Source organism: Coregonus clupeaformis, chromosome 18 (assembly GCF_020615455.1).
Source record: "Coregonus clupeaformis isolate EN_2021a chromosome 18, ASM2061545v1, whole genome shotgun sequence".
In the NCBI taxonomy this organism is placed as follows: Eukaryota; Metazoa; Chordata; class Actinopteri; order Salmoniformes; family Salmonidae; genus Coregonus; species Coregonus clupeaformis.
The window spans coordinates 45,560,394-45,618,274 of record NC_059209.1 but is presented as its reverse complement, the minus strand read 5'-3'; the positions used below and the strand labels follow the sequence as shown (position 1 = coordinate 45,618,274).

The 57,881-nt window shown below is 42.0% G+C and overlaps 3 protein-coding genes across 5 annotated transcripts; 1 reads left to right on the top strand and 2 right to left on the bottom strand.

Moving 5' to 3' along the window:
• The first annotated feature begins 2,583 nt into the window (after window positions 1-2,583).
• Window positions 2,584-9,458, top strand: LOC121587336 (coxsackievirus and adenovirus receptor homolog). Of its 2 annotated transcripts, XM_041904238.2 has the most exons (8): window positions 2,584-2,701; window positions 3,138-3,229; window positions 6,718-6,887; window positions 7,148-7,349; window positions 7,674-7,826; window positions 7,954-8,076; window positions 8,199-8,337; window positions 8,454-9,458. In XM_041904238.2, the coding sequence occupies exons 2-8, from the start codon at window positions 3,148-3,150 to the stop codon at window positions 8,701-8,703; spliced, it is 1,119 nt and encodes a 372-aa protein (XP_041760172.1). In that variant the 5' UTR covers window positions 2,584-2,701; window positions 3,138-3,147; the 3' UTR covers window positions 8,704-9,458. The 2 variants fall into 2 exon arrangements, with proteins under 2 accessions (XP_041760172.1, XP_045082962.1); XM_045227027.1 differs by lacking the exon at window positions 3,138-3,229.
• A 6,102-nt stretch (window positions 9,459-15,560) lies between these two features.
• Window positions 15,561-45,806, bottom strand: LOC121530859 (dedicator of cytokinesis protein 5). Of its 2 annotated transcripts, none has more exons than XM_041836155.1 (51): window positions 45,686-45,806; window positions 38,754-38,837; window positions 38,431-38,471; window positions 38,286-38,341; window positions 38,102-38,198; window positions 37,794-37,942; window positions 37,526-37,661; window positions 37,250-37,407; window positions 33,917-33,998; window positions 33,492-33,621; window positions 32,654-32,726; window positions 32,109-32,251; window positions 31,746-31,871; window positions 31,486-31,610; window positions 31,146-31,244; window positions 30,668-30,740; window positions 30,425-30,528; window positions 29,217-29,397; window positions 28,922-29,019; window positions 28,742-28,831; window positions 28,468-28,568; window positions 28,186-28,320; window positions 27,982-28,087; window positions 27,596-27,666; window positions 27,376-27,482; window positions 27,131-27,267; window positions 26,902-26,997; window positions 26,520-26,618; window positions 25,991-26,161; window positions 25,761-25,861; window positions 25,526-25,584; window positions 25,113-25,267; window positions 24,911-24,996; window positions 24,605-24,761; window positions 24,316-24,356; window positions 23,889-23,979; window positions 23,623-23,742; window positions 22,961-23,050; window positions 21,817-21,921; window positions 21,238-21,379; window positions 20,895-20,976; window positions 20,728-20,812; window positions 20,433-20,519; window positions 20,068-20,244; window positions 19,790-19,873; window positions 19,559-19,696; window positions 19,152-19,327; window positions 18,596-18,746; window positions 18,329-18,482; window positions 18,003-18,121; window positions 15,561-17,904 (listed from the first exon to the last, which is right to left on the bottom strand). In XM_041836155.1, exons 1-51 carry the CDS (start codon window positions 45,726-45,728, stop codon window positions 17,800-17,802), a joined length of 5,616 nt encoding a protein of 1,871 aa, XP_041692089.1. In that variant the 5' UTR covers window positions 45,729-45,806; the 3' UTR covers window positions 15,561-17,799. The 2 variants fall into 2 exon arrangements, with proteins under 2 accessions (XP_041692089.1, XP_041692090.1); XM_041836156.1 differs by having other exon boundaries at window positions 18,329-18,479.
• An 8,886-nt stretch (window positions 45,807-54,692) lies between these two features.
• Window positions 54,693-57,582, bottom strand: LOC121587338 (neurofilament light polypeptide-like). The gene is made up of 4 exons (XM_041904239.2): window positions 56,459-57,582; window positions 56,046-56,170; window positions 55,526-55,854; window positions 54,693-55,409 (listed from the first exon to the last, which is right to left on the bottom strand). Exons 1-4 carry the CDS (start codon window positions 57,524-57,526, stop codon window positions 55,201-55,203), a joined length of 1,731 nt encoding a protein of 576 aa, XP_041760173.2. The 5' UTR covers window positions 57,527-57,582; the 3' UTR covers window positions 54,693-55,200.
• Between the last annotated feature and the right edge of the window lie 299 nt (window positions 57,583-57,881).

Below are 57,881 nucleotides of genomic sequence, written 5' to 3'. Positions count from 1 at the left end.
AGTGTCATTAGGGCCCACCCTGCAAAATGTACTAAGATAGATGGTGTTATCAGAGGCTTGGCAGGTGGACAGATTCACTTTGGCTGTATTTAATCTGTTAGGCCTGGTGAACAGGAGTCTCGATGCCATAGAAACACAGTGCAGGCAACAACACAGCAACACACACATTCATGCATTACAATACTATCACCCATTTACTTTATGTATAACCCATTTGCTGTATAATGCTTCAGTTTTAAAAGTCTTGATAATAAGTCATTTAAGTCCTTTGTTGAACTGTTCCAGTGCTGTGCCCTCCCTCTATGCTCATTCTGTCCTGTCACATGCTGTTCAGCCCACAACAATCTGTTGTCCGAGACCTGTGTTACACCAGGGGGAAAGACTGGGGCAGTTAAACACCTGCTCTCATGATAGTCAGTCATTCACATGCACGCACACACACGCATGCACACAGGCGCACATGCGTACGCAAACACACACAAACTTTGATAAGGTCTTGCTGACCAAACTCTTATTCCACTAAGTTGAGAGGAGAGTGTGTGTGTGTGAGTGTGTGAAAATGTGATTTAAAGAGAGAGACACATATGCAGTACCTATAGAGATAAAGGGGAGAAGAAGAACCAGAGAGAGTCTACGGGGATGTGTACAATCCCATCTAAATTCTGGTCATGTTCGATGCAGCATCTGAAAAGTTACTTCATTAATGTTGTTATTCATTCTAATTAATATGCACAGATATGATGGCATTGCTCTAGCACTTTGAGAGTTCCTAATGGCCAATATCCTGTTCTGAAGCCATAGTGTGATCAAGTGAATGCATTCCCTGTCGATCGATGCTGCATAATTATATGTTATCCTCAGCCCTGACCAATTTAGTCCATTGGCTTATATCCCCCCTCTCTCTACCTAATTCACCCATCATCAACCAGCATGGTGATCAATCAACCCTGTACCCAACATCATCAGAGCCACAAATCACATCAATCCATCTTTAAACAGTGAAGACAGCCATATGACAGTCTGATTTCTGCAATTTCTTAAACATCCAGGTGCAATTTGTGAGATTGGTGAGGTGTGGAGACTGTTACAGGCCAGTCTCTGAAAGCCATGCAACATTACATCACTTAGGGACAGATTTACTGGGGGGGGGGGGAGGGGCTGGTCCAACTCAAGGTGTCATAAATAAAAGGCATCCCAACGTAAAAAACATCCCCTTGTACTGTAAAATAAATAGAACACCCTCCCCCCTCAAAGAATTAACTCAAAATAATGTTTACGACCACAAATAACAATAACTGTATTTGTGTTTATAAACGTGGATATCGGCTTAGCCCCTTCAGCATGCATTTGTGGTACAGTTAATGCCATGCAAGGCTATAGGCCAGGAGGTTAAGGGTTCACCGACCACCACGGACGAGCTCACTCTCTCTGCCTGTTTCATTACACTACGATCAAAGCCGGCTGCAGACGATGATTTGCTAGGGGGGAAACAAATTTTAAACATTTTGATGCCATATTTATAATTATATACAATATATGCAATGAATTTTCCACCAACAGATTTCTGTGCCAATGCACCACACAACCAATTAACAAAGCATACCGACTTCGGGCACGTCAATATCATGGTTTGCGTTTTCAACACCACAATAAATAGACTATGTCAAGCTCGACAAACAGAAAATACCTCCCTCCCTACCTTGTAGGCTTACCCAGTATTGAAGGCTTGGCTTGATAATCTCCAAATATCATTAAACTTTTTGGTGTTTTGTAACAGATGTCTCTTTCCATTCATCAATTGGCCGCTGCACAGTTTGGATTGATTGAAAATATACACAAAGATTTTTTAAAGTGACTGTGATTGCACAATAAAGTCGGGGACTCATTTCCATTGTGGTCCCTATTTCTTTACAGAAATACATATACACTTACATAGATACAGGCACATTACATAGATTGAGCATTTTTTCGTCTCTATCTCCAGATGAGTATCAGGGGGGAGTTTAAGTAAAATTCTTCCAAGCTTGTTTGGCTGGTAGCTTATTCTTTAGATGTTTGGGGCTGCTGGTAAACCATGATGTGAAGGCATAATCAAAGTGACACTGGACTAGCGTCTTTAGGGTGTCTGCCAGAGTCTTTAGGGTGTCTACAGCTAGGTTTCATTCCAATTGGCGACAGATTTTCATGTGAATATTCTAAAATCTTCATAAAAAAACAATATGCCATTTCAGAGTTTCCTTTAGGAAAATTGGCGCCAGACAACATCACATGGAAGATTTTAATTTACTGGACATTTTAGAAATGTAACAAATCAAATCAAATCAAATTGTATTTGTCACATGCGCCGAATACAACAGGTGTAGACCTTACCTGTCACCTATACTCCCTCTCCGGCGTTCGAGGTCACCGGTCCTGGGATTCATCATTTCGCGCACCTGCACGTCATCATCAGGCACACCTGGACTCAATCACCTTCCTGATTTCTTACACGGAAGCAGATTGAACAAAATGGGGAGGGACCTACCTGAATTTGTCCAATAGAAACTCTCGTTTTAGTTTCTGTTTGGCTAATGATAACACCCCTGTTTCAGAGTTTCAGGTGAGAGCAACTGAAGAGAAGGCAAGCAAAAGTTTTGTTCTGGTTCACTCTGTCAGGCCACTTGGAAACTACATTACCTTTGGAATATTGCTGTGCAGAAAGGTAATTTGGATTAATTCATTATGTGATTGTTGTATTGAATACTGCTCAGGAATATTATGAATATGTGCTGATGTACTCGAGAGTTGAAAGTACAAATTCCTGACTCACTCAGCAACAGCCATTAAGTTGGAGATGAGAACTTGCTGAAAATACAGTAGGTAGGTATTGTTGAGGATCTATTCTATCCTCTAGCCCTGGACAGAATGGGTTATATATTTCATTCTGTCCAGGGTTGTCTATCCCCCTTGAAAAGCTTGAGCGTATGTTAAGGGAAAACAAGTGTCCCTTTATCATTGTAGTTTCAGTGCATGATAAAGACTACCTTTTAGCTGAGTAATGTTTCCTAGAAACTAGATTTGAAATCCCAATGAGGAAGTACATATTCAAATGACTCAGGTAGTCATTGTAATCACATTTCTCTTAATGTGCCATATAGGTTTATCAACATGGTCACTTTGGGAAAGTGCCTTACATGCTCAAGACTACAGTTAGCTGTGATGTTTGTGGTAACAGTTTATCTGAATACAGGTGAGTTATCAAGTAATGCAACGTTTCCTAACCTAGTCGCCCTATGACATCCACTATTTTGGGCCCTTCTAAGCCCAGACTGCACCAGACAAAAGTCCACTTTTAAACTGATTCATTTCAAGGTTCATTTCCATTTATCTTTGTCAGGGGATGTAAAATGTGCCTGTGTGACAGCCATTGATTATATACACATATTTACACAAGGTTTATGTCGCTCGATGTAGCCGGGTGGAACCCAGGAAGTGTCCCAAGCCAGGTCATAACAACGTCAGTCTCTGTTGCACCCATTAGCTGGTGTCTGTCCTACAGTCGTGGTCAAAAGTTTTGAGAATGACACAAATATTGGTCTTCACAAAGTTCGCTGCTTCAGTGTTATGAGAGATTTTTGTCAGATGTTACTATGGTATACTGAAGTATAATTACAAGCATTCCATAAGTGTCAAAGGCTTTTATTGACAATTACATTAAGTTTATGCAAAGAGTCAATATTTGCAGTGTTGACCCTTCTTTTTCAAGACCTCTGCAATCTGCCCTGGCATGCTGTCAATTAACTTCTGGGCCACATCCTGACTGATGGCAGCCCATTCTTGCATAATCAATGCTTGGAGTAACTCCGAATTTGTGGGTTTTTGTTTGTCCACCCGCCTCTTGAGGATCGACCACAAGTTCTCAATGGGATTAAGGTCTGGGGAGTTTCCTGGCCATGGACCCAACATTTCGATGTTTTGTTCCCCGAGCCACTTAGTTATCACTTTTGCCTTATGGCAAGGTGCTCCATCATGCTGGAAAAGGCATTGGTCGTCACCAAACTGTTCTTGGATGGTTGGGAGAAGTTGCTCTCGAAGGATGTGTTGGTACCCTTCTTTATTCATGGCTGTTGTCTTAGGCAAAATTGTGAGTGAGCCCACTCTCTTGGCTGAGAAGCAACCCCACACATGAATGGTCTCAGGATGCTTTACTGTTGGCATGACACAGGACTGATGGTAGCGCTCATTTTGTCTTCTCCAGACAAGGTGTTTTCCGGATGCCCCAAACAATCGGAAAGGGGATTCATCAGAGAAAATGACTTTACCCCAGTCCTCAGCAGTCCAATCCCTGTACCTTTTGCAGAATATCAGTCTGTCCCTGATGTTTTTCCTGGAGAGAAGTGGCTTCTTTGCTGCCCTTCTTGACACCAGGCCATCCTCCAAAAGTCTTCGCCTCACTGTGCGTGCAGATGCACTCACACCTGCCTGCTACCATTCCTGAACAAGCTCTGCACTGGTGGTGCTCCGATCCCGCAGCTGAATCAACTTTAGTAGACGGTCCTGGTGCTTGCTGGACTTTCTTGGGCACCCTGACGCCACCTTCACAACAATTGAACCTCTCTCCTTGAAGTTCTTGATGATCCGATAAATTGTTGGTTTAGGTGCAATCTTACTAGCAGCAATATCCTTGCCTGTGAAGCACTTTTTGTGCAAAGCAATGATGACGGCACGTGTTTCCTTGCAGGTAACCATGGTTAACAGAGGAAGAACAATGATTTCAAGCACCACCCTCCTTTTAAAGCTTCCAGTCTGTTATTCTGACTCAATCAGCATGACAGAGTGATCTCTAGCCTTGTCCTCGTCAACACTCTCACCTGTGTTAACGAGAGAATCACTAACATGATGGCAGCTGGTCCTTTTGTGGCAGGGCTGAAATACAGTGGAAATGTTTTCTGGGGGATTAAGTTCATTTTCATGGCAAAGAGGGACTTTGCAATGAATTGCAATTCATCTGCTCACTCTTCATGACATTCTTGAGTATATGCAAATTGCCATCATCAAAACTGAGGCAGCAGACTTTGTGAAAATTAGTATTTGTGTCATTCTCAAAACTTTGTCAGTAATGCATTTACACTTATATGAACTGTGTAACAGATGTCCAACAATTGGGGTGTATTCACAAGGAACCAAACAGAACCAAATGGAAGCAAATGAAATGGGAAGGGACCAACCTGAATTTGTCCAATAGAAACTAATTTTCGTTGCAAATCGCAACTGTTTGCCATGGTTTGGAATAGTGATTACACCCATTGTGGAGGTGAAACTACAGTACCTTCAGAAAGTATTCATACCCCTTGACTTATTTGACATTTTGTTGTGTTACAGCCTGAATTCAACATTTATTAAATATATTGTTTTTCTCACCCATCTACACACAATACCCCATAATGACAAAGTGAAAACATGTTTTTAGAAATGTTTGCATATTATATATATATATATATTGTACCTTTGGCAATGATTACAGCTGTGAGTCTTTCTGGGTAAGTCTCTATAGCTTTTCACAACTGGATTGTGCAACATCTTCCCATTTTTTATTATTTTCAAAATTCTTCAAGCGCTGTCAAATTGGTTGTTGATCATTGCTAGACAACAATTTTCAGGTCTTGCCATATATTTTCAAGTAGATTTAAGTCAAAACTGTAACTCGGCCACTCAGGAACATTCACTGTCTTCTTGGTAAGCAACTCTGTGTTCCATTGGATTTGCCCCAAACATAACACTTTGTAATCAGGACAAAAAGTTAATTGCATTTTTTGCAGTATTACTTTAGTGCCTTGTTGCAAAAAAAATTTATATTTATGTTCTGAAATATTTGGATTCTGTACAGGCTTCCTTCTTTTCACTCTGTCAATTAGGTTAGTATTGTGGAGTAGCTACAATGTTGTTGATCCATCCTCAGTTTCTCCTATCACAGCCATTAAACTCTACCTGTTTTAAAGTCACCATTGGCCTCATGGTGAAATTCCTGAGTGGTTTGCTTCCTCTCCGGCAACTGAGTTAGGAAGGACGCCTGTATCTTTGTAGTGACTGGGTGTATTGATACACCATCCAAAGTGTAATAATAATTAATCATGCTCAAAGGGAAATGCAATGTCTTCTTTTTTAAATAGGTGTCCTTCTTTGCGAGGCATTGGAAAACCTCCCTGGTCTTTGTGGTTGAATCCATGTTTGAAATTCACTGTTCGACTGAAGGACCTTAGAGATAAATTGTATGTGTGGGGTATAGAGATGGGGTAGTCATTCAAAAATAATGTTAAACACTATTATTGCACACAGAGTGAGTCCATGCAATTTATTATGTGACTTGTTAAGCAAATTTGTACTCCTGAACTTATTTAGGCTGCCGTAACAACAGGGTTGAATACTTATTGACTCAAGACATTCCAGGTTTTCATTTTTAAATAATTTGTTTAAAAAAAATTGAAAAACATAACACTTTGACATTATGGGGTATTTATTGTATGTTGGCCAAAATCTAAATGTTATCCATTTTAAATTCAGGCTGTAAGAGTCAAGGGGTGTGAATAATTTCTGAAGGCACTGTATGTTGTTATGGTCACAGGACGTTGTTAGAACACAATGCTGCTAATGCAGGAACTTGCTTGAATCCCTGTCATAGGGACTCCATGTTCTTTGTAAATTTCAGTCCTGAATATGTGTTTTTCTCTGAACCCTAAGATGTCACAGTGGCTATGCAGATAACATCCACAGGGTCTCAGACCATTCAGAGAGCCCAGGGGGAGACAGTCATGCTGGGATGCACCTACACCCCTGCCCCCTCTGACACAGGAGAACTGGACATTGAGTGGTTGAATGTCCATCCAGACATGACCCAGAAAGACCAGCTGGTGAGACTACATAGCAGGAGACAGAGGGGGGGTCTTATTATGGATAACTTAAGGGGAGGGTTTGGAGATGCAACATGCATCGTAAAACAAATGTTAGTCTGAACATCCACTCATACCATTTCTATGTCAGACTAGTCTTGGATATTTTGTTTAGCTACAGGCGATCTTATCCTCATTGTTGCAGTAGAAAAACCTGTTCTTAACATTTGTTCTCAAGACTTGTGGTGTTTTTGTCATTTAACCAAATCTCTACCTCTCAGGTCATATCTTATACAGGAGGGCAGAAATTGCATTACGGGGACCCCAGCTTGTCTAAGAGGATGGACTTCACAGGAGACCCTGCACTGGGAGACGCATCCGTCTCCATCTCTACAGTGAAAGCCTCAGACACAGCCACCTACCAGTGCAAAGTCAAGAAGGCACCGGGTGTCGACATGCGAAAAGTCACTCTGGTAGTGATGGGTGAGGAATGCCGCCCCTCCCAGACTGGTTTCTGTTTGACCAGTTTCATCATTCTACTGTCCTGTGTCCTCTGTTTTTAAACCTGCTTTCTCACTGAAAAGGAATGTTAACACCCTGGTGCTCCTTTTGTTCTTCTCTATATACTTATTTCCCTGTAGTGGAAATGCACTTAGAAGGAATCAGGACATTTACACAATGGCCCATTTTGTAATTGGTCGCAGAGATGCATATGTTAAGTAAAACAAAGGAAATGGTATTCTTCCTCTACACACTCTTTTATGAAGTTATTTTCCTGAGACAGTTTTACCTCTTCTCACACACCAGTCCCTCCATCAGTGCCTAAGTGCTGGGTTGAAGGCGGCGAGGTGAAGGGAGCCGATGTCTCCCTCCGATGCAAGTCATCCGTGGGATCCATCCCCCTTAACTATGTCTGGACCAGAGAGAGTGGAGGGGCCATCCCGCCCACAGCAACACAAAGTAGGAAACAGGAACTAAAGTCTCTAGATAAGACATGACACACACAACCATAGATCTACTGTACATGTTGATGTACTGAGGTGAGGTGTAGCTTGTAGCTGGCAGTGTTTGTCTTTGTTTCATTTAGACTCTCAGACTGGAGAGCTGATGATAAGAAATCACTCAGAGAGCTACATGGGAAATTATCTGTGTGTGGTGTCGAATCCTGTGGGCAAAGAGCAGTGTAAATACACCCTGCACGCATACAACCGTAAGTTTAAAACAACAAAGATTTTTAAGCCTGTTATTTGGGAGAAAGAAAGTGAGGAACAGTGCATATGTTTGGACCTATTCCTTGGAACCTGTCTCTGAATATCATGACTTCCTTTTTAGCTCCCAACAAAGCAGGGATCATAGCGGGTGCTGTGATTGGTGCTCTGCTACTGTTGCTCTTCCTCCTGCTTCTCATCTGGCTTCTGGTCTGCTGCTGCCACAAGCGTCGCTATGAGAAGGAGGTTGCCCATGAAATCAGGTATGAAATATGACATTCCATACAGTCCAAGAATTACATGCAGCAGACAAACCGGAAAATGTGTTTAACTCCTACCGTTCTATGCCTCTCTTCCATGGCCTGGCCCTGCCCACCAGGGAGGACGCCCCAGCCCCAGAGAGCCGCCCCGCCAGCAGGAACTCCAGCTTCCGCTCTGTCCTAGACTTCCGCTCCAACCCTGGGGTGGTCTACAGCTCCGTGAGAAAAGGCCAGCCCAAGAGGACAGAGTCAGACCGCAGGAGCTTCTACACAGACAGTAGCTTAGGCACGGCCGCCCCCAGCGAGCTGAAAGCCCCTCCTTTACCACCTGTGCTGAAATGTGACAGCAGTTATGGCCACCCTGTGTAACAATGTTTTGGGTTGGGGTAAGGATGAGCATGAAACCTCTTATCACATTTTTTAAGTGGCAGTTTTAGGACATTTTGCCAACCTTTAGTATAAACAGCTATATCACATGCAGGCCCGGCATTACAGGATATGTATAATCTCATTACCCATGCCACTTCCACCCTGCACTTTGTGCAACAGACTGGGAACTATTGGTGCAATAGTGCAACTATTGGAGAAATGGTGCAATGGATAATGTTTTAGTCACGTGAAGCTCAATTGAGGATTTTGCCAATGAGAATGAGTGAGAAAGAGAGATTATATTTGTATGACAGATGTGAATGTTTTTTATTCTATGTATGACATATTTTGCCTAATAGACAAGTAACCAAAATGTTTGTCATCTTTTCTATAATTTTACAATGAAAACAGATATTTTACTAATAATTTGTTTATCAAGCACGTGATTCTGAATCAGTTGTATCCTGTATATCTATTTGTGTCACCAATCGAAAAAGCTAATGACCCTACCCTCAACACACCAGGCCAAATTCACGAGGCAACTCATTTTGACTACGGTAGTGCTGCAGATTTGATTTTGAGACTGTTTCGTTGAAAATTATTTTCTATGATTGTTAATATGGAATGACATTGTGTGCCAGTCAGATATGTGATTAAGATATTGATTTTGATATAAAACTTGTTAACAACAGTATGAAATCAGACTGGCCTCAGAAGGCAGACAGCTCAGATAATAAAAGCTTGAAGAAAGTCTATGATCAAAGGATTTTTTTCCAATCGTAGTACAGTGGAATGTCTACAATGATTGAGTTGGATGCAAGGATCCCTGGGTTTTTGCTTTCTCTTTGGTTTGCATCGTAGTATAATATTGATCTACAGTGGGGGAAAAAAGTATTTAGTCAGCCACCAATTGTGCAAGTTCTCCCACTTAAAAAGATGAGAGGCCTGTAATTTTCATCATAGATACACGTCAACTATGACAGACAAATTGAGAATTTGGTCACCTACAAACAAGCAAGATTTCTGCCTCTCACAGACCTGTAACTTCTTTAAGAGGCTCCTCTGTCCTCCACTCGTTACCTGTATTAATGGCACCTGTTTGAACTTGTTATCAGTATAAAAGACACCTGTCCACAACCTCAAACAGTCACACTCCAAACTCCACTATGGCCAAGACCAAAGAGCTGTCAAAGGACACCAGAAACACAATTGTAGACCTGCACCAGGCTGGGAAGACTGAATCTGCAATAGGTAAGCAGCTTGGTTTGAAGAAATCAACTGTGGGAGCAATTATTAGGAAATGGAAGACATACAAGACCACTGATAATCTCCCTCGATCTGGGGCTCCACGCAAGATCTCACCCCGTGTGGTCAAAATGATCACAAGAACGGTGAGCAAAAATCCCAGAACCACACGGGGGGACCTAGTGAATGACCTGCAGAGAGATGGGACCAAAGTAACAAAGCCTACCATCAGTAACACTACGCCGCCAGGGACTCAAATCCTGCAGTGCCAGACGTGTCCCCCTGCTTAAGCCAGTACATGTCCAGGCCCGTCTGAAGTTTGCTAGAGTGCATTTGGATGATCCAGAAGAGGATTGGGAGAATGTCATATGGTCAGATGAAACCAAAATAGAACTTTTTGGTAAAAACTCAACTCGTCGTGTTTGGAGGACAAAGAATGCTGAGTTGCATCCAAAGAACACCATACCTACAGTGAAGCATGGGGGTGGAAACATCATGCTTTGGGGCTGTTTTTCTGCAAAGGGACCAGGACGACTGATCCGTGTAAAGGAAAGAATGAATGGGGCCATGTATCGTGAGATTTTGAGTGAAAACCTCCTTCCATCAGCAAGGGCATTGAAGATGAAACGTGGCTGGGTCTTTCAGCATGACAATGATCCCAAACACACCGCCCGGGCAACGAAGGAGTGGCTTCGTAAGAAGCATTTCAAGGTCCTGGAGTGGGCTAGCCAGTCTCCAGATCTCAACCCCATAGAAAATCTTTGGAGGGAGTTGAAAGTCTGTGTTGCCCAGCGACAGCCCCAAAACATCACTGCTCTAGAGGAGATCTGCATGGAGGAATGGGCCAAAATAGCAGCAACAGTGTGTGAAAACCTTGTGAAGACTTACAGAAAACGTTTGACCTGTGTCATTGCCAACAAAGGGTATATAACAAATATTGAGAAACTTTTGTTATTGACCAAATACTTATTTTCCACCATAATTTGCAAATAAATTCATTAAAAATCCTACAATGTGATTTTCTGGATTTTTGTTTCTCATTTTGTCTGTCATAGTTGACCTGTACCTATGATGAAAATTACAGGCCTCTCTCATCTTTTTAAGTGTGAGAACTTGCACAATTGGTGGCTGACTAAATACTTTTTTCCCCCACTGTATGTCTAGACGCCTCATTCCAGATTCAAGCCTGCCACAAATAATTAGGCATGTTTTCGTTGTGGTCTTGCCAACCAGAATGCTTTAGAAGGTTGACACCCAGAGCACTAACCCTGTAAAGTGTTGAATTAACACAGAACATGAAGGTGAGTCAAAGGCAGGTTGCCCCCTTAATCACATGTAAATCGACCCTGTGGCCATAGCTCCAGGAAGGACATTTGGATGGGAACTGGACCTTCCGCATGAGAGGTTTTGTTCAGTGTCTGTGGTTTGGCAAACATGTCATGCTGCAATTCAACGGATACAGTAATTCCACCGGATAGTCCCCTGTAGCTCAGTTGGTAGAGCATGGCGCTTGCAACGCCAGGGTTGTGGGTTCGTTTCCCACGGGGGGCCAGTATGAACATGTATGCACTCACTAACTGTAAGTCGCTCTAGATAAGAGCGTCTGCTAAATGACTAAAATGTAAAATACGCTGAGCAAATTGGCCATTCAATTTCACTGTAAGAGAAATGTAAGCTACAAATTGAAGGAAACGAACACGTAAGTAACAGTTATAAACATATGTGGATATTAAACTGAGAAAAGCCTGGGTCTCCAAATTTCATCCCTGTAAATTATGAGGGCATACAATAGTAATTCTGAATAACGGCACAGCTATTTATAGCCTCCTTCACTTTGGAAAAGGGGCTGCAATACATGTCCTGTTTATATGATTTTCAGTTTGTTTCCATATGACTGGTTTCACATTCGTCTCCAGGGATCATAAGGGAAAAAAATAATCTAAAACAATTTCTATGTGTATTTACAATCCCCTTCTCTTATCAATAGCTCTCATCAATTTATAAATTACAGTGCATGGAGATTCTATCGGAAAAAATAAAGTAGATGCTTGTCCCACTTGGAACCGGTAGGTTCGCTAGACCTTGTTCATTGTTTCCTCGCATATAAAGGTGGTGGATTATTAGGGAATCAAGTCAAAGTCAGAATATGGCATATCTATAGACACCTCCGCCACACCTTCATTTCTTTGATCTCCCCCCAAACGAATAGCGAGCAGAATACGTGTAGAAAGGGAATTACGTTCAATTTACGAGCGCTTAACTCGAGTCGGAATTCCCACCCTAATGAGCACACATCTTCACCCAAGGCCTATGGAAATGCACTGCAACCACTGCCTTTTGCCATCAACACCAATGCAAATAGTATTGTGAATAGAGTTTGATGCTTCTCTATAAATTCCAGTCAGGCGACTCTGAAATCAAAGGTTCTGTGCCTCAACTTGATGCCATTCTCAGTCAACATCTTCAGGCTACTTCTAAAAGCCAACCTTTGGGGGGAAAAAAATTATCTTCAATGCTAAGGTATTGAATTGTTTCAAGTTGTACTAAAATAACGAAGAGAAAACAACATCAGATGCAAAGGGATCTTTGTCTGAAGTAAAGTTCCATCCAAAATAACCACATTCAACATGGTGTAAGTGCTTACCTCAGCCTTGTGGACTTTGAAATGTTTTTTTTTCGATTTGTACATTTCTTCCACAGAGAAAAGAAAGTCCTGGCTATGTGTCACTCTGATTCAAATGAAAACCCTGGTAAATGTCTGAGTTAAAAAGTGAAGAATTTGAAATATGATATTTGAAACATTTGAGCACTAATTCCACCTCAACCTTGAACACTTCAACATCACAGAATTTTAAGAGTGGAATAACAATATTCATCATATTCTACTATCAACATTTCTGGTTTTATCTTAGAACAGCTAAATAAGCTGGTGGACATTGTTTAGAGAACCAACAGCACCATGCAATGAGCCAATAAGGTGGCTATCTAGACCATAACTGGCCTGATGTCTGTCAACCTGTACATCTTCCTGATGTCTGTCCTCACAATGTATGTCAACCTGTACATCTTCCTGATGTCTGTCCTCACAATGTCTGTCAACCTGTACATCTTCCTGATGTCTGTCCTCACAATGTCTGTCAACCTGTACATCTTCCTGATGTCTGTCCTCACAATGTCTGTCAACCTGTACATCTTCCTGATGTCTGTCCTCACAATGTCTGTCAACCTGTACATCTTCCTGATGTCTGTCCTCACAATGTCTGTTAACCTGTACATCTTCCTGATGAGCCTAAAGAGCTACAGGCAGAACAAACACTGGACCCCCTGTGAGACCATCAGCATAGCCCTGTCCGTGGCCAGTGGTGCCCACCAGCTGCTCTGCAGACTCTGGATGGTCCTCTGTAGCTCAGCTGGTAGAGCATGGCGCTTGTAACGCTAAGGTAGTGGGTTCGATCCCCGGGACCACCCATACACAAAAAACGAATAATGTATGCACGCATGACTGTAAGTCGCTTTGGATAAAAGCGTCTGCTAAATGGCATATTATTATTTTATTATTATGACTATGGACAACATAGACAGAGACTACTGACTGGAACAGCTGTTCTACACGTTAATGATACTGACAGTGTTCAGCCTCAAGTTCACCATCATGTGGACCACCGCCTCCCTGACCTTCTGATTGAGCCTATCCACTGTGACACCAAGATCCAGAGGCCATCCTGAAGCACTGTAGTCCTGGCCATCCCTATGTGTGGTCTCAGCACCTGTCTGCCCATGCTGACTGTCCTCGTCCCTGAGAACAACACGTGAAAACAAGAACTGTGGTGCCATCATGTCTAATGACACCCCGGGCATGATCTAGATCACCGTTTATCTAGTCCTCTCTGACATCCTCCCGGGAGTACTGATGGTAAAGGGTTGCATATCCATCTCTGTTCACCTGGCCATCCATCTCCAGCACATGAAGGCCAGTACCAATGTTTCCCACGCGCCCATGCTGGGCTCTGAGATGCGGGTGATAAACCTGACCTTCGCACTTGTGGTTGCTCTGTGTACTATCAGGTAACGGTGAAGAAAGAGAATGCCATTGTGCTCTCTTTTCTCTTCTATACCACTTTCAGTGCCTTGGTTCTTATCTATGGTAAGAATGCCTTCTGGAAGGCTCTCCTCCACTCTTACAATGTCTGCCTGGATGAGTTTTCTTGTCTATCCTGCCTGAAGGTGCTGGAGACCAAACGCAAAACCAGCTCTGCTCACACAGTCAAACACGGAGGTCAAACCAGGGTAGGAAAAGTGGCCTGGGGGTACATTTAATGTGTTTGAATAGTATGGGTTTAGAGCCATCTGCTTGTCTGACCACTTCACTTCATCATTAGGTTCAATGCGTTTGTTTTTCCAGTCATAAAACTATAATAGACAGCTTAAAGACTTTTTATCCACATTATTTTATATAATATCCCCGTCTCATTTGTTTAATGTTCTTATCAGTTTAATTAAGCAGTTTGTATTATGTGGTGTAGTTAAGTCATGATTATAAACTGAGTAGTTCGCGCCCTGGATGCGGATTGGCTGAAAGCCATAGCATATGAGACAATATGGAGGCGAAATAAACCTGTTTATAATAGCAATAAGGCACCTCGGGGGTTTGTGCTGTTTTGGCCAATATATCACGGCAAAGGGCTGTATCCAGGCACTCTGCAAGAATAGCCCTTAGCGGTGGTATATTGGCCATATACCACACCCCCTCAGGCCTTATTGCTTAAATAACCTCCCGTGTCTTTTGCCATTATAGATATTGATTAAAATATTTACAGGCCTTATTAATATCATGGCCTTTGCCATAGTCTACAATAAATGCCTCTAACTCACCTTTGTTGTTTCTCTGATCTCAACAGCTAATATCCAGTGTCAGTTTCTGAGAGCATAGCGAATGGGATTCAAATGGTTCTGTAAATTGTTCTGACATCTATAACCAGGTCATTAGCATAACAACCAAACAAGACACTCCACCAATCAAACTGCATTTGGAAAGTGTAGACAAATATTTTGCTGAAAATCTGTGCCATGTATAGTGGATGAGTACATGTTCTGTAGAACCTCTGCTCACAAATCATCTAAAATATTAAAGGAAAATATGTGACAGCCATATGATCTTTCATAATTTGGCAACACTGACAATACCCCACTGCTACATTCCCTCTAGCACCACCTAGTGAAGTCTAATATGGGAGATACACAGGGGCATTTCTGATCATTCAACTGCCCTTAAAGGAAAACTCCACCCAAAAACTATATTTTGGTATTTGTTTCATTAGTCCATTGTTGATATAGGACCAAAATGTTTTGCTTGTCAGCAATCTTCCCCGTATGATGCAACTTCAAGGGAGAGTGATATCCTGTCCCCCAGTATCTGACAGGAAGGAACAGGCCATTAGGAGGCCAGATTACCAAGACCAGTATCTACATATCACACAGGGCCTACTGCAATAAATTACACTTGTAGTAAAACTCCCTCGCCAGCCCAGACGACACTACTGTACAGAAACAGACTGCTTTCATGTATGGGGAACAGTCTTGTTTTTTACTACAGTCCACTTAAAGAAACAATGTTCTGATCTTGATACATTTAATACCGCTTTGAAGAATGTTCTCTTTCTCAATACAGAACATAAAAATAAAGCATGAATATGACAGAAGCAGAATAACATGTACAGTATAACATGCAGAACCTCTGGTATCTCAATGAAATTACTGGCAGACATACATTTTCACATTCCACATCACTATTTACCGGAATGGAAATTAGGTTTTGTGTGACAGAATGAAAGGAATCTCACTGTCAAAACATCTCACCAGACGTCAAGGTCCTTCATTATCCTCTCAATTATCACATAATTATTCATCAAAGAAGGTATAATGAAGTCCCAACTAGTGCCTTTTATGTCCTTGATAAGAGAGAAGGGATGATACAGGCTAGATATGAGTACAGGATAATGATTCTAAGAACTTCTGCTGAGGACAGAGGCTGGCTGTCTAGCCTTCTGTAACAATACCTCCTACAATTCAACAGAACAGTTTGTTGAAATCTTTATTTTTGTTTGGTCGGATTTACAAGTTGTATTGGTAAAAAATATATATATATTACATCTCTTCATGCTACTATATAGCTTTAAATCTCTTTACAAATATCTGTTCTGATCATTGTTAGAAAAACTCATACAAGGTTAGTTCCCTTCTAAAATATATTTGATCCCTGGAAATAGTCTAACTAAAATACTGACTCATTCTTGCACTATATAAATCAAAACGGTAATTTCTGAAAGAGATCACATGAGCAATTCAGAGGAGAAAGAGAGCATTGCATTGTTTTGAAAACAACAACTATATGAGACCGAATAATAAAAAAAGAATGTATATATTGATATAAGTTGAAATGTTCACTGTTGAAAGTAGACCAATGTAAATGACCATGTTTCTATCTGTTCAACTCAAGTTGCTTGATGAGCGCATACCAATTAACTTGAAACCTTTAAAATCACTGAAATAAGTTAAAGTAATACAACAATTCATCAATAAAAGCCTAATAAAATGAAACTATGAAATGCACCTGTCAACTCTAAACAGATTATTGAGTTTGTGCCATACCGTGTTAAAATGACAACTTGCTAAATATATCAAGCTGATTTGTATAGAAAGCAAGAGTTCAAGACATACAGTATTTTGTTCTTATAAAACATAAAAAATATACAATTTAAAAAATCTAATTTACATGAAATCCATCCAGTGCATGTCTCTAATGAATCTGAAATCATTGAGGTACTATCTTAGTGTGCTTTCATCACACAATTATGTAATGCATAGTTACTCAGAATTTATGAGTTAGTCAAGGTTTTTCAATGTGATTATCATCCACACATTTATTTTGGGGAAAGTTATATTTTAATTACAATCTCAATTCCCCCAAAAAGGACTACTATGCATGTACCACCTATGATCTATGACTGGGTCAAGGGAACCAAAAACTCATCCAGGGTCGCAACCATAGATTTAGACTATATAATCAACAACAATAGAATCAAAGTCTGTTGAAAATCACAGACCACACATTCCCTGCCATTGATCAGTAATAGTGATTCTAATAAAAAGGTTTTCACCTAGCTATATCACATAATAAAACATGAAAATGCAGTCACCGCCTGTGCTTTTCTTGACGAATGCCCAAAACAGGCACTGGAAATTATTAACAGTCCAGTGTGATTCCAACACATAATGACAAAAGACAAAATTGAAGCTTTGGTCATTCCTTATGCTAGCAGTGATATTCCCAAAATATATACTACACTATATACAACAACACCTCAAAGATCCTTGGGAAATATGCTACGGTCACCGTTATTATTGCTTTTTCAGAACTATATACACTTCCCAAATCATGAATTAAATCCACATTGATCTAATACCACATTCCCAGGAAACTAGACTATAAATGGACTCTCCTCTAAAAATGAAAAGACTTGTGACCCCACGCACCACGGCTTACACAGAAATCTGTCACACTCCATTTTACAACATACCATTCAATTACTTTAGTATGGAAACAATTATGCTTCTGTTTCTTAGAGATTTACAGGGCACACACATCACACGTACCAGTTTGTTGGAATAACTTGTAGTAAGTATCAGAAACATAAATTGTTGACATGTAATTTTGAAGTACATAACAGGTTATAGTACTGGTCCTGAAATAGTACTGTAGATAAAGTGCTACAGTACCACAAGATGAACCAAGCCCTTATCCCAGGCAGCAGGTCTGAACCAGATGAGAGGGACTGTCCGGGTGGAGGATCCTCACTGAGGATTATTCTCGTAGGAGCCAGGGAACATAGACTTCCTGGTCTTAGGAGGAGGTGGAGGGGGCTTGCTGTCAATTTTCTGAGGCAGAGGAGGGTGGAACTACGGAGAGACCGGGGGGAAAAAAGATAATGTTAAAAATATTCTGTTTCACAATGTGCATTTTACTAAAAATAGAGATGTTTTCAGTCTAGATGTACCTCAAGGGAGTTTTGGGAGATGTCAAACATCTCGTGGGGATGTTTCTTTGGTGGCATGGGTGGGGGTGTCCCAGGAGTGTCAGTGGTGGCATTATTATCACCGGGGAGAGATGAATAATCTGCAGAGAGAGCGAGTGACAAAACACACACATTTTAGGCTGCATGACAGCTACAACAGTTTGTGTGTGAACTACATGGACAAGAGGTAAGGATCCTAAACAGGGTTCTGTATTTCTGTGTGCAGGGTGAAGCTGTACGCATCTCTTTAAGTTTGTGTGGGATAGGCTGCTTTGTATGTATGCTTTGTGTGTAGCTAAGCTACGTACTGGAGCTGTGAGGAGTGTGAGGAGAGGCTGGCAGGGGGCTGAGAGGGTTGCCAAGGCTGAGCTGAGAGGAGGCACCCTGGAACAGAGACAGGGTCAGGCGACGGTCCCCAAACTGCAGACTTTTGGGTCTCTGCGGCTTCTCTGGAAGGGTCTGCTAAGGAGTAGAGTACAAAGATACAGCCCTCCTTGAAATCACAGTCAAGTAATTACTGTGAATGTATTAGCCATTTGTGCCTTAATGCATGAGCCAAAAACAGTTGTAGTTACCTCATCTATGTCTGTCTGTCTCTCCACCAAAACCTGTGACTTGCTCACACTCCATTCTTTTCGGTTCTTTCGACCGATCCGGTTGTCATCCTCAGAGCGGGACAACATCGAGGCCCGGCGATCGTTGGCAGTGTCACGGGACAACAGTGAACTGATGATGGATATCAGGTCATCAGGACAGCGAGAGAGAGAGAGACAATGGGGGGGAGGTATACAGTTAGAGGGTTATATTGGCATGTGCAAGACTTCAGAATGTCACACTGTGAGATGTGGAAAAGCACAGACAAATATTCCTTACAAACATAGCAACACAAATAGACTACACCAGAGCAGCCCAAAAGGGAGACAAACACAGGGACTGAGGAGGGAGGGAGGAGGGGGACTGACTCCTAGGAAGAGGAGGGAGGATGAAGGAAGGAAGGAGGGAGGTGAGGGACTGACTCTGGGGAGGAGGGAGGGTTAGGGACTGACTCCTGGGAGGAGGAGGAGGAGGGAGGATGGAGTTGAGGGACACTCCTGGGAGGAGGAGGGAGGATGGAGGAGGTGAGGGACTGACTCCTGGGAGGAAGAGGGCCGGGAGGGTCCGTCAGAGGAGGTGGAGCCGCTGGAGAGGCCTGAGGAGGTGGTAGAGAGGATGGAGACAGTGGACATGCGGCGCAGGGTGGAGGACAGGATGTAGGGCATCACTACGGAGCCCACGCGACTCTTCTTCCTTTCAGTGAGAGAGCACGGCTGGGACACACAAATGGGATTAAACATCATCAGGAAACTTGGCAGGGGGTGAGTGGAATGACAGACAAAACACTAGCAGCAATAGAGTGCCTTCAGCAAGATGTATGGTCCTGCAGCAATATAATGTAAACTCTGCTTTGAATGAGGGAAGTTTGATAGGGAGGCAGAGGAGCCAATAGCTAAATTTGGCACACTCTTAAATTAAATAAGAGTTTGCTATTGGCAACTGACCAGGGTTATGACGCCATAATGCTTCTCTACTCTCTCCCGCAGGTCAGAGAAACAGGTGAGCAGGCGGTTGTGTAAGGGCTTCAGCTGCTCAGTGGATTTCTCTCCGTGGATCCGGATCCCATCAGCCAGGAGAGGGATCTGAGGGTATGAGGAGGAGGGAGCCTCTGTTCTTACAGCAGGTACTTTATGTCTAAGTACAGGTTCAATAACAAGGAGAGAATGAGGATTTACCTGGAGGGCAATAAGATGTTTGAGGACCTCAATGCTCTCAAGGTCGTCTGGGTGTTCATGCATGTAGGTGTCCGTGAAGAATGCCTGAAGAGAGAGAAAGGGGGTGGAAACAAGTTTACCATTTTGAGACATGAAGATGTTGTCATATGCACATTAAATACTAGCTAAAATAACAGAGTGACCTAGAAAATCAGAATATCAGGTTACAAATCTTCACTGAAATGCGAGACAAAATTGTATAGGATTCAAGCTCCTAGGAAGTAATAGTCAAGTCAAACCTTCTCGTAGTTGGAGTAGCCACCCATGACGGCAGGGTCAACAATGCCATTGAGCATCATGGAGAGTGGGTGGACGGACGTGGAGCTGTCACATGCCTGCTGCTGCACCAGGTTACTGAGCTTCTCATTGGCCATCTCCATGGTCTCCACAGCATTCTGCAGAGGGCTGATCTCCTCCTGACCAATAGGAAAACCAGGAGAGGTGAGGAGACATCAAAGTGTAAAAGACCAAATTGGGTGAGTAGGAACTATTTGCTATGGGTGGTAGCGGAGTACTTAACCGTGTTTAGATTCAACATACAGCACATTAACACCAGTACGTTTGTCTTATTGTGATTGTCATCATCATTACTGAGAGAACTTACAACAGAGATGGACTTCACTTCGAACCATTTGAGAATCCCTGGGAAGTGATAGGTTGTGATGTAAGTCGTCCTCTCGATCCACATGGTCTGTAACATGAGGCGGAAAATATTAATGAATGGTCAACACAAATGTTGAGCAACAACCTCTTTTATTCAACATCTAATCACAAAGGGTTACATTCCTGAGTTTAGAGATGTTCAAAGACAGGAGTGTGTGCATGCAAATGGAGGGATTTGGCTTTGATAGGGCTCTGCAGCATGGTGAGTCTGTCTGAGCTGTGTGCGAGGTACTCACTGCAAATTCATTGTCGGGGTCCTTTGCACCTTTCCTGAAGGGTCTGGAATACTGGAACTGGTCCACTTCATTGGTTCTGTAGTAGCTAGGAGAGGAAGAGGGACAAAGGAGTTGCATGAGTAAGAACTAAGAAAATATATTCAACCACAAGCTGTTGTGTTCCTTACTTCAAGATCTGCTCAGGAACCCCCTTGTCTTTGAACTGGGTGGGCACAGTAAGGACTGGCTTGACTGTAAAACACTGGATGTCTGTAAAGAGCAGGTAAGGATAAGACTGTGTATTATTCAAAAAACTAAAACATTTTTAGTGCTGTAGGGGGAAACGGAGACGGGGGCCAGTGGATTACTGGCTCAAAACTGTCCTTGAGAAAGGTCTAATAAGACTTGCCCATAAATGGGAAATACATCAAATGAATAATGTTCTGACTAGAAGCATTAACACCAATTAACATTTAAATAGCATTCATAGCTGGGAGCATGAGGGCATGCTTCAACAGAGATGAAGGATACGCTGTCCTTGGGAGTTACAGATGTTGTCCCCAGGGGGCGCGGTGCTGGTCATCCTGGCTGCATTGGGGAACTGAGACAGCAGCTTCAGACTGAAGTCCTCCAGCCACTCATACTCCTTACCACGGTAGATGAACACTTTGTTCTGTATGAGCAAATCCATTCAAAGATAGGGTGAGCCACTATATATGGTAGCAAATCAAATATGAATGATATGATTTAATTAGAACGTTGTTATAGAATGACATGCTACAGAAGATGTCAAAGCTTAAATTTAAGATGGACTGTGGTAGACAGGAATGTGCCCCTGCACTGTAGAAATAGATGTGCTTCTGCCAAATTAAGGCTATTCTGACCTGAAACTGACAAGATCATGGAAGGTATTCAATCCATAGAATCCCCCACTGCTTTATGGACCTGGTAACTAGTATAGCCTGCATTGTACATCGTCATTTAATTTTATTGAGAGTTCCATAAGTAAAATGAATAAACGGCACATGAATACAAATATCTCAGGTGTATGAGACAGACCTTGAAATGTGCTATGGAGGCTGGATTTCTGAAAATATGTAATAATCTTACCCTGAGGAAAGTGGGGAATCCAAGGCCATAGTATCCCACAGCAAAGTATTCTGGCTGAGGTCGCATGGCATGCATTATATTCTCATAGAACTGGGCTTGCTGTTTCTGTGGACAACAGTAGGGAGAGTATAGAGGCTGTAGTAACAATGAGCTAAATTAACAAAGCCACAATCAGGAACACAGATAACAAACAACAGGAAACACCTAAAATACTGTAGTATCTAACCAGTTCCGTGTGCACTTAACTTGGTTAAGTGTGAAATTTGAGGATCCATAATGAACATAGATTCATAGCAGTGTAGCAAAACACTGTTTTTGTACCACTCCATTGCAGATAAGGACTGTTGAATACCATGATGACACAGTATTTACAAAAACATGACTTAAAATAGAGTATCACATCATAATTAACTGAGTGTTACTTCCTAATGGCAGATTCCAGTATGTCAACCGGCAGTGCATGGGTGGGACAATTGGGTAAAAGGTTGGACACAAGTGTGGCAGCAACTCTGATATCTTCCCCATTTCCTCAAATTGTTTCTGCAGTAATGGGTTGTTTTTTTCTTCAACTATCACTGTCATTTGGATTGGGCTAGCTGAAATGACTTTCTGTCTTAGACAAGACATGGTTGTCTGGTTGTCCTAGCCCTTGACAATGTATCTTGAACAATTTATTGGCATTGTATCTAATTAACTCCTAGACTTTGTGGGCACTGAAAAGCATGTTAATACAGCAGTGGACCTGATCCTATTGAAAAGGCCTCACACTAAATTGGCAGTGGGCTATTGACATTTACATTTTAGTCATTTAGCAGACGCTCTTATCCAGAGCGACTTACAGTTAGTGAGTGCATACATTTCTTTTTTTCATACTGGTCCCCCGTGGGAAACGAACCCACAACCCCTGGCGTTGCAAACGCCATGCTCTACCAACTGAGCTACACAGGACTACACATTGACAATCCCTTTCTGGCATTGTATGTGGAGCCTTCATAAGCATTATTTTTTTACATGTAGAAACTAAGAGGATAATCATTTTTGGTTTTACTGTTTGCATGTTTTAGGGACAATTTCTATTTAGTAGTGACAATATTTTGATTAAATCTCAGACTAAAACACGATAGCAAATGATAAGTCCTCTTACCAGCAGCTGGCTAAGCTCCATGAAGTCAAACATCTGGTTCTCGTGCATCTTTGCCAGCTGTTTACCCATCTCAATGGCTTTCTCCCACATCTGAACAGATAAATGCAGCAGTTGGTAAAAAAAGACACGAGATGTGAACATGGTCTAGACATCACCATCTGTCCGTCACTAACACCTCTATTCAATCAAACTCAGACAGCAGGTTTCATGGTTGATGTACTGCGGTGAACAGGAGAAATGTTTAGCCTAACCCAGAAACCTGGTAACCATGTTTGATTTAATATGGCCCTCAGCTTCTTTTGTAGCAAATGAAACTGACAAATATTTCTGACAGTAGCTCATATGGCATGTTGAGGGGTAAGTAGCATAGGATCTCTGACACTACATATGCTGTGAAATATAGAAACGTTTGGTGTTCATACGTGTATTTGTTTGATTTACAACTGCACAGAACCAAAACATTTAATAATAAGTCCCACAATTATCTACTTGTGGTAAGTTGCAGGTGCCTACAGGGTAAAAATAGCCATTCAACTAGTTTTGAAAAGAGAAAACAGAACATTCTGCTCCATTGCACTCCATTGTAAAGTGCAACGGTGCCAATATACTTGACAACATCCGTAGAGCATGCTTCCTAATAGGGTGACTGGGTGAGAACTCACTTTGCCCTTGTCCAGGTTACAGATGATCTCCTGGAAGAGTCTCTCTTTGAGCTCCTGCTGGGTCCAGACATGTTTGCCATGACCGGGGATCAGATGTGGGGCACAGGGCTTGTCAGACCACTGAGAAGGGCAATTTACACAATACACAAAGCGCATTTAGTTTTCTAGTAATGTATGTTATAGTAAGTTAACTGGAATTTTAGGGAAATAAGCCAAAGACTGCTGTTTTCATTGAAAGTCGAATTGAATGTTAATCTGAGTGAGACCTCAAGGAGTTCAGCGTGAAGTAACAGGGTGTAGGCTGCCTCCGTGTAGTTCTCACAGACAAGGTGTAAATCCCTTAGCTTGTACAGATACCTGAGGACAAGGTCAGTATTTTAGAGTGATATCTAACAGATAATAGACAGAATCTACCGCACACCCAAAGCTGATTTGTGAAGGTGCTGGAGGCAAAAGGCAAAACTGGAGAAAAAGTCTCTGTACACTGCCAGTCAGATGTACATTTATTTTAATTATAGCTGAGCTTTCGGTCAGTCGACCTTGCTCTGATGAAGGTCGGCTGACCGAAAGCTCAGCTATAATTAAAATACATTTGCAGCTGACTGGAAGTGTGCGGATACTTTTTCCTGTTTCAGATTGATAGCTAACAAAATGGGATCCAAAGAAGAGTATTCATTAAATCATCCGTCTCACCGAATGTAAATGTCTTCCCGCTTCTTCTCCTTGTAGAAGTTCTGTCACAACCAGAATAAAAACAGTGGAAAAACTCAGCTTTTGTACAAATGTTTGATAATATTTTTTAGGTTAAAATCAATTGGTTCAATGTAGAAACATAACATCTTCATATAATATTATTCTGAGGTGGCGAGTGTGGCTCAATCGTTCTGATTAGAGTGTGAGTTCCACATAAACCAGTCCGAGGTGTTAGTTAGCACCTGGTAGGCGCTCCCCTGCCTCTTAGTGATGTACTGTAAGGGCGTACCAGGACGTTGACGGTGCAGCTCATGCGGAGCTCAGGGCTCTCGTCATGTGTGATGGTGCGGTAGGCCAGTAGCTTCTCCAGCAGACTGCTGAGCAGCAGAGCCAGCTCCTCCCCTGACTGAGACAGGTATCTATGCCTCCGGCAGTGCTCCAGTAGCCTACACAATACCAACAATACAAAATGTCAATGAATGAGGGAGTTATATAGTCCTTATTTAAGTCTTGACTATGAAACCATGAGGTATGACTAATAAGAAAAAGGCATTAGCCTCTGACTGATTGGCAGGGTTATTGGCAGGGTGCTTACGTTTTCTCCAGCAGGATTTTGTACTGTTCATCCCCACGGCCTCCCTCCACCTCCTGATCCAACTTGGTGATCAGTTCATTCTCAAACTACAGGTACAGAAAGACAAAAACAATCTGCTCAGCCAAATACAGCTGGGAAACTCTGTTTGTACAGTAATACTGTAAAGCCAGACAGGAAGGACTACTGTGGGCAGCTATCTCACCATGTTAAAGGTGCGGCTGGGAGTGAAGTTGTGCTCACACTGCATCATGTCAAAGAAGATGGGGAGGGTGGCTTTCCTCAGCTCTGGCTCAGGCACCAGGGTAGCCTTCAGGATGGGCCCCACCATGGCAGGGATGAACTTCATCTTGTGGGGGCCTGAGGGATGCACACAGGATAAAGTCAGAAGCAAATGTCACACAAGCTAATTTGAAAGGGCAATAAGTGGCCCTCCATTTTCATGCAAACAGGACAGTAAACTCATGAAATGGTTAACAAAAAGCAGGCCACCATGAAACTAGGCAATAAAACAACATTGTCCTCAAAGCCTTTTGCCACTGAACAGGCCATTATATAGATGTCTCCATTTGTTGAACTTCTGTCTCACAGAGATAACAACCACCGGACGGTACTTACCAAGATTATACCACATATCTCTGATCTTAAAGCCAATGCTCTTCCTCATGTCTCCATACCTGTAACCACAACATATAATTATACTACATACAGTAGAGCAAATGCACACAAACTTACTTACAGCATAATTTCTTATACATAAAATTCAGTTCTCTGTGCAAATCTTTATTTAGTATTATTAGTTTAAGGGAATCCGTATATTAAACTAATTGAACCAAAGAAGAAAAGGACATACTTGTTCACTATTTTATTCCGTTTTTCTTGAGAGAAGGATTCCAGTTGCAATGACTTGTGGGTAAGGAATGCAACAGTCAAGTGGAAGTAGTTGTTCCAGAGCTGAAAATAAAATATGATCATTTTTTACACAGACATTGGGACAATGATTGAGCTAAAGAAGTTTACATTAGCAGAGAGACATGGATGTCTTTTGTCCACCCCATCAGGAGGCGGTGACTGGAGACCCACCTGCAGCTCAAAGTGGGTCTGGTCCATGAAGTACATGTTGAGGACCTCAGAGTACTGGTTGATGGCCCGCAGAAACACCCCAATCTGCAGGAGGTTCATGGTCATCCAGTCAGAGGGGAAAACGTTCCCCATCAGGTCCTTAAACATGATGAATGTCTCCATCAGGAAGTCCTGTAGTGGGCCAGGGAGAGAACAGTTACCTTGCCTGTACTGAAAGTACCTAGACGTATGCATCTTCATGTCTGCACAAACATGTGGGGGTTTTGTTTCTGACCAAGTCGATCGATTAGTAACATGCTGAACTATGCACAGCAATCCCCTAGCATTTCTCATATTAGACCCACACAGCTCAGTAAAGAAGCAAGGACAGGGAGAGCCTCACGTTGTTCCAAGTCAGTCCCATCAAATGTCTATAATCAATAATCACTTCAGGAGCAGTTACAAGCACCAGCGGTTGAATGCCAGCTATCAACTGGATGATTCAGGAAGAGCCATGCCCAGGGCAGGGGAGGTGGGCCGGCCCACTTACAATGATGTCTTGTCTGGTCTTGAAGGTGCTGATGTAGTGGGTGTAGTGCATGTCATCCATTTGCTTCAAGATGGCAGTCATGCAGGCTAGGTAATGACCCTGCCATTGAGAAGACAGAGCATCAGTCACCTTAGTTGTAAAACTACTTTAGGTTCCTACATATAACATGTTTTATGCTTATAAGCTAATTATAAGCTATCATTCATTGTTGTATGCTTATAAGTGCTAAGTTATTTATAGGATGCATAGAAGCAGCTTTTCAGCACTGTGCCTTGTACATGGAAACTTAGAATAAATAATTACCAACTGAACAATTGAAAATAACTGACTTCTTATTTTGAGTTAGATGAAGAACTTTCAGAGTACTGAGTATGTGACTTACAATGAGAGTGGAGGTTCTGCTCATGCTGATGACAGTGCGATTGACCCTGCGAAGCAGCCGCTCCATAATCAGCTGGACATGGCCCCGGGTTGGACCCTTGGGACACAGACAAACAGGTCAGATCAAAAATGAATGTATCAAAACCAATCCAGTTAGAGTCAGGGATGTCACTGATTTCAGTGTTTCCAATGGCAGAGATAGATGTGTGCTGTAGCCATTAGCTACTCACCACATCCTTGCGGTCCAGGTTGTCCAGCACAGTGCTGAGCAGCTGAACACAGGCCTCGTGGTCTGGCTTATTGGAGTGGTCATCCAGCTGCCCACTCAGCTGGTCTGTCACCAGCGGCAAAAGGACATCTCGACACTCTGTGGGGTCAAAAAGGAATAGAGACGATTAAAATGTGTCATCCTGTGGTTCTGTTTTTAAATAGAGATTCTTATAAAGTTATGTTTGAGCCAGAGGCGCTACAGTACCTGACTGTTTGAAAAGGTCACTCTCCACCATCTTACACATGCAACCAAGCTTCTGGCGCACCAGCTGAGAGTCAGGGATGCTCTCGATGAACTTGGTCAAAAGAACACTAGTGAGAGAGAGACAGGACAAAATAGAGAAAGAGACAAGGACATTTTTCTATACAGGAAATAGTATCATTTCTGCAGATTCGACAGTTGAAACGTCATTACAAGGAGTTACCTGAGCTCCACAGGATCAAAGACATTCTTGATGTCATTAATGATGGTGGGTAGGTATTTCAGTATCGCCCCCTGAAAAAGACAAGAAGGTCTCAAAAGTCTTTAAAAAAGAACATGAGGGAAATACTGGATAAGGCTTTTGTGTTTTACAGCGCTAGTCAGCTAGAAAGTGTTTTAATGAACGTTCTTCTGCAGTTTATCAAGTAAACCTTTACTTCAACTATCTTTCATGAAGCCAGCACAAGGCTTCCATAAACATAGAAAGGGTAAGCTAGTTTGTACAAATGTTGCATTACCAGGCTATGCCATGTTAACAGAGTGTGCATTAAAGAAGATGAAGTACCATGTAAGTGTCCATCCCAGTTTCTCTCCCCTAAACCAACTCACCTTTATCTTCACTCCCTCATCCAGCGGTCTGTCCATGAGTGTGTTGAAGGAGAGGAAGAGTGTCCGTATGGAGTTGAAGAAAGCATCCTCACTGGTCCCATAGAATCTGAGTAAACAAATGAAGGACATTGCTCATTTCACAAACAAACTAATATTGTCTCCCAAATGTATTAGTATGAGGAAGGAAGGTCACGGCTATGATACCTGAGGTAGAGGACCCGGGACTGCACAATGAACCTGAACAGGTACTTGAGGGCTTTGAGGGCTGAGTACAGTCTCTCGGTTAGGACAGGCTCATCTGCATGGCCCACATAGTAATTCAGAACCTTCGTCAGCTTCCTGAAAAAGTAATGGAATGGGGAACTCAGGCATACCAGTAATGACATATAAATTAATTCTGAATGGGTGGAGAGGTGTCAAAACAGGAGGAATAAAAAATTAACGGAGTAGAGAGGAAAATATGAGAAAGGAGAGAGCTAGACTCACATGTAAGCCAGAGTGGCACTGAAGTGCTTGTTGATGTATGTCTCCAGTACTGGGTTAAAGTGCTGGAACTTGATGTCTCCAATCAGTGTGATTATGAACACCTAGAAGAAATGCAGAGCACAGTCAAGAACCAGTGTAATATAGAATCCTGCTAGAAAATGTTGTATCATGAATCATTTCTTATATACACAATTGTCTTTTGGTATATTAATGACAGATGCCATTAATCCTGATAGCTTAATGCAAGTAATTAACCCACCACTCCAGAACTCACCAGAGCATTAAACAGCAGCGTGTCATAAGTATCCTCCTCTGAAGTCTCCATCATGATGCTGAAGAGGGCATCAAGTGTGTCCTGTAGAAACTAAGACCACAAAAGACAAATGCATTAGGCTAGGGTGTCCTTGTATGTAAAGCCAGTTAAGAATGCTAACTCTGCAGCAGTCAGACTCACCTTGACAATCTCCCCTCCCTCGACCTCCATCAGGCGCTGCAGGTTCTGGTCCAGCTCTTCAGGGTTGGACCTCCAGTTCAACAGGCCCAGGAGATCCACTGGAAAACAGCAGAGGAACAGCAGCATCTAACTTTTACTGACCCTTGGATTTCATATAAACTTGGATGAGTATGTCAACACCACTCTGATTAGTATTACGAGCCGAAGTGCAGAAAGCGTTTGGTTCGATTTTATTTGTTAGCGACGGTTTGATTCTTAATACATTGTTAGAGATGATTGTGTCCTACTACAGTACCATTCTGGGTGAGTTTAGTGGAGCAGGTGAGAGTGCCAATCTGGAAGCTGTCCTTGGTGAGTGGGATGACTCCTGAATGCTGAAAGGTTTTCCCTGTCTGCCTCTCCTTCTCCTCCACTTCAGCCCAGGAGCCTGGCAGAGTCAGGTATGTCTTTGCATCCTCAGTCTTCTTCACGTCAACCTAAGAGAAATAATATATATAAATACTTAAACATATTCATCGATATGTAATTTGATATTCATTGACCAGGGAGCTTTTTATTTTATATAAAATATCAAAAATAATTACTTCACTATTTCATAGATCATGAAAAATAATCCCTATGGGGAAAGAAAGATCTGTAGACAAATGTATCAGAACCCTCTGTTTCCACCAAGATGTCTACATCATACAGGGTTTGTGAAAGCTTGGGTTGCAAAGCTACCGGTAATTTACCAAAGTTACCGAAATCTTTAGTAATTTTGGTAATTAACAGAAACTCTATAGCAATCTATCATAACTTTATATATATTTATATCGGAATAACTTTTTTTTTTTTTTTTATGTATGCATATATAGTATTCATTTATTTGTGTCTATATTGTCCACAAGTTTCTAGTAGATAGGGAAAGGGGATACCTAGTCAGTTGCACAACAATGCATTCAACTGAAATGTGGCTTCCGCATTCAGCCCAACCCCTCTGAATCAGAGAGGTGCCGGGGGCTGCCTTAATCGACGTCCACGTCATCGGTGCCTGGGGAGCAGTTGTTGTTGGGGGTTAACTGCCTTGCTCAAGGGCAGAACGGCAGATTTTTCCACGTTGCCGGCTCCAGGATTCGAACCATCGACCTTTCGGTTACTGGCCCAACGCTCTTAATTTTTCATGCGGAAACCCTCATATTAAACACCAATGGTATTCACGAAGTTGATGGTTTAAATTTAGGCTAATGTTTTACAGCTTTGTTGTTATATTTTTATATCATCTTATTTCCTTATTTCATATATTTTACATGTGATAAGGCCACACAGAGGGCCAGAGATAATTACAGACACCTGTGATAATCTGAAGTAGCCAAAAGTGCAACTAGGTGTATTGTGATAGATTACATAAATTCCTTGAAAGATACCAAAATTCTGGTAGCTTACTTGTAAACTTCAAAAGTTTCCAGTAATAAACCCTCCCTTTGCAACCCTAGTGACAGTAGCAGAGTGGTGTGCTGGTCCCACCTTGTAGACGATGAGGTCATGTCTGCCGTCTCTCAGCGTGGTTCCGTCTCCTTTCATCAGGCGGACGAACGCCATGCCAAATGGCTTCTCTGATTTGTCTCTAGCTAAAGGAGAAACAGCAGTGCCAGTGAGGACCCAATCAACCAACTCTGAAGAACACATTCATACTCATGCTGACCAGCTCCCAGAGGGTTAGGGCAGGCTGCCTGGGTGTCGAGTGTTTTAGAAATGTGAGTCACTCACAGTCCTGAGATGATCTGTGTCGAAACATCACCCTGAGATGACAGCGGCCCACATCTTCAATAGGAATAGTCACCTTGGAGGGGGAGAATAAAGGGATGAGGAGAGGAGAGGAGAGAGGTTTGAGGAGAGAGGAGTGAGGAGAGGAGAGAGGATTGAGGAGAGGAGAGAGGAGAGGAGAGAGGAGTGAGGAGAGGAGAGGGGATAGAGGAGTGAGGAGAGGAGAGGAGAGTGAGGAGAGGAGTGAGGAGAGGAGAGGAGAGAGGAGTGAGGAGAGTATCATGACAAGATTATAGACAGAGAAAGTCCTGTCTGGTGTCTGTCTAGCATTTTGTATGAGTGAAACAATCCTTGCCAATAGCTCCTCTAAAGGTTTAAATTTTATAGAGCCAAATTGATTTGGGAAAGTAATTGCTGAACTTGAGCCACCATGAGGAGAGGCCTGATAGAAACACCTGGGATGCTGGAAAGTGAGCTGTACCTTGACTGTTTCATTCCAGCTCGGCTGCTTGACTTGGTAGTAAATTACAGACTTGTATTCTGTGATCCCATCATATCCAGCTCCAGGAAATATTGCTTTCTATTCAAGGGGACAGAATGAGCTTCAGTCAAACATAGGATACTTTTTTGAAGATTGGAACACCCATTTAATACATTACATGTAAAAATTAATTTGGGTCATTGTGTAATAAACCTTGAACTACATTGTTGTCTTACAGTCAACCAACAAACATGAGTTGACCGGCATGCAATCCTTGAGGTCAAAATTGTTAAAGAAAGAAAGGTGGAGGCACATATAAATGTTAGGACGGCACCCTTACCTCCATGAGATTGCCATCGTCATCTAGTACACTCAACATCACCTCAACATTTTTGGGTGACGTCTTTTTACCACGGTCAAACTCCCCCTGCAGCAAGGTGACATAGATATCGTTCCTCACATATCCTAGAGGAGAAATAGTTGGTTAATACTAAACAACGATCTATTGACTGTCACTGCTGTAAAGGCAGCTACAAAGTATGCAACCCATTGTTTCAGATACAATTCAGCTACAAAGATGAAAATGCAAACGTATGGCACCTGGGAGGATGATCTCAGGGAAGCCCATCTTTCTGACGATGGCGGTGGTGCGATCCACAAAGTGAGGGTAGTCCTTCCTGACCTGGGACAGGTCACCAGGAAGCAGCTTCAGGGTCACAAACAGTCCTGAGAACCCAACAGGGCCCGTCAATGAAGAGAAGGTTAGTAAGACAGAGGCACTAACAGAATGTTCGGAATTGATACACACAACCTGTAATGCTCCTATTTAGAACCGAGACCCACATTTCAAAAGCCCCTTCTGAGTTATATTCCTTTTTTATTTTAGATTCTGTTCTACTCTACTATATTTTGGGCAACCTGGTGAGTTGTTGCCACAGAATGTCCGTGAGAGTGTCTCTTTACCCTGGCCCTTGTGGTTGACCTCCCGGGTGTTAATGACTTTGTTGAAGACGGCGGTGAGAGGCTCGTTCTCTCCAATGACCCGGGATGGGAGGAGAGGAGAAATGATGAGCTGCCTCTGACGGATGTAGGTCTCCATAGCTATCCTGGGAGAAAGGGGAAGGAATAGGAGAGGGGGAGAAATAGATTGTAAAAGTGGGACTGACAAGTGGATTGATCACAAATCATAGAGCTACGAAAAGCATATTGAGATATTGGAGGAAAATCTACAAAATATAAAAGTGCATGTGACCAAGCAGGAATAGTAAACAGTTGCATTTTAGTTAACACTGCACTACAAACTTAGACTTGTCCTTGATCTACAGTATGGTATAGCAATAGCAAGCATAATGCATTTCTTGAAGTGCTGTATCCTAACAGAGTTCAAGCCATTTTTCATTTGACTATAATGGTGTAAGAGCAAGTTGATTTCAAATGGACTGGGGAGTGGGGACCATTAACACAGGGTGAAAATGAGCAGAGGCTGTGGGAGATTTTAAAACACTTACTGCTGAAAGGGGATGAAATGCTGCTTCTCCTCATCGTCTGCTTTTCCATGGGCAATATCTGTGATGTCCATCACTGTGAACAGAGACAATGACGTTGTGAATGTGGTGGTGATAGGTGGCTAATATAATAAGCTGCTATCAATTCAATTATCCAGTTATTGCCACTGCTGCTGCTAGTATGGCCTCACTTTAAGATCTTTGGTATTTGATTTCCCAACTCGAGCCATTTTACAGCAGAGGTCTTCACTCTGATTAAGTAAACTACAGAGCAGAACCACAATGTTGTTTGTGTTTGAAAACTAGTTATAGGGCCCTCATACACCTGTTGCAATGTACCAGAGTGCCAATAAGAACAAGAGACAGCCACAAAAACAGCATAGGTAGGATTCCAGCAGGCCTGTCTGTGTGACATTGAGCTTTGTGTTGCAAAAGATGGTTCAGTAGGCATTCCTCTTCCTCTCATAATAATAGCTGGGTTCAGTGCATTTGTTGTGACACCTGAGGAAACCATTTCTCATCCAACACAGAAATGTAATCCTCCACTCAAAAGAAAGAGGACTGTTAAAACCATTTCCCCTGACTTCTTTGGCGAGGCAGACAATGTGGATGTGTTTTATGAGTCAGGAGGGTAAGCAGGTGCAGGTGTGCTTATGGTGTGTCTGGCTTTTATCCAGGACAGGGATTCCTACTGTAACTTGTTATTTAGGCTCTCAATGTACCCATTCACTCAAACTCTGAGTATGGGGTAGTGTTCTAATCTCAGATTTATTGAATTCCATTGAATTGAATGTGTGAACGTGCACAAACAAATATAGTGAAGCATTAAAAGACATCTCACCAGCCACACCAAACGGTCTCCTTAACCCTCCCGTGTGTTTCTTGCCCTCCTTGAGCTCCATGCTGCCCACCCTGATAATCTGACAGACGAGGAACAGACGTGGCCTAATCAGGTCACTGCTGCTCAGATCCTAGCCAGAGTGAAGGAGAGAATTTCAATGCAAAGATAAGGACTACATAATGCAAGTACAATTAAAGTTGCTTGGTAGAAAATATTGAATATCTTATGCAATTCTGCTTATTCAAAGCTTAATGTGAGCAGTTCAGATTAAGAGCCTGTTTGAGGAAATAAATCGCATGGCATAGCATGCCCCAACCAAGGACTGTCACTGCCTGTCCATCTGTTAGGCCAGATGGCTACTAGTTTTTACATTTACAACAGAGAAAAAAGACAGAAAGTGGAAAGGAGGGTTTAATCTCTGTTACCGTGAAGAGGGCAGGCAGGTTGTTGAGTTTCTCAATCTCTTTGGGCATGCCCATGCTGTCCCAGCGCACCAGGAAGTTCTCACTGCAGACATGTCATAAACAATCAGGAATCCCAACTCACATACAGTGGGGAGAACAAGTATTTGATACACTGCCGATTTAGCAGGTTTTCCTACTTACAAAGCATGTAGAGGTCTGTAATTTTTATCATAGGTACACTTCAACTGTGAGCGACGGAATCTAAAACAAAAATCCAGAAAATCACATTGTATGATTTTTAAGTAATTAATGTGCATTTTATTGCATGACATAAGTATTTGATACATCAGAAAAGCAGAACTTAATATTTGGTACAGAAACCTTTGTTTGCAATTACAGAGATCATACGTTTCCTGTAGGTCTTGACCAGGTTTGCACACACTGCAGCAGGGATTTTGGCCCACTCCTCCATACAGACCTTCTCCAGATCCTTCAGGCTTCGGGGCTGTCGCTGGACAATACGGACTTTCAGCTCCCTCCAAAGATTTTCTATTGGGTTCAGATCTGGAGACTGGCTAGGCTACTCCAGGACCTTGAGATGCTTCTTACGGAGCCACTCCTTAGTTGCCCTGGCTGTGTGTTTCGGGTCGTTGTCATGCTGGAAGACCCAGCCACGACCCATCTTCAATGCTCTTACTGAGGGAAGGAGGTTGTTGGCCAAGATCTCGCAATACATGGCCCCATCCATCCTCCCCTCAATACGGTGCAGTCGTCCGGTCCCCTTTGCAGAAAAGCATCCCCAAAGAATGATGTTTCCACCTCCATGCTTTACGGTTGGGATGGTGTTCTTGGGGTTGTACTCATCCTTCTTCTTCCTCCAAACACGGCGAGTGGAGTTTAGACCAAAAAGCTATATTTTTGTCTCATCAGACCACATGACCTTCTCCCATTCCTCCTCTGGATCATCCAGATGGTCATTGGCAAACATCAGACGGGCCTGGACATGGGCTGGCTTGAGCAGGGGGACCTTGCGTGCGCTGCAGGATTTTAATCCATGACGGCGTAGTGTGTTACTAATGGTTTTCTTTGAGACTGTGGTTCCAGCTCTCTTCAGGTCATTGACCAGGTCCTGCCGTGTAGTTCTGGGCTGATCCCTCACCTTCCTCATGATCATTGATGCCCCACGAGGTGAGATCTTGCATGGAGCCCCAGACCGAGGGTGATTGACCGTCATCTTGAACTTCTTCCATTTTCTAATAATTGCGCCAACAGTTGTTGCCTTCTCACCAAGCTGCTTGCCTATTGTCCTGTAGCCCATCCCAGCCTTGTGCAGGTCTACAATTTTATCCCTGATGTCCTTACACAGCTCTCTGGTCTTGGCCATTGTGGAGAGGTTGGAGTCTGTTTGATTGAGTGTGTGGACAGGTGTCTTTTATACAGGTAACGAGTTCAAACAGGTGCAGTTAATACAGGTAATGAGTGGAGAACAGGAGGGCTTCTTAAAGAAAAACTAACAGGTCTGTGAGAGCCGGAATTCTTACTGGTTGGTAGGTGATCAAATACTTATGTCATGCAATAAAATGCACATTAATTACTTAAAAATCATACATTGTGATTTTCTGGATTTTTGTTTTAGATTCCGTCTCTCACAGTTGAAGTGTACCTATGATAAAAATTACAGACCTCTACATGCTTTGTAAGTAGGAAAACCTGCAAAATCGGCAGTGTATCAAATCCTTGTTCTCCCCACTGTACCTCACTATAGCCATTCTGTAACAACCCTTTTCGGTGACAAGATGCATAAATATATCAAAAGGGCGATATAATGTTATGCAATATATGCATATAAGCGACATGGAATACACATGATTATGGGATAAAAGCTTCTTTAAGGTGTCAGAAAATGGTATTGTCCGTGATGTTTGATAAAGAAAAGGAGAGCTGCACACTCTAGGAGCTCAGATGCAATCATTGAATAACCTATTAACCAACGTTTCCACAGAATGGTCAGATTAATACTGCCATTGAGAAAATTCAAAACAAATCGAGACCTGATCTCTTTCAAGGACAGTCTCGCAAAAAGAAGCATTCTTGCGTTCTAACTGCACGCTATTCAAAGTGCTCTGAACAAATTAAGGGAATCGTTCACAAACATTGGCACATTCTAAGATCCGATGACAGTATCAGTAATGTATTTTCGGACCCTCCCTTGGTTGTATTCTCGCGGGGCAGAAATCTCAGAGATCAATTGGTAAACTCTGATTTACCACCCCTAAATATCCCTGCACAACATCTATTTGCGCCTCTACCAGATGGAAACTACAAGTGTAATGGCTGCGCTCAATGCAATGGCACTTACAAATGTATATCCTTCAAACACCCCCAAACAAAGGTGTTATTACGTGCTCCACTAAGGCAGTTATTTATGTGGGTAAAACAAAGCGCGAATTAAAAGTACAAATCTCGGAGCATCGTAGCACCATTAGGTGCAAAAACTCGACATACCCAGTTGCTGCCCACCTTTTGGAAGCGAACCACTCGATTTCGTCCCTACGTTATATCTGGCATCGAACATGTCACCCTCCCTAGGAGAGGGGGTGACCTCGACAACTTATTGTTAAAACGAGAGGCTGCCTGGATCTTTCATTTAAAGACCCTTGCTCCCTTCGGTCTCAACGTAGACTTTGATTTGAAGCAATTCTTGTGATTATTGTGATTTTGCTATTCATTGTAAATGTTTGTGGGCCTATGTAGCCAAGTTGTATCTATGATCGTATGTTATCTATTCATGTTTTTTGTATGTTCTGTTTATCTGTGAATTAACCAATGATATCAGGCCACACCCGGCCATGATTACAGACACCTGTGTGTGTCCTTTGACACTATATAAACTAGTGACCCGCAGTGTTTGTCATTATACCCTGATGAAGACAGCTTTTCTGTCGAAACGTTGGTTATTAGATTATTGCATCTGAGCTCCTAGAGTGAGCGACTCTCCTTTTCTTTATCAGGTGTTCTACTCCGTTAGCCAGCACCTCGCCTAAACAGGTGTTCTACTCCGTTAGCCAGCACCTCGCCTAAACAGGTGTTCTACTCTGCTACCCAGCACCTCTCCTAAACAGGTGTTCTACTCCGTTAGCCAGCACCTCTCCTAAACAGGTGTTCTACTCCGTTAGCCAGCACCTCGCCTAAACAGGTGTTCTACTCCGTTAGCCAGCACCTCGCCTAAATAGGTGTTCTACTCCGTTAGCCAGCACCTCGCCTAAATAGGTGTGGGTTTCTTTCGCCTCCATTTTGGCCGTGATGTTATCTGGTTTACTATAATGCAATGAACTGAATGCATTGATGTCTGACCTGATGAACTCAGACTGGTCAGGGTCATAGAGTGACATAAGCAGCTCTGCATCCTCCCCGATGTTACACACAAAGTTCTTGAGGTTCACGAAGAGACTGTAGGTGTGCACTGTGCTGAACAGGGACTGGCGCCTCATCTCCAGGTTCTGCAGCCGGGTCTACAGAGGGCCACAGAGACACTGTATGAGCACAAACACAACGCACCGGCAGGGCTAACTACGCAACCAGTATTAGTCATAGAGACAAATGAGCGACAAAAACAACACTGGTCCATGCCTTCTCCTCCTGTATTCTGTCATCTATACTGCGGGATGCAGTCTCAAAGGCCCGGAACAGACTGACTGTGCTGGTGCAGTCCGGATCTAAAGTGTTCCCCGCGTCATCTCGCACCACCAAGTCCAAACCCAGAATCCTGTACAGAAAGCATCAAATATAGCTTTAGACGGATTTATAAGGGCATATTCTTCGCACAATGACTCAGTCACATAAAACTTTACAAGCACGTTTATGTCACAATGCAATTCAAGTAGAGTACAATTCATACCGGTTTCCATAATCAATCTTAGCTGTGACTTTCTTCCTGAGCTCCACAAGGTCATCCTTGGGCAATGTTCCCGACACTATCTGAGATCTATACTCGATGAGGCAGTAGGCCATCTGCTGTACGTTCCTGAACAGAGTTGTCTTGTTGTTCTGTCAAACAAACAGTCATCATCACAGCCACCCAGACTTACAGAATCACACTTTTCCAAACAGAGTGAGTGTGATAACAGTATAAGGGTCAAGTGAATTCTTTAATGTGAAAAATATGCAAGTAGGGAGATTGATAAGAAACCATTATTCTCCACGTACCACATAAAGGTTGTGCCATATTTGTGCCCATTCCCTCAGAGTGGCACCGAGCTCCAGTACCAATGGTAGGTCTCCTGGGATAACTATTTCCTGTTGGCTGAAGGGGGAAGGAAAGAAATAACCAGATATCCCATCAAATACAATGCATTTCTAATAACATGACATGAAGTGAGTGACACCTTACCCTGTCCCTTCAACTTTAGCCTCCTTCAGGTGGATGTACGAGGCTGGGAAAATGCCCTATGAGATGAAACGGAAACGTAAACCTCTTCTTCAAACTATTTTCTTATTTCAATGAAACACTATGAAAGGATGTATGGTTGCCATACCTTCTGTGATTTGTCCCGTAATGTGTGACCTCTATACCAGCCTGGGGAGATTAGAGATTGATATAGAGATATGACAGAGATAGAGGGATAAATACAACAGAGATAAGACCAATGAGAAGAAGGCAAACTAGATACAGATGGTGATATTGACTCTTCTATCTTTCAAGAGCATTTCATTAAACATTGCAGATTATTTTCAATGCATGTCTGGTATTGAGCACAGCCTTGGTTCAATGTTTTACAAAGTTCCAGAGTGTTGCAAACTTTTCCTTAGCGTGTGACAGCTTGTTGTATGTGAGTAAGGCTAGACTGTTCATGCTCACCTTCAAATGTCTCAAGTATATGTACAGTGTCTCCCACCTGGAGAGACAGCTCCTGCTCGCCTCTGGAGTCATAGTTATAAATTGCTGAGAGAATTGACAGGCGGGGGAGAAAAAAGAGACAGTCTTATTATGACAGTCTTACTATGTGAAAGCACATAAACACAAAACAACAATCCCCAGCAAGCTCAAGATACAGGAAGTAAAAACAGAAAAATGATATGAAGAGCCTAGCAAAGCCTATAGACTTTGGCCTTTTCCCTGGTAACATCTGATAAAGGTATATGGTAGTCAGGTATTTCTTGCGCTGTGAAAAAGAACGTTTGAGTAAGAGTAAACATTGTTTTATGCATTGAATGAATTTACAGGTGCATTCTCGTGGTGCAAGAGGAATTCGGTGTTGGCCGTATACTGGAAACCCAGTTTTAATAGAAGGGCCCTCAATCTCTTGGAACATCATTTTACTCTAAATTATATCCTAATACATGTACAGTATGTGCATGTATTCATGATTAGGATTTTAGGATTCAACCTGAACTCACGTTTTAAATAAAGAGATGATTGACATTATTCCTGTTCTTTTTCAATACCTGAGGCTATGTGTTGGGTGGAGTAAGTGGAATTTCCCCCCGCAGGTTTATTACAACATCCACACTGAGGGAGGTGGAGTGAGAGGAGGGGCTTGACATCATGTATTATTTATTTCTAAATCACAAAGGAGACTGTCGGTTAAAGGTCACTTTATACAGGGCATACTGCAGCCAACTGGGTCAGCACAGTGCCCTCCCCTCGATTCTCCTCAGTTATTTAACTTAAGTGTCTTCCTGGACAAGGTTCCGTCTCTCCCTCCTCCCTCCTTTTCTCTGAAGGACACGAGTGGGAGACAATTCACACAGCACAGTATGCTCTCTCTCTCTCCCCCTCTGGCTCTCTCCGCGCACGCACTTCCTTGTCATGACTTGCAGACACACTTTCATAGCCTAGTACTCAGCATTATCTTCCCTCTATAACAGGAACAAGGCGAGGAGCTCTGTTCTGACTTGCATGGTGATAATCCTTGTTGCCGGAGGCTAGATCTCACTGCACGCTTCAACTGGCTCTGCTCATCACACCTCTGAATACCTCACAACTGAACATGAGTATCATTTTCTTTCCATAAGCATCCTTCCCTTTCCATATGTATCCTTCCCATTTAATAGTTTGCAGTTCCCCTTAAATCCAAATTAATAGGTGAGTTTTCATCACTGCTCTTTGTTCTGTGAGAACAAATAGTATTAATTGAATATGTAGATCTGGAAAAGTTATATATCCACTATGATGATCTTTATCCACTATGATCTTTTGAAAGACCTACAAATACCGTTTTTTTCATAGTGCAGTTGTACAGTGATCCTCCTGCACACAACAACGAACCTAATATCAACAAACAATAAGGATCCAGATTAGAACATCAACAAGACAAGAGAAAACATCCACATGGCTGTGTATGGCTTTGTCAACATTGAGATTATCTGACATCGCTCATTACCATTACATTACATAGGACAACACAAATTAGATCTGATAGGCTTAAGTCATGTTGTAGCAGAGAGTGGTGCCATTCAGGCCTATAGAGGATGGAAATAATATAATTCAGCATGGCATCAAACCTCATCAAAACATTTCCTTATTCGTAGTTAAAGTGGAACTGACAGCGTTTTAACTACTTTGTAGATATGAAACAAACTGACATATCATAATATCAGTCAAATATCAAATTCCCAGTTTATGCTAGAAAACCAACTTTATAAGAGGTTTTAAAAATAGGTTCTATTTGACTCAACATTCCATCACATACACTAAGGCATTGTTGGCAGAATAGATGGATGCAGTTCAATGCATTATTCATATAATTCACCAATACATTTCTTGGTAGTCCAAGAAATATTGCAGCTGCCCCCATTCAGGATGCACTGATACAGTTTCAATGACTCAATATTTTGGACAAAAACGGACAAATGTAACTAAGGCTGGGAATGTCAATACAATCAAACTAGCAAGAGCAATGATCACAAGTAAGTCATAACGTGGCTAATAGGCAAGTATATATATTTATGTAGCAAGCTAAAAACACGGAGCCTAACGTTAGCTAGCTAGCTGCTAGGAGGATGTCATGTCATTGGAGGGTGAGTGACTGACTTTTTCCCCTTGTTTTTCAGTGGCTATACACAGCTGGAGATGCAGGTGTCATTTGGTTAGCTAGCAAGAACTTGAACGACTTATCCAGTTAGCATTTCTCTTGCGTTCGAAAATTCACTCCCAATATCTACTGATTTCAGAGCACTCTCGTCAGTGTGCCAGAGCGTAGAATAACTGATGAATTTACGAACTTGCAACATCCGCTAAATATGACCGGTGTCAGTAAATGTAGGCAAAAAAAGTAATAGCTTCTTTTTTTTTCATGGTTGTTTGATCAATAGGACTGTAACGTTCCCAAATGTAAGAGGACTCCCGTGGTATTGACATATTTGCAGAAATCCATTCAGGTGTATTTTGTGGCTTTTGGTGAATGCGTTCTAATGATCTAAAGTCGGGCTGTTGTAACTGCCTGTAAACACACAGTCCAGTTCAAAGTGAATGATGGCAGGCCTGTGTGGTAAATGGCTTGTTTGCATAAAGGCCTACTGTGGCTCTGGTTGACTATGGTGCTCTGGGTGGCTATGGTGCACCGGTCTGAGTAGACTCCGGTCCTGGATGAGACATGTTTTTATTTGGTTTTATTTACTGCAGTATCTATTCATTGTCCAAACGCACGGCCACTTTTCCACTCTATATTGCTAAAGAATTTCCACAAATGCTTTAGTATTTGTAATTCCCAAACATTCTAATAATTTATGAAAACTAGAAAATTACCATATGTAAGTGCTTGCTTGTCAGAAAATGTTTTTTTTTAAAGTGTCATTCTTCCTGGGGGTGTATATGAACAGATTTTAATAACATTTCATGTTGCTAAAATGCTGTCAGTTCCACTTTAAAACTCCCTCTGCCAACTCAGAAACAATAGCCTTTATATAAAAAAAAAAGAACCAAAGAAATGACATCTCCCTCTGGTCATGCAGAGAGTGACAATGGCCCGTTTCACCAACTTGACATAGTTTTGACTGTGTCCAGAGCCATGCCTGGCAACAGCAGAGATCTGCCAGTGGAAAAAAAATCAAGCCAAGCATGTTGTGATGCAGCAATACTGTCACCGCTAAGCGCTTATGTCTGTGCCTTAGCACGGCTCACTAGCGCAGCTCCTTCCCACTGTTTTGCGCCTCAAACTGTGACATCCCTGGCTGGCAGGTTACATATAAACAACACACACAGACAGCCTCTCGTCAAAATCCTACCGGCTCTCTATAATCTGAGCTAATCAGATTGAAATACGTGTCGGGAAATTCAAATTTATTTTAATTATGTAAATAATCCTTACAAAGATCATGTTAAATATTGGACCCGCTATATAGACGATTGCTTTATGATCTGGACCGGTTCCGAAATTAAATTAAATGAATTTCTTAACTACAATAACTCTAGAGTACAATCAATTTCCTTCACTATGGAAAATAACATTAACTCTATACATTTATTAGATGTACTTGTTACAAAGAAGGGACAATCTCTAAGTACTACAGTTTACAGAAAACCTACAGATAAAAATACTATATTGACAGCTGATAGTTATCACCCCCTTCCTCTAAAAAGAGGTTTACCAGTAAGCCAACTTCATAGACTGAGTCGCATCTGCGACACAGAGGAAGAATATGATAGACAATCAAATTCCCTCCTTGAGCATTTTCGCTTGAGAGGATTCCCCGATACCTGGCTTGATTAAGCTCAAACACAAGTTAAAAGCTTGAACAGAAGCCAGTTACTTAATAAATCCCAACAAAAACAGAAGAAACAGTTTTCTGTAAACTATATACATACTTTCAATGATAGCCGTAATGGCATCAAGTCTATTGTCAATAAACATTGGCACATATTATCATCAGACTCCTCTTTAAATTCTGCCTTCCAGAATCCACCTTTATTCACCTATAAACGATCAAGAAATCTATCAAACATATTGGTTAAAATCAGATGTGGTCAGAGAGAGAAAATAGGCATTCATGAAAGGATGCTTCCCCTGTAGAGCTTGTACCTCTTGTAGCACCATAAGGAAATGTTCTAACTTTGCATGCCCTCAGACAACTAGGATCTATGAGATAAAGTAATGTATAACTTGCACTACTAAAAGGAGTTATTTATGTTACAGTGTTCCTGTAATAAGATTTATATTGGAAAAACATCCTGTGCCTTGAAAGTAATCTTGGAGAACATAAATCCACTATTAGACATCAAGATATCACCTCGCCAGTTGCAAGACACTTCATAGAACAAAATAATTATGTTAATGAATTGCGCTGCTTCGGGATCGAAAAAGTTCATCCACCACATAGAGGACCTGACTATGACAACAAATTACTCCAAAGAGAAGCCATGTGGATATATAAATTAAATTCTGTATCTCCACACAGTTTAAACAAAGAATTAGATTTCACCTCCTTCCTATAAGCCACATTTAGACTGTTATACAAGAACACTGTCCATATCAGATTTCACATTTCATTTATGAGTTGGCCCCATATATTTATGAATGGCTTTGCCTGATGTCCTTTGTGGTGGACTATCTCATTAATTGATATTATGTATTTAGGTGAGCGGAAACCTGGGGCGATTGATTTGTGAGTTGCCCTCCGTGCCCGCTCCCATACCCTATAATTCTGTATTTCTTTGTGACTAATTTGTATACAGGTAGACCAGAAAAGCCACATCCCTGATTGGCAGATGAGTGGCAACCCTCATTAGAAGCACCTGCTGCTCATCTGTTGTTCTTTACAAATGCTGTTTAGATTTTTTTTTTCATGATTGTACCTACACACTGAAGAAGGCTGTAAAGCCGAAACGTCTGTGTACGCTATCCCTGATGCAGTGAAAATAATTTTAAACATTGAATAATGACGTAAGCTTTATGCGACATCATTTTGAGTACGAACCCATTACACCTGTTTGTTTGTCTGAAATGTGTGTGCTCTGATGAGTGTTGATAGTCCATTTATATCAATAAATTGTCTAATTTTTCATTCTATAGCAATGACATCCTCTACACTATCACTGGCATCTTGATGATTACAAATGTACAAATTGATAGACTACATTTGAAATACAAGTAAATGTATCACAGACATTAGGCTACTCTATGAGTGAGGGATATGTCTTATTTTCAAATACTACTAGGGTTTAGCAGCAATGGACACAACAAGCTTCAAGGATGTTCTGATTGTATCAGCATTACACAAACATAACTAAAGGTAGTGTCTGTTTCAAACTGTATCTACCCAAATAAGAACAAACCGATACCCAGTTGCATGGAGTCATCTGTCATGTTCAAAATGGGGAAAACATTTAGTGGAACAGCAACAATACAAAGTATGACTTCAGTGCCCTAGCGAAAATGACATGTCTGTCTGTGGTCTTTACCAAACATAGCAAAAGATGAACAGGAACTTGAACACAACATTCCACAGAGGTATGCTAGCTACTTTGGGGGCTGGCAAGCTGAGTCAAGGGCATTCCTTACTAGAATATTGTTGTTTTTAGAATGATGCCAATATCCATGTTCAAACAAAATTTAAACCCAAATTAGTGTCAGAACAAAATTAACATACTGTACATTAGGGTTATTTTCTGTCCTGCTAAATCCAGATATCTGTAGAACTATTATATTTACACATCAATGTTTTGTAAACAATGGAGGAAAAACAACCAGATTATATTATTTGATTAATTTCCACATGTTTTTGTAAGAATCTATGAAATGTGTTATTGCTTGATACAGTGATATCAACCAAAGAACCTAAATGTATTGCCCCTCAATGTGTTTAAAACTTTGGTACAAGACTCGTTTGGTACAAGACAGGAGTAGTGTTAATATTTCCTGTAGGCTGGATCGAGTTGTTGCTGATTGTAATGTATGATTTTTAAATTGTGTGATGTATTGATTGCTGCTGCCTTCTTGGCCAGAGGTGCGTTCAGTTCGCTTGAACGTTTGCTACGTTGCAGAATGGTTTGTACTGAACGACACATTTCCACAATTCGTTCTTGAACACTGATTTTTTTTAGGTACGTGTGCTCCCGTTTGGTGGGTGTGGCTTGAAACAATGAGTGACGTTTTTAAAGAGCAATGGCCATGCTAATAGCGTTGCCCAACCAACCCATCCCCGTTTTTCAACTGGTCGTTCAGTACAGCACCGTTCCAAATCGTAAAAACATACTGAACGCACCCCTGGTCCAGGTTGCAAAAGAGTCCCAATTGCCTTTTTCTGGTTAAATACAAAAACAACAGGTACCCAATTGCGATATTATAGGCCTACTGACGTCATCATACTCTCTGAAATGGTTCCCCATTCGTTTTGATTTACCTTGAGGGCGTGTATCCACATACACACAGTATGCCTGAACTAAAGTGACTCATGTAGGCTACGCGACTTGTTTTTTTTCTCATGATATGTTAAAATCACAATGTCTTACAAATTTCCAACTATAGGCCTACATTTATGCTAAGGCTACAGTATAGGACAGCAAGAAAGTTTCAGCTGTCTATCACACAAACTTTACGCACAACGTGTAGCAAGGCTCACTTTCGAGTCAAACCACTCGATTTACGGATTGTTACTGTATAAGAGCACACGCTGACCAAACGTATTTACGTCTAATCAACGTTCACTTTCTTTCAATGATTCCTAAGCAACATGTGTGACAGTCAAGGTAGCTTAACTTCGCCTTTTCCTAAAGCTTCCTAGCTACATAACTTCCAAATGTAATAGCCTATAACCCAATTGTAAACAAGACGACATAGTTGTCTAACTTACCAACGCCATATTTCTCTTTTTTAGTTGGAATCCAGCGGGTCATTGCGGTGAAATGATAAATAAATAAATAAATAGATGAACTGCTGGGCGGGTGGGACACTTCTCGTCCTGAACACTACAGTTTCGCCATCATGACTTCAAAAAGGGGGAGGGGAGAAACTAGGGCGCTATGCAATTGAACCCAGCAGCAAGCGTTGCCGCACCTCGACGCGTAGCCTAATTTCAACGATCATTCAATTGAACAAATGTGGCAAATGTTACATCAATGTAACATAACAACAGAACCAAACTTCAAATAAGTGATTAGAGAAACTCACCTACACTACACCGTGTATAGTGTACAGTAGGCTACCTTTCACCATGAGAGTCCATGGTGCAAAAGCAAACTGTGGGCACATTACTGAAATAAAGGGTGATAGCCACAATTAGAAGTATAAAACATTTTTCGTTGTCGGAGCAACATTTTTGTCATGTGATAAAGTTAGGCTGACATGAGAGAGCAATGGTCTGTAACAAAGCAGAGGTCTCATTTATAGACCCATGCAGACAATGAGTGTACTATAATATAGGCCAGCATGTAGTCAGCCAGAGGCCGCCTGTGGGCCAAAACTTCAAGTGATTTTGGGGATTTTAGTTTTGGTCAAAAAAGACTGTAAAATCACCAGGAAATCTGTTAAAAATGAGTTTAGTTTAGGAAATCTGTTCCCTAGTATTCCAACAAATAAAATAAAAGATGTGATCATGTCTCAATGTAATCAAGGTATTAAATTATTGTTATTGTCAAATACAATCTCATTTTGGGCTTAGTTGTGGTCAATTTGCAGTGTACAAATTATTATAATTATGTTCCGGCCCTGCTCAAACAAAAATCAGCCGGCGGCAGAATCTAGTTGCCTACCCATTTTACAGACACTCTTATCCCAAGTGACTTACAGGAACAATTTAGGGTTAAGTGCATTGCTCAAGGGCACATCGACAGCTTTTTAACTTAGTTGGCTTGGGGATTCAAACACTCTTAACCCCTAGGCTACCTGCCACCCTGATATAGAGCATATTCTGGCTACTTTTGTTTTACAATAGGCATAACGTTACTATATCTTATTTGATTCAATCTTATTTGATTCAAATGATTTTTACTTTTGATTTTAAGTGATTCAACCATTGACTGTTTTCCTCAAGGTCAGGAATGTAAGGAATCAACCCGTTGTCAACGGCCTCAGTCGACACTGTCAGAGGGTGTGCGTGTGTGTATGTATTAAATAACATGTGGAAAATGATTGCAGTAGCCTACTTGATCATCATCAGGTGCACACACAGTGTTTGTATTTTAGAGGATGAGTCTGTCTGAGGTTACCATTCATGCATTTGTCTGTGTAAGTTTGCATCAATACGTGCATTGATTGGGATATTTTATTTATGACAATGGGCCCCACCCTCCCCCGGGCCCCACCCTCCCCCTCCCCCTACCCATCCCCATCCCCCTCCCCACCGATGCAGCTGTTTAGTGGATCAGGCCTGTTATTCTACTTAGCCTTTTGTCTTCACATCATGTGTTGCTGATAGCACTAGACAACCAAATGTTGCTGTCAATAACCATTAGCCATCCATTGACGTTGTTTTTCCCCTTGACAGCTTGATTTAGCTCTCACTATTTTTATGGTTATTTCTCTGTGCATTTTGCTCTGTCATTGTTCTCATGTACAATTCGCAATGGTTCGGGCAGTGCAATTGCTATGACATTTTTAGCATTATACAGTATTTGGTTTCTGCTAACCATCACAACATATATCTTGATTTGATTCTGCAGAGGGCATTAGTAGTCAGCCCTCAACTCCTAAAAGTAGATTCTCCCAAAAATGATTGGGTCTCACTTCACATGGTAGAGGAATTATTGGTACAGTTTTGGTAGACATTTGCATAGCACTTACAACTGCTATCCATGTTTGTGGCATGCACAATACAAAGAATTTGCAAATAAAGTCACAATAAAAAAAACTGAGTAGGCCTAATCTTAAACAATAATTTGGTGTTGAGAGAAGATTTACTATAGTTACAATTAATTTAAGTTTGATTTTACAAATCTAATGCATATAAACATTTTAACATGTAGTTACACAAATCAGATACCGATAAGGTACCTACAATGTAATTGCACTGTACACACTGTACTGCCTACCATGTAAATATATAGGTATTAGGGACACTTATTGTAAAGTGGGACCAATGTTGGTACAGCATTTAGGTTTATTTATGTTGGGAAATGTTGTTCTCTTTGTATGACTTGCTCAATGTCTGCCTCATCCAAGCTGCCTCATCTACAGGTGCAGGATCATAATTTGATCACCTCGTTGTTGCAGGAAATGTCCTGCATGGCAAGGAAATGCAAACTTTTAGTGTATTCAAGGTTTAAAAAGGCTTCTAAAGTTTGTAATTTGCACTTTACAATTTCAGACTTGATTTGCCCTAAATAAACATGTATCAACCCCTACAAAAATTACTATGAATTATAATCCACACAATAATTCACATTTCCGGTTACTGAAGGATTATTTTCCTGCTGTGAGAAACTGGTCAAATTAAGATCCTACACCTGTAAGTGATTAAAAGATTGGACCACTAACGTGGTTATACATTGAGCGGTTTATGTACTTAAGGTCTTTTGAATAATTTAATTAATTTGACGCGGTTTTGTTTGATCCAAGCATTTTTGGTAGAGTGATTTGTGTATTCTTAGGTTTATCATTCAGTGTAGGCCTTACTTTGCATAGAGTAAAAAACTAGACTAGGCCTGCAGATCTCTAGTCATATTCAGGTTTACACTTTTGCCATGTTAAAACCTTCCGCAAATATAATCTCAACCACAAATGGATTCCTTTAATGTATTCCTCTGTAGCTCAATTGGTAGAGCATGGCGTTTGTAACGCCAGGGTAATGGGTTCGATCCCCGGGACCACCCATATGTAAAAAAATTATGCACACATGACTGTAAGTCGCTTTGGATAAAAGCGTCTGCTAAATGGCATATTATATTTTTTAAAAAGATCCTTTGACATAAAAACCAGTCAAATGAAAAGGAATTCTGCAAGCTGTGAGTGACTAAGGAACACAATATTGCCATCATGTGACAGACTTTTGTTATTACAACATTATTTTTTTTGAATTGCAAAACAAAAACTCAGCAAGTGGAATACAACTACTATCAAACACCATAGAGAATGATAGAGGACTCTTCATTGTATCGGTTCCATAAGGGCATATGTGAGCGCTCGGACAGCACCACTGAGGCCATCTCCATTTTTAATTAGTCAATTTTCTTCTTCTACAACTTCTATGAGTTGATAAACAAACTGAAAGGGTGAATACTGCCACCTGGAGCGTACTGTTTGAACAGATATAAAGCCAAAGTTGGCAATTTACTGCCACCTGCAGTTATGGAATGTTTACTCACAAGTATAATTAATTGGCTGATCCCTCCTGATGACCTGGATGGAATTATATTATCCTTTCTTAACCTATAGGAAGTCCCACCCAGTTGACTACTTAAAAATGGTGAAAGTCCACAATGGCGCTGCCAATGCAGAAATAGGCTTTTGGGCACTAGAGTCCTTTATCTATCTCTATGTCAAACACATATACATCCTATTCAGATTACATTCTTGTGCTTGAGTCATGGTATTATGAGGGGATATTCCTAAAATCTCAATAATGCTGATGAGAGACAAATGTAGGCTCAAGAGACCATTGTGTAGGATTGTTTCCTGAACAGTCTACCACCTCAGGTGCAAGCTTTATGTAAGCGTTATATAAGCATGACATGTATTGGCATCTCAGTTTGGTGTCGATAGGGTGTAAGTCGATGAATCAGTCAAGCAGACAGACGTGTGTCCATTCCTCCCTTCAGTCAGGCTCTAATTAGCAGAACTGCCTGTAGCCTCTTCATCCCCTTCTCACCCAATGCTCTAGTTAGATCAGATTGCATCATACGCCAGGTCTGCTTTTATTAAAAGCTCCTGGAGAGAAAGCATGACTATGACCTCTTCTTCTATCACGTCAAACAACAAGACACCCTTTATGGTGATCAGAGACGGGGGTAAACAGATAGAAAGGTGAGTACTGTACCCCTATCTGTGGTGTTGGACAACTATGGTGATTCGTTTGTCTTTTCCAGCAGTGTGCAGGTGCTTTGGGATACAAGGTTAACAGAAACAGGTGTACAAGTAGAGGTAGTGCCAGGATGGTAGGGGATAAAGACCAATCCCTCTCACTGGCTTGGGGTCTCAAGGGAAAGAGAGCTTGGAGAGAGTAGACAGCCTTAAAGGAGCCCAGAGAGATGAGGCTGGAAGGATTGTCTCTACTGGCTAGTCTATCAATCCTCTTTTCATTTCCTTCTGGTGGGGTCTTCACTGCTCTGCCTCAGCTGGCTTACTGTGCTAAACCAAAATTAACTTAACATATTTCTTGCTCAAATATTTTTTATTGAACACACACAATAATGGTGTATAGGTACTTTGTAGAAAATACAAGTATGCAATTCTTATATAAACATAAAATAGGAGACAGATACAAAAAGACCCAGAGTTATAGGTAAAAAATAAATAATACAAAATAAGATATACAGAACAAGGACAGGTAAACAAAAAGAGGAGGGCAGATGTCACCCCCCATATCCATCCCATAACTTAACATATATCACTTATTACACTTGTACATGATTATCAAACAGAGATAAATAGTACTTAACTATTGGTGTTTTCATATTGTCTACCAAATAGATGTATGGTGATTTTGAGAAAGAGGCAACTGTTGTCCTACTACAGTATGTCTTAAGCAGCATGTTTTCCCTTCTCTTTCCATGTCAGAGGCCTAACTGCAATATATTGTTGCTGGGATGTAAAGGCTGCCTGAGCTACAAACACTGTTTGGTGTGTTCCTTACTTGTCAACAAGGTGGCTGTGAATAAAGCATCTGCATCAGAAGACGATCATAAACAACTCTTGTCCTCCAACCATCTGTTCAAAGATAAGATCATGAGTTCACCAGTGATCCCTTATATGATCCCTTCTCCCAAGGATGTTTCTGCATCTCTCCAGTGAACCAAGGAGGGTAAAATACTTATGAGTAGTGAGGATCCAGGTGTGGGTTCAAGCCCATATCAGGTTTTCAGGTACCACAGACAAAAACTCACTCAGGGTCCGGGTGGATCCCTGGGCCCCATGCCCGGGCTATGCCAAACACAGGCTCAGGTGGTGCCTGCTATCAAAGGGCCTCAGCAGCCACCTGCCTGTCCAGCAGCAGCAGCAGATCATAGCTCTGGCCCTCAAGCGCTGGGCTGAGGTGAATCCCCTCTCCTTCAAGGAAGACCCACTTCTCTTGGGGCAGAGATTGATATCCGCCTAGGCTTTGGTACAGGAATTACAGACACATGTATGATTCATAGCCCAGTTGGTGTTCCCCAAGGTTATAGTATTTCCATTGTAGTGCTTAAACATTGAATCAACTTTTTTCTGTGTTCCTCATTCATGTGCTCAGACCAGCCTCCCTTTGGTTTGTTGTGTTTTTGTGTTTCTGACCCTCCCTCTTCAGGACGTCACCTGGGCTGTCCTTTGTTGTTCGATGGAGCAGGAGGAGAGGTTGCACAGACAACCCAGTCAGGACAGATCTCTCTGGATGATGATACATTCTACAGTGCTTTTCCATCTGACCATGGGGTCAAACTGCTGCAGGTACAGTACACACTCAGCGTTACAGACATACACATGTCTTAGTGTGCTGTGAAATTCACAATGTTTAGCGTTGTGTTTTAAATGCAGGTTTTGCTGCATGAGACAGGACATGTACTGGGACTACCCCACTTGTCTTTCCCTGACTCAGGGATGCACCCTCTGTACCCCATCAATGGCAACCCTATGGAGATGGGTTGGGAGGACAGAAAGGCCATCCAACAGCTATATTGTAGGTAATGTGCACAAAAGGTCACTATTTAGGTACAATATAAGGTAAATGCAAACAGAATGTATTCATACACTGGGAGAATACAAAACCACAGTATAGTAATCACTTTGCTTCTACCTACTGGCCAGTGTCGATTTTGGCTGTATGACAACCACAGAGGCAGACCTCGCCGGGGCGACTCCAGGAGTATGCAGCAGGGCTGGAACGGACTTTCCTCGGGACAGAGTAGATGCTCACCTACATGTATGGAATCATGACCATGACGGGGTCTACTTCTTTAAAGGTAAACCATCATATAATATCACCTGACCAGGAAACATTAAGCTTCATTCCAATTTACATCATTAAACACTGATTGCTTGCCATATAGACATTTCTGTATGGTTTCTGTCAAATTTAATTGTAGCATGTAAGATTGAAGAACAGTATAACCTGCTGCTGTTTGTTTCTCACAGGCACTAAGTTCTGGAGCTCTAGTGATTTGCAGGACTCTGATGAGAAGTTGATCTCGCAGGGTTTCCCGGCATCACAGGACCACTGGACCCAGCAATATTTCACCACCAGCATCGACTGGTCTATTTCTTTAAAGGTCATCAGGTCGGTCATTTTGTCAGTGTGTACTGAAATACATAAAGATTAGCAAATGGCTTTGTCAAGGCAAGTGAATGTGGTATTTTGGGGGAATAAGAGGGTTTGTAGTTATATTCTTTGAATTTTAGAATGTACGTTTTCTAGATGTGGGGGTTTGATGTGTCTGATCATCAAGTAGAGGAGGGGTACCCCAAACGTTTAGAGGACATTTTCCATGCTTTTGACCCAAATGATCATCCACAGGGAAGGGGCTGCTTACTGAATCTTCAAAATCCAACTAAATGTACAAGATATGAAATTAAATGTCAAAGAGGTTTTAGTTTTTCTTATAGGTAACTTGGATGCTGTCTATTTCTCACATACCCACCATGCCATGTTTTTAATTAAAGAACTGCACTATTGGGAGGCCTCAAGGGGAGGTAGTGGTGGACAACCCCCTCCTAATACTTTGTTGCTCCGAAAGAGGGTAGCAGATCAGTGGCGAGACTTACGCAGAGTCCTCTCAAGCACATTCTGTGACTGAGTGAAATTCCATAATATCCCAGCAACATACATTTATTTCACTAGTGTATATTGTACAATATCACCTACAAAACCTTTCGTATGAAATAGAATAGAATGGGGCTCTTGTTTCCTTTAAAAAAACGTATATACACAATACAGCACTTTGACATTTACATTGTTTTCCTAACAGCAAATCAGGTGGTGGTCCTCTGTAGCTCAGCTGGTAGAGCACGGCGCTTGTAACGCCAAGGTAGTGGGTTCGATCCCCGGGACCACCCATACACAAAAATGTATGCACGCATGACTGTAAGTCGCTTTGAATAAAAGCGTCTGCTAAATGGCATATTATTATTATTATTATTATGTTTGCTGAGGGACATTACCCTTGTGGCTATATGAAGCTGTAAAATTACATCCTTCAAAAACAACACGTTGAGCCCAACTTGTTAACTTCCCTTTTTTGTAGTCTTTTTTATACAGATAATATGTGCTGGTATCAGTTTGATACACATGCTGTCTCCTCATTCACTCCTTGCTACGCCCTCTCTTTTGTTTCAGGAAGAAAGGGAGGGATGGAGGGAGGAGCTGCAGAGGATAGGGTGAGCTGAGGACAGAGCAACTAGAGAGTGGAAAAGAGGGAGGTGGCAGCTGCAGATTTTGGGGCGATGGCTTTCTAATACTGTATGTAACATGGCCAAAGGTCAAACAGATAGAGGACTGCATGTTTGTTGGTTTTTTTCCTCAGTTCTACTGCTAAGTTAGTTACGTTTTCAGAGCTCTGTAACATCTGTAGTCCAATTGTTGGTGTATATAGCATAGTGTGAGTTATGCCATGAATGATAAATGAATAAAAGTCTGTGTGACTGTTTTGGAGAATAAAATGAATACAAATGTGAAGAGAGAGTGAGGATGGTAGAGAAACCGTTTGTCATCTCAGAATAATAGTAACACTAAAGAGAGGGAACTTTAGCCAAGCAGTCAGAAGATTTATAGCCACTGCAGAAATTAAGACACTCTCTGTGTCCCTGTCAGGTAAAACTGATATCCTTGAAAGAACAAGTGTTCTCCTTATTGGGGATACACAGCCACAAAATTCAACTTGATATGAATAGTCACATATAGCCCACAGTATGTATGCAATCATTTAGCATGCATACAGTGTTCCTGTATGTGTATGAATGGCTGTGCATTTCCGCCACCAGTGGTGCAAAAATAGTGTCTTGAATAAAACAGACCGTCCTCTGTCAAGGTTGAATGCAGTGAGATTTTACTCTCGTGTTTCTCTAATGGAATTACTTTCTGCTGGCGTCCTCCATCAGTAGACATTTGGCCTGATTCTTTGGTGCAGCACCACCTTCGCTGAGTCATAAAGCTTCTGATTTATGGCTAGTGATGTGAAGGAGAGTGAGCCAGCAGGAAAAACACTCATGTCAGCTCACTGATCACACAGGACCTTATGAGGAGGACACACACACACACACACACACACACACGCACACGCACGCACACACACACACATGCACACAAAGGCTCCTGGTCTCTACTTACTATCCGTCGATTTGAAAAAATAAAACCAAAATGTCTTTAATTCTATCTTTGCCAACTGTTCTTTATTGTTTTACAATCTACCAAGGTGGGAAACTATCAGCAATTTCCTAAGTTTGTTCAGTGTCTATCAAAGGGCCATCTAAGAGGGCGTCTCTCAGATGACACATACAGGTAGTAGGTACATTGTGGAGAAATTACATAATCTATCAACCAACCTATAAAGGAAACAGTTGTTCTAATACACGTCCCTTTTATTCTAAATGAACATCCTGATTCACCAATGCTATTATCTATACACTCCATACACTTATTGCTGGCTCATCCAGTCAGTCATGAAAATTAGTAGTAACTTCATAAGTGACAAGGTTGTAGTAGTGAATTGAGTAGTGCAATAATACCAACAATTCACTTATTTAGATGAACATGTTTCATGTCTTTATTTGTGTTCAGTACTGTACATCATGGATCCCACTAAGAAGATTTTGTCTAAGGCATTACAAATCAAGGCATTTCAAATCAAGTATTGAACACAATGGTGTTCTTATAGGCATATTGTGGTGACAGAAAAGCACATAGGTTTTTTAAACAAATATTCCACAGGCTAATACAATACAGTATTTGCTCACAAAACTCCACATATGCTCTCTCTCGTTTCTCGCACCCATTAATTAAGCAGTCATATTGCATTTATTTTGATGTATTTCATATATAGGTATTAGCTTTTTATTGTTCTGAAAAGCACCTTGCTGGCACACACATGCATACACTCTCATGCTCAGCTTCACTCAGTGTACAGCCATACCGCTTATTTGCACTCAAACATAAAGGCCTCTGCTGTATATACAGTGATTTCCTGATTGATTGTACTGAACTGAACTGATCTATTTGTAGAGCACCTCAATGTGCCATTCATTCTTGATTTAAATATTTATATATTTTGGCTTCTCTTTTTCTTCTGCCACTTCTATTTCCTTTTTGCTTTCTTCCTCTTCTCCATTATCATCCCCTTCTTCTGTTTCAGTGGCTCCATCCTCCTCTCCATCTCCTCCTTCTTGGCTTTCATCTCCTCCATCTTCTCCATTTTCGTTAGCCTTCTCTGCTTCCTCTTTCTCCATATCTCCATTGTCACCTGTAGCGACAATTAGTGATTAGTTGTTAACCACTGTAGACGCTGAACTTGACAATTCAAAACCTTCAAGAAAAATAAGTGAAAGCACATTCATTAAAACTCTAGACAACACTGACCTGCTTTTTGCTCTTCTTCTTCCTCTTCCTCTGCTTCCTCGACTCCCTTCTCCTCTTCTACCTTCTCTTCTTCCTCCTCTTTTTCCTCCTCTTCTTCCTGAGGACTTGACTCAGCAGGCTGTGCTTGACTGGCAGCTATAATCTCATCCGCAGAGGAAAATGATGAGCTGTACATGCGTGGGTAGGGGGCACCAGAGCTCAGGCTGGACTGCATGAAGAACATGGGGCGGCTGTAGGATGGGGCAACACACAGGCTTTGGGAGTAGACACTAGACATTTCCCCTGGTCCTCCTGCACTGAAGCGATTCTCCTCCCCTTCAAGCAGCTTCCTGGAAACAGAATAGATACATAGATCACAAGAGATGGCCCTGGTTGGCACTCAGTTGATTTTTAAAAAACTGTAAAATACATATGATCCAATCTATGATCATAAAGTAATGGTATAGTTAAAAAATTCTGCAGGAAGTTCTTCTCTGTGAAGTAGACACAACATGCATGTCTAATTTTATGAGTTACAGACCTGTAAGCCGCTATCTCGATGTCCAGAGCCATCTTAACGTTCAGGAGGTCTTGATAATCCTTCAGGTACCGAGCCATTTCATTCTTAGTTGTCCTCAACTCGTCCTCCAGCTGGCCAATTGATTCCTATTTTGGAGAGATCATTTATTATGTTAAAGGTGTAATATGATTAATGAGGTGTTTATTATATATATATCTGATATATGTAAAAGTTTTTCCAAACATCATGACCAAACCACATATTCTATAGGCCAAAACTTACTTTGTTGATGTAAAGGATGCATTACATAGCATTTCTGTAGAATATTCATTGTGCGCATTTGTCTGAAGGATTAGGCTCAGCAGAGTCTGCTACACTACTAATGCAGATATTTAGACAGGTTACATTTTCATTCATGCTGCTCTGGCACTGACCTGTAGGGCTGCGATCTCAGCACTCTGTTTCTCCTCCACCTCCTGTAGCTGATTCTCCAGGGACTGGTTCATCCCACGGCAGGCTTCAATCTCCATGTTTTGTGTTTTGATCAGGCGCCGGTACTCCCCAGCCTCTTCTTTGGCACTGCGAACGTTGTCTGTGTTGCGGGCGGTGCCTTCTGTCATCACACTCACCTTGCTGCGGAACCATTCCTCGGCTGACTGGAGGTTGCGGTGTGCCAGTTTCTCATACTGGACGCGGATGTCTCGGAGGGCTGCGGACAGGTCTGGCTTTGCCACCTCCATCTCCACTGACACCTGGGCATTGTACTGCACCTGGGTCTGCAGCTCAGCTATCTCCCCCTCATGGAGACGTTTCAGGAAGGCCAACTCATCCAGCAGTGTCTCTGTCCTCTTCTCCAGCTCAACACGGCCCAAAGCGGCCTCATCCGCCCTCTTCCTGGCATCCATCAGACGGCCCTCCACCTCTTCCCTGCTGACTACCTCCTCTTCATAACGGCCCTGCAGACTCTGCAGCACCTCCTCCATCTGGTCCCTGTGATTCTGAGCAGCCTGTTTCTCATCGCGGGCATCCTCCACAGCAGCACGGAGCTGGCGGATCTCATGCTCATACAGGGACCTGAGGTGGGAGGGCTCCCCATGCCTCTGCCTGAGGATCAGCAGTTCAGCATCCAGCAACTTGTTCTGCTGCTCCAGCTCGTGGACGCGCTCGATAAAACTGGCAAAGCGGTCGTTCAGATCCTGCAGCTGGGCTTTCTCCTGCGTCCGCACGGCCTTGAACTCAGTGCTGACCTGCACCGCCTGGCTGATGTCCAGTTCAGCAGTGGCCACAGAGCCGGGGTCAGACAGCAGCATGGAGGAGCTACGGCTGTATGTTGGGTAATGCAGCCGGGATGACCCATGAGATGAGAGGGGGGCAGAGAGGCTGGAATACACCGACCTGGATGTCATTCCTCCTGCACTACCTCCATACCCTCCACTGCGCAGCGTCACCCTCCTCTTGTGGGAAGAGGAGGGAAAGTAAGGGTCGTAACCAATAGAACTCATGACTCGTGAAACAGGCAGCTCTATGTTTGATGTAGTTGCTGGGTCGACTGCACAGTGGGAACTGCATCACTGTGGCTTTTATAGTGCTGTAATGACTGTGACGCAAACCTTTTTTTAAAGCATTGACAGCAGGGATCAATGACAGCACCAGCCAGCCAAGTCTGAGCTGTTAAGAAAGGGATTGAGAGATAGGGTGAGAGGAAAATAGACAGATGTAAGGGGCGGGGATAACCAGTGAAGAGAGAGGGAGGGCAATGAGGTCAGTATGTGAAGCATGTCTATCTCTCTGAAACAGGATGAGTAGGAAATGTTACTATTAGCCCCTAAAAACAAACTATAGCAGTGCATCAGGTGA

Excerpts from the sequence above, each read along its gene's own strand:
- LOC121587336 (XM_041904238.2), top strand. The coding sequence starts at position 3,148 with ATGGTCACTTTGGGAAAGTGCCTTACATGCTCAAGACTACAGTTAGCT. Across the intron at positions 7,827-7,953 it reads CCCGCCCACAGCAACACAAA|ACTCTCAGACTGGAGAGCTG; the intron begins GTAGGAAACAGG and ends TGTTTCATTTAG. Across the intron at positions 8,077-8,198 it reads CACCCTGCACGCATACAACC|CTCCCAACAAAGCAGGGATC; the intron begins GTAAGTTTAAAA and ends CTTCCTTTTTAG.
- LOC121530859 (XM_041836155.1), bottom strand. The coding sequence starts at position 45,728 with ATGACCCGCTGGATTCCAACTAAAAAAGAGAAATATGGCGTTG. Across the intron at positions 30,529-30,667 it reads ACACAGATCATCTCAGGACT|CTAGAGACAAATCAGAGAAG; the intron begins GTGAGTGACTCA and ends TTTCTCCTTTAG. Across the intron at positions 29,020-29,216 it reads CACTAAACTCACCCAGAATG|TGGATCTCCTGGGCCTGTTG; the intron begins GTACTGTAGTAG and ends GCTGTTTTCCAG.
- LOC121587338 (XM_041904239.2), bottom strand. The coding sequence starts at position 57,526 with ATGAGTTCTATTGGTTACGACCCTTACTTTCCCTCCTCTTCCCACAAG. Across the intron at positions 56,171-56,458 it reads CTGAGATCGCAGCCCTACAG|GAATCAATTGGCCAGCTGGA; the intron begins GTCAGTGCCAGA and ends TCTCCAAAATAG. Across the intron at positions 55,410-55,525 it reads AGAAGAAGAGCAAAAAGCAG|GTGACAATGGAGATATGGAG; the intron begins GTCAGTGTTGTC and ends TTGTCGCTACAG.